The 53,063-nt window shown below is 37.8% G+C and overlaps 4 protein-coding genes and 1 pseudogene across 4 annotated transcripts; 3 read left to right on the top strand and 2 right to left on the bottom strand.

Moving 5' to 3' along the window:
* The first annotated feature begins 14,454 nt into the window (after positions 1–14,454).
* On the top strand, positions 14,455–21,362 carry LOC143612797 (protein SEMI-ROLLED LEAF 2-like). Its single transcript, XM_077086693.1, has 19 exons — positions 14,455–15,478; positions 15,685–15,759; positions 15,880–15,995; positions 16,228–16,342; positions 16,822–16,950; positions 17,324–17,371; positions 17,477–17,607; positions 17,689–17,885; positions 17,967–18,259; positions 18,341–18,490; positions 18,563–18,766; positions 18,872–19,021; positions 19,114–19,189; positions 19,364–19,491; positions 19,708–19,905; positions 19,985–20,125; positions 20,224–20,352; positions 20,693–20,899; positions 21,011–21,362. Exons 1-19 carry the CDS (start codon positions 15,344–15,346, stop codon positions 21,170–21,172), a joined length of 2,784 nt encoding a protein of 927 aa, XP_076942808.1. The 5' UTR covers positions 14,455–15,343; the 3' UTR covers positions 21,173–21,362.
* Positions 21,363–21,893: 531 nt separating this feature from the next.
* LOC143612794 (transcription termination factor MTERF8, chloroplastic-like) lies at positions 21,894–23,436 on the bottom strand. The gene is made up of 2 exons (XM_077086690.1): positions 23,047–23,436; positions 21,894–22,956 (listed from the first exon to the last, which is right to left on the bottom strand). Exons 1-2 carry the CDS (start codon positions 23,425–23,427, stop codon positions 22,237–22,239), a joined length of 1,101 nt encoding a protein of 366 aa, XP_076942805.1. The 5' UTR covers positions 23,428–23,436; the 3' UTR covers positions 21,894–22,236.
* A 2,270-nt stretch (positions 23,437–25,706) lies between these two features.
* LOC143612791 (outer envelope protein 61-like) lies at positions 25,707–29,652 on the top strand. Its single transcript, XM_077086689.1, has 10 exons — positions 25,707–25,900; positions 27,487–27,717; positions 27,821–27,877; positions 27,987–28,115; positions 28,295–28,372; positions 28,462–28,532; positions 28,631–28,680; positions 28,770–28,956; positions 29,052–29,518; positions 29,597–29,652. Exons 1-10 carry the CDS (start codon positions 25,820–25,822, stop codon positions 29,650–29,652), a joined length of 1,407 nt encoding a protein of 468 aa, XP_076942804.1. The 5' UTR covers positions 25,707–25,819.
* Positions 29,653–39,902: 10,250 nt separating this feature from the next.
* Positions 39,903–41,995, top strand: LOC143612786 (protein IQ-DOMAIN 5-like). Its single transcript, XM_077086686.1, has 4 exons — positions 39,903–39,991; positions 40,088–40,300; positions 41,045–41,158; positions 41,648–41,995. Exons 2-4 carry the CDS (start codon positions 40,187–40,189, stop codon positions 41,750–41,752), a joined length of 333 nt encoding a protein of 110 aa, XP_076942801.1. The 5' UTR covers positions 39,903–39,991; positions 40,088–40,186; the 3' UTR covers positions 41,753–41,995.
* A 3,695-nt stretch (positions 41,996–45,690) lies between these two features.
* Positions 45,691–46,959, bottom strand: LOC143612784 (glycosyltransferase BC10-like; annotated as a pseudogene).
* Positions 46,960–53,063: the final 6,104 nt, after the last annotated feature.

The raw sequence follows: 53,063 nt of genomic DNA, 5'->3' as shown, positions 1-53,063 counted from the left end.
GCCGAGACCCGAGGTTTTGTTGATAGATCTGCGTTGGTAAGGTAAGAACATATCCAACAAAGCTAATATTACTGAAAATGGTTAGAATTGGATGGGTTAACCGGACCCGAAACCCAACTGCCCAAATCGGACCCCTAAAACGTCGATTTTAGGCCGATTTGATGGTTGGGGTTTGTAGGCGCCGATCATACGGTTCCGTGGGTACCAAAATCGAGTTATTTGGCTAAGAAACGAAGGAGTTATGGGCAAACAGATCTGCAGCGCGACAACTTCGCCTGCAAGATTAAGTTCGCCTGATGAACTTTGCCTTCAAGCGTAACTTCGCCTTCAAGCGTAACTTCGCCTAAGGATAACTTCGCCTACGGCCAAGTTCGCCTAAGGATAACTTCGCCTGAAGCCAAGTTCGCCTAAGGATAACTTCGCCTGAAGCCAAGTTCGCCTAAGGTTTAACTTCGCCTGAAGCCAAGTTCGCCTAAGGTTTAACTTCGCCTGAAGCCAAGTTCGCCTAAGGTTTAACTTCGCCTGAAGCCAAGTTCGCCTAAGGTTTAACTTCGCCTGAAGTGAGGTTCGTTTAGAAAATAAATTAAAAACCTAATGGAAAATGTGTTAAGGCAGTTATCGAAAATAAAATTTTTCCAAGCTGACCTGGCAGCTTAACCCCAGCCAGGGGCTCTGCCCCTTGGACCCCGCTAGGGGCTGCCGCCCCTAGAACCCCGCTGCCAGGGGCGCTACCCCCGGACCCCCGTTCGTTGTGGGTCATATAAAGATAGAAACGCAACATAAGTAGTAGTAGCTAATTGATACGTGTAAATATTATACAGTTAGCCGTGCACAGCTCAAGAGGGGAATAACTATTAACGGAGAGCGTAACAGTATTCAGGTGAGTTTCTAGCCCCATTCCTTGTTATGTTTTCGGGGCTGTGTGCATACTTGATGTGTTTGTTAATACATTTAATCCTAAGTGATAAGTGTATGCCATATGTGATATATGTGATATGTATGAATGATTGCTTGATGGTTCGTGAACGATCTTCGGATATTGCACGTACTGTCAGGTTGTAACGTTATAAAGCCATATGTGATATATGTGATATGTATGAATGATTGCTTGATGGTTCGTGAACGATCTTCGGATATTGCACGTACTGTCAGGTTGTAACGTTATAAATATGGCAAGTATGATATGAATGTTTATGTGTATGAACGTAATAAAGTTAATAAAAGAAGGAAATGACGGTTGTATGGTTGTATGGTTACGAAAAGGGTACCGAGCCCTAATAATACTCGAGGTATGATGTATGGTTGTATGGTAACGAAGAGGGAATCGAACCCTACTAATATTCGAAAACAAGGGACCAGACCCTAATAATATCTGTGATGTTAGGGACCAGACCCTAATAATATCTGTGATGTTAGGGACCAGACCCTCATAATATCTGTGATGTTAGGACCAGACCCTTATAATATCTGTGATGTTAGGGACCAGACCCTAATAATATCTGTGATGTTAGGGACCAGACCCTAATAATATCTGTGATGTTAGGGACCAGACCCTCATAATATCTGTGATGTTAGGGACCAGACCCTTATAATATCTGTGATGTTAGGGACCAGACCCTTATAATATCTGTGATGTTAGGGACCAGACCCTTATAATATCTGTGATGTTAGGGACCAGACCCTTATAATATCTGTGAGGTTATAGGGCGAAAGGCTCTTTAAAACGTATGATTATGAATGAAAAGAAAGTATGTAAGTAAGAAAGAAAGTATGTAAGTAAGAATGAAGGTATGAGTACTTATGTGTGTATGAAAGAAAGTTATGAGGTTAAGTACGTATGTATGTAATAAGGTATTGTATGGTATTGTATGATTAACTAGAACTCACTCAGCGTAGCTGACTTTTAGTATGCACGCAGGTGAGTAGGTTGAGACAGCTGGCTTGAGTGGAGGACACATGGCAGAAGACTAAAGCCTGGCATCTGAAGATCTGATATGTTTATAAGTTATGTTTTGATTTTGAAAGACAAGAGGAATGTTTTAAGACATGATTATGAATCGATATGTAATGTTTTATGAAAGTTTTATATTCCGCGTAAAGTTTTTAATTAACTCTGATATTTAGAACTGTGTTTATGAGTAAATCCGACGTTAAAGTAGGGCCACCGGGTTCGGGGCCTTACACACTCTGTGCCTCCGGCTGAAAGGAGGTTTCAGGAGGACCGCGCTCGCGTGGACTTGCTCAACGACCACCTTTTTGCTGGGTCTGCGTTCTTTGCTGCCTCCCAAGAGCTTCGCAATGATTATATAAAAGTGCGTGATGCCCTTGCGGAGGCCAAGCAAGAGGCTAAGATTTCTGCTTGGAATCTTTCTGACGCTCGAGAGAGAGCTGAGAAACTCCAAGCAGAACTTAGCGAGAACCGAGCAAGTGCCAACGCTGCCTTTGTGAAGCGCGGGAGAAGCTGCAGGCGGTAGAGGCGGATGCGGCCAGGTACGCGCGCCGAGCGCGTGACTTGGAGTTGGAGGCAGAGGCGCGTGATCAAACTCTTGTGCAAGCTAACACTGACAAATCTTTATTAGAGAGTGAGGTTGCGCGCCTGAAGAAATAGCTCGAAGCTGCGCGAGCAGAAAAGGATGAAGCCCTGGCGGCAGCAGCGTCTAACGGAGAAGAGCTCGATGCTGCGCGAGCGGAAAGGAATGAGGCCTTGGCGGCTAGCAGCGTCCGACAGAGAAGAGCTAAAACAGACCAAGGAAACTGTTGAGTTGTTAAACTCTCATATTCCTTCTCTTGAGACGTCTGTTTCTTCCCTCGCGCAGATCGCCAATGGCTAGTTTCACAGGGTGTGACTCGTTGCGCTTATGCGATGAAATACTCAGACGAGTTTCAGACCCTTGTGATGGATTGTAATGCTGCGTCGCGCTTGGTGGGTCGAGCTGAAGGGTTTAAGGATGGCTATGAATATGGCATGCTGAAGAAGAATCTGTTAGTCCCCCCGGGGCGTCGGCGATCGATACGAGATCCGCACGAGGTCTAGAAGTGCGGAATCCTCCTAGACTCGTTTATTGGTGTAAAGACGAATAACACAAACACGTACACGATCAAATACACAAACAAATACTAGAACGGGATAAACAAATCTGCAGATTCATATATAAAATAATCACGTTACATACCGTAACAAAAACAGAAAACACGACTGACCCGAGGTGAGCTCTACCTCGGGTCGTCTCACACAACTCTAGTCTCTTACTCTCTCTCAATAAACAAGCTGCTCAAACACACACTGATTTCTAGATTCTTAAAACTAAACAAGACACAACTATATATAGACAAACATTCATGGGCCTGGGCATCAGTAGGCGAAGTTGTGCTAACTTCGCCGTTGGCGAAGTTGTGATAACTTCGCCTAAGGCAGAAGTTGTTACAACTTCGCCGTTGGCGAAGTTGTTCTAACTTCGCCTAAGGCGAAGTTGTGCTAACTTCGCCTGTGGCGTTCCGCTGATCAGAATTGCATAGCGACGGTCACAAAATGCACCAACAGTCTCCCCTTTGACCGTTGCTCTCAATTCTAACAAACACGAAAGATCATCTGTTACAAAACATGCACCAACAGACTCCCTCTTAACTGATGATCTTCTGTTTGCAGTCAACCAGCCGTATCAGAAACTGTCCTGTAGCTTCACAAATCTACCAATCACCCAGCGTCTTCCATATCAGATCTCCCCTTCAGTGTAAGCTTCTCCGACTATAACGATTGAGGTCTTTGTAATGCATGCATCCTCGTGCCAATAGATCATCTCAACCAATCACGTGAGTCCATCTGACTTCACCAACACATGAAGTTGGGCTTCCTCCACAACTTCACCAACTCGTCGGCATACGATAAGGTTTAATCTTCAACTACTCAACATCAAGTGATCAATTTCATCACAAAACCACCCTGACAGAATCTAACACACGACCATTAAAAAATCTGAAGCACCTTCAATCACCAGGGATAACGATCAGGAACATAAACACTTTAATTCCCGGTTAAATCCAACTTGTTCCAGAATCTTCACTCTAATAAATAAGCATCACGTTTTAGGATCCAATTCTCGAACGCCTTGAAAATAACATAAAAAATATGCTCTGACCGCAATCCAGTAATGACGAAAAACCTTCAGTTCAATTTGACTTTCTTCGGTTGGTCACCACGAACAACAACAATTTCCTTTCCCACAAACACCCGAATATGTGTCACTATCCAGTTTCAAACAATAACCCATTCACAACCTCAACTCTAAATCAGAGTTGACACGTATTTGTTCACACGTAAGACCAAGAGATAACAAGATCACTCGTTGACGGAACAACATCTTCGGTCTCACAATAATCGTGTACACCCGGCCATACAGACGAAAACTCCAAAAATTTTTTATTTTTTTTTTATTTTTTATTTTTTTTTATTTTTTTTTTTTAACTTCACCTGGCTGCTAACTTCACCTGGCCATAACTTCGCCTGGCTGCTAACTTCGTCTGGCCATAACTTCGCCTGGCTATAACTTCGCCTGGCATGTTCATAACTTCGCCTGGCCTGTTCATAACTTCGCCTGTTCATAACTTCGCCTGTTCATAACTTCGCTGGCCTGTTCATAACTTCGCCTAGAAGTCAACTTCGCCTAAAGTCAACTTCGCCTGTTCATAACTTCGCCAGACCTTATATCTTCGCTGAAACCCTACGAACAGTGACGGCAACTTCGCCTGATGAACAATAACTTCGCCTGAAGAACTGTTCGGCCAGAAACGCACAGAAACGTGCCAGAAACACCAAAACGCAGATCTCGAACCATAGCATAAGAGCCTAAGGCTCTGATACCACTTGTTAGTCCCCCCGGGGCGTCGGCGATCGATACGAGATCCGCACGAGGTCTAGAAGTGCGGAATCCTCCTAGACTCGTTTATTGGTGTAAAGACGAATAACACAAACACGTACACGATCAAATACACAAACAAATACTAGAACGGGATAAACAAATCTGCAGATTCATATATAAAATAATCACGTTACATACCGTAACAAAAACAGAAAACACGACTGACCCGAGGTGAGCTCTACCTCGGGTCGTCTCACACGACTCTAGTCTCTTACTCTCTCTCAATAAACAAGCTGCTCAAACACACACTGATTTCTAGATTCTTAAAACTAAACAAGACACAACTATATATAGACAAACATTCACGGGCCTGGGCTTCAGTAGGCGAAGTTGTGCTAACTTCGCCGTTGGCGAAGTTGTGATAACTTCGCCTAAGGCAGAAGTTGTTACAACTTCGCCGTTGGCGAAGTTGTTCTAACTTCGCCTAAGGCGAAGTTGTGCTAACTTCGCCTGTGGCGTTCCGCTGATCAGAATTGCATAGCGACGGTCACAAAATGCACCAACAGAATCCATCCGACTACCCTTATCCGCTCGACGTTGTCTGCGCTGACATGGCCGAGGTGGGGGAGAAGTACTTGAATACTCCAATTCCCATCCTTGAGCAGGTACTTTAACCTTAATGAGTTTACCTTGACTTATTTTCCTAATCTTTTGTACTCATACTTTTCCTTGTGACTTGCAGATAGCCGCGCTTGCTGACCAGCCCGATCTTGGCGCGCTAAAGAAATTACTTGACGAATGTGAAGGGACTGGTGGCAGCGATGATGGCGCGGGCAATGTTGCCTCTGCTAGCGGCTCTGGCGTGGCCAAAGGACCTACTCTTGACACTATCGTTATAGAAGACGACTCCATTCAAGACGAACAGCTTGATTATGGTAAGTTTGGAGATGACGAGGAGCGGGCTGCGCCAGATGCTGAGGGTGGAGGTAATGATGAGGGCGATGAAGAGGCTGATGTTGATATAGAGACTTGAAGAGCCCTTCATGTTTTTTTTTTTTTTGTAGTTTTTATCTCATCATTTTGTAAATTTGTAAACTTCTATGTTTTGGAATGAAATTTTGTTTTTCCCTTATTCGCATCTTGCGCATTCCCAATTCATCTCTTTATATTGCATGTGTTTGCTTGTTGAATATAAGATATGCTTGCACATTGAAACTTGAACAAGGTTGTAAGGAAATTACTTTACTTAATCCTTGTCATATTATTTTGCAATATTCTGAATATGATGACACGTGCCTTGGCGTTTCATTATTCCTCTTTTGCGCGACGTTATCGCGCATTTATTATAGGGAATTATGAATGAGTTTTTTAGCCTTTATGTGTCAGTATGTGTTACTCTGATATCCATTATCATCCCATGCACGACCTCGAACTAAGACCTTAACAACTATGTTTTGGCATGTGCTTTGCCTTAGCTGTGCTTAGGTATTTTTATGGTCTAGCTGCGCAGCATGTAGGATGGATGTTGTGAGTAATTTGAGCTAAGGCTCATATTATTGGGCTAAGGCCCTGAGCTAAGGCTCATATTATTGGGCTAAGGCCCTGACGTTTTAGAGTTAAAACTCGTTAACGCGTTTGAGCTTGAAGCTCGCGCATGTATGTTTTACTTCGTTTTATTTTTAGTTTTGATGTCAATACAATGTTGTCATATTGCTCAAAATTAATAAAGGGAAGTGTGAAACATGTATGCAAAAGGTAATAGAACACACATTAAGAGAAAATAGTGCGCATCATTATTCATAATGGCTCAAAGGGCCTTGATTACAAACTTGACAATTTTTACATGAAACATTTTCTAAGCTGTGCTGCGTTCCATGTGCGCGGGATCTTCTTTCCATTCAAATCTTTTAAAGCGTATGCGCCTTTTCCCAATTCTTCCGAGACTTGATAAGGTCCCTCCCAGTTGGGAGACATCTTTCCCGGGGGTATCGCGCGACTAGCTTCATTGTTCCGAAGGACAAAATCATTCTTCTTGAAGTGGCATTCTTTCACGCGCTGATTGTAATATTTTTCTAGTTTTTTCTTGTATTTGGCTTCACTGATGATAGCCGCCTCTCTGCGCCATTCAAGTAAGTTGAGATCCAACCTCCTTTCTTGCTCGTTGTCTTTTTTACTCATCATGAGCACCCTATAGGATGGGCATCCAATCTCTGTTGGAATCATGGCCTCCGTTCCATAGGTTAGGCTGAACGGGGACTCGCCATTGCTGGTTTTGCTTAATGTCCTGTGCGCCCACAGGACATTAGGTAACTCCTCGACCCATGCATGGGATTCTCCCTCCAACATTTTATTCAGCCCATTCAGCAAGCTTTGGTTCGCGCGCTCCACTTGGCCATTCCCTTGAGAGTGGTATACTGAAGTGAAGACTTGGTTGATGCGCAATTCCTTGAGCAAACTGGATATCTTCCTGTCAGTGAATTGTTTGCCATTGTCGCTCACAATTTCCATTGGCAGGCCAAAACGACATATGATGTGGCTCCAAATAAATTGCTTCATTGCCTCGGCTGTGATTTTTGCTAGTGGCTTGGCTTCAACCCATTTTGTGAAATAGTCTACTGCCACTACCAAAAACTTTACTCGCCCTTGCGCTTGTGGTAAGGGACCCACAATATCGATTGCCCATTTGTGGAAAGGCCATGCGGAGGTCACCGGAATCAAGTTGTTCTTTGGCCGCATCGTGTTTGGCGCATAGCTTTGACACGCTTTGCATTTTTGGATCTCTTTTAACGCGTCCAAGTACATGCCTGGCCAATAGTAACCTGCGTTCATTGCCTTGGCAACCACCATGCGCGGGTCAGCATGTATTCCACAGATTCCTTCGTGTATCTCTCTGATCACATAGCTTGCTTCCTCGGCATCCAGGCATTTCATGAGCGGTCCAAGATAAGAGCGTCGATATAACGTACCATCAAGCAGTTCGTAGTTCTGCGACTTGTGTCTTATCTTCCTCGCCTGTGCGCGATCGTCCGGTACCTTTCCCTCCTTCAAGAATTCCATTAATGGAGTTATCCATGATGAAGGTGTTGTATGAATTACAAGGACAGACTTCGCTCCCACCGACGGGTTGCTCATTATTTCCACCCTGACATCTTTGCCAAAGTGATCGAAGCTGGTTGATGCCATCTTGCTCAGCGCGTCGGCAGACTTGTTTTCACTGCGCGGAATATGTATGATTCTGAAGAAGTCAAATTGCTCGATGAGTTTTTTCGCCTGCTCTAGATACAGATGCATGGTGTTCTCCTTGGCATCATAAAGGCCATTGACCTGTGCTGCTACCAAGTATGAATCGACATGGGCCTCTAGCTTTTTAACTCCGAACTTGTGCGCGATGCGCAGACCAGCCAGCAGGGCTTCATACTCAGCTTCATTGTTGGTGCTCTTGAAATCCAACCTGATTGCGTAAGTATACTCATGGTTTTCTGGATCCACCAGTTTGAGGCCTGCGCCGGACCCTTCGTTGTTTGAAGCTCCATCAGTGAATAATCTCCAAACATTTTCTTCATTATTGGCTTGCGGAGGGTCTACTTCGCGCTGAGCCTCTTCGACTTTCCCTTTAGGGATTTCTGCAATGAAATCAGCTAAAACTTGTCCCTTGATTGCTGGACGAGGTTTGTAGGTGATCGTGTGCTCCCCTAACTCCAGCGCCCATTTTGTCAGCCTTCCTGAGAGCGCGGGACGTCGCAAGACTTGCTGGATGTTGTAATCAGTCAGGACTTCAATGGGATGACCATTGAAATATCTATGAAGCTTGCGCGACGCATGTGTTAGTGATAAAACTAACTTTTCTATGATGGTGTACCGCGTCTCAGGATCTGTCAGCACCCGACTTACATAATAGATTGGTGTTTGGATTCCCTTGCGATCCACCAACAACACTGCGCCAATGGCGCGCTCTCCTGCTGACAGGTACAACGTTAGAGTTTCGCCAGGTAGTGGAGCTGTGAGCGCAGACAGATTAATCAGACATTCTTTTATCTCACTGAAAGCTTGCTCGGCCTCAGGCGTCCACTTGAATTGGCTGTTCTTTAAGCAATTTCTCAATGTGTTAACGAATGGGGTAGATTTGCTTGCAGGGTTCGCTAGGAACCTGTTAATTGATACCAATCTACCATTCAACTTTTGAACTTCCTTCATGGTGGATGGTGAGGGCATGTCAAGAATAGCCTCCACCTTCTCTAGGTTCACCTTGAAACCATCCTTGGTGACCATTACACCGAGAAATTTCCATTCTTCTACGCCGAATGTGCATTTTTTCGGGTTGAGCTTCATGTTTACTTCCTTTAGGCGCCAAAGGGTTTCTTCGATGTCTTTGAGCATTTGTTTTTCCTCCCTGCTTTTAATCACCAAATCATCCACGTAGACTTCTAAGTTTCTTCCAATTTGCTCGTTGAAAACCGCATCCATGAGTCTTTGGTAAGTGGCTCCTGCATTCTTCAAACCAAATGGCATTTTTGTGTAACAGAAAACACCCTTGTCAGTTCTGAAGGCAGTCTTGTCCTCATCTTGTGGTGCCATTTGAATTTGGTGATAGCCCTTATAGGCATCCAGGAAACATTTGAGCTTAAATGGCGCCACAAAGTCTACATTCGCGTCAATGTTTGGGAGGGGGTAACAATCTTTTGGACACGCTTTGTTGAGGTCCTTGAAATCAATGCACATTCTCCATGACCCGTTGCTCTTCTTTACCATCACAGGATTGGCTACCCATGTTTGGTATCGTATTGGGCGGATGATATTTGCGCGCAGTAGATCTTCTACTTGCTCATTCATGGCCTTTGCCTTCTCATCCCCCATGACTCTTTTCTTTTGAGCAATTGGCTCTACAGACTTGAATGTGTTGAGAGAATGCTGCGCCAGGTCTCGCGGGACCCCAGTCATATCAGAATGTTGCCACGCGAAGACTGATATATACGTTGTGAGCAATCTTTTCATTCTCACCATTGTGTCATCTGATATCGTAGCTCCAATTGTGATTGTTTGTTCTGGGAATTTTGGGTTGAGAATCCATTCCTCTGGCGCGTTGTTTGCCATTGGAAGCTTCATTCTCCCTTCCCGCGGTATACTTGTTACTGCGCACAAATGATCTCGGTATACAAATGTTAGTCCTGTTGGTGTTGGGAACCCCAATGCGCCGTGCGCTGGTGACGGTGTGGCGTTGAATTGGGCAATCGTTCCTCTACCCAATATCATATTATGGCATGAAGTAGTGGGCAAGACCAAGAAGTTGACAATTTCAGCTCGCTTGTGTTTCTCATCCCCCATAGTTAGTTCGAATTGTATCTGAACTAGGGGGTGAATAATTTCGTTTGAGACACCCGAGATTGGTGCATTCACAATTTCGAGCCTTGCTTGGTCTGCTGGATCCAACTTCCTGAAACATTGCTCATACATGATGTCAGATTCACTGCCGGTGTCTACCAGGACTTTTGACACCTCATAATGGGCGATGTGTGCAGTGATGACTAGAGGACTGCTGATAGACGGGCCTCATCTGATTCTTGGGAAGATTACTTGTTGCTCGCGCCAATCCCCTTGGACTTGCGCGCTTCTCTTCCTCGAACTTTGCCCTTGCCTTCATCCTTCAGCTACACAGATTCTTTTGAATTTTTTACTGGCCGAGGCTCCGTCTGGTTGTTCATTCTCTGGTCTTGGGTTTTTCACCAGGTGAGCCAACTTTCCTGATTTCACATTTCTTTCAATCGCATCCTTCAAATGGTGGCATGCATCGGTGTTGTGCCCTGTGGACTTGTGAAACTCACAATACTTGCCACTGTTTGGTGGTCCCTTATGGAGTAATGGCTTGGGGCTTTTAAACTGGACATTCTCTGTGCTTAACACTTGCGAAGGCGTTTTGGTGAGGGGAGTCCATATTCTTGGTAGAGGTCTGTTTGGCTCTCTGCCGCCTTCCCTCTTGTCGCCTTCTCCGCGATTACGAATGTCTTTTTGGGGCTGGGGTGAACTTTGTTGCGCTTGCTTTTCTGCGGGAGAAAAACTGGTTTGTTGCAACCTGGACCATACGGAGTTTTGTTTGCCCCTTCTTTCATTGTTGCGTGGTGCTTCTGTTTGATGCCCTCTATCTCTTGCTCTGTCTTAGGCAATTTGTTTTTCATTTCGCGCGAAGACTCGCGATGCTTCCATAAGCTCAGCCCAAGTGGTTGGCATGCCATATCTGCTCACGAGAGCTCTGCGGAGTTGATCACTGCGCGCACCTTGTATAAAGACCACGCGCAAGAGTTGCTCAGTGATACCTCCAATTGCAAGAGATTCCTGATTGAAACGAGTTATGTAGTCTTCAATGGTTTCATCATTCCCGCGCACGCAGTGCATGATGTCATCGGGGTCGCGCGTGTGTCTGCGCTGCTGTACAAAGTGAGCCTGGAACTTCTCCAATAGCTCTTCGAACCCATCGATTTGTCCAGTCGGCAAGCTTTCGAACCAGACACGCGCTGCCCCGTGAGGCAGCGAGCAAACATGTGACACCATGTTGGCATCGTCCAGCTTTCTAGGTTTCCAGTGTTGTAAAAACCTTGTAAGAAATCATCTGGATCTGTTGTACCATCGTACTTGCCTAGACCACTTGGCATCTTGGTTTTGTGTTGAATGGGAGCCTTCGCGATGCGCTCAGTGAATTTTGAATGCTTCACCAAGATGGCTGGCCTATATGGTGTGGTTACGTCCACTTGCCCTCTCGCTTGTGGGTTGTACGGTGTGTATAGATCCATATCAACTTTGGCTCCAGGCGCTATGTTCATGTGCGCGCGGAGCTGTGACCCTCCTGCATGAGTATCTCGCGTCTTCCTCATGCTGTGCACCTCTTCCTCATCACTAATATCAGCGTGTTCGGTGTGAACAGAGTGACCATCTTCCTGCGCGCGCGCCCTTTTTGTTGTTCCCTGAATGGTTTGTTTATCAAATGCGAGCCTTTGTGTTAAGTCGGCTAACTTTTTGTGTTTGACCAGCTCATTGTATTTGTTCATTAAACGCCGTTGTTCGTTTATGAGCCATTCTTTAGGGTCATTGGTTTCAACTTCCGGACCCATTGGTCCTTTTTGTTTTGCATCAGTCAGATTTTGGAACGTGAGATCGTCTGGAGGAGTTTCAGTCTGGCTATGAGGTGTTGTGATGAAGGGATGGTTACTGATGGTGCGCGCAGTATCACGCGGCGCCCTCAGAAACTGCTGTCCCTCATTAACATCCTCAAGCTCATTATCCTCTAGAACTTGATCGCTGTTTCGAACACCGGAAACCATGGTGAAGATTTTCAGAGAGAACTGATGAGATAGTGATTTTGTTGCCGTTGTAACAGGTGATGGCGCCAATGAAGAAACGTGGATCGACTTACTAGTAGACAATCAACTTTCCTCGGGTATGAGTGTACTATATCACCGATGGTTTTCCGGAGTATGAATTCTTCCACCTACAAAACGAGCAGCACCGTGAACTTACCCCTCAGAAAGGGACAGAGGGGTCCTCTTTGGGGTAACTCTCCGGTGTGAGAATAAGATATTGTAGGAGAAGATAATAATAATCTGAAAGTGAGTAAGGATTTAGAGTGTATTTTCTTGCTTACCTCCCCTTGTGGAGGTGGTGTGGTATTTATAGTGTTAGGGTTTCCAATGATTGGGCTCAGATCCCATTAGGGCCTTTTTGGCCTCCTCCTATTGCTTCGCGCCACGTGTCCTTAGGACACCTGGTGCTTTTTCATTGATTATTCTCTGACCAAGGTATTTCACCTGACCCATGTGCAATCACGTGGTAGCACATGGGTTTTGCTGAGTTGTCCACCTTTCATTGGCAGCTGTCAACATCAGCATATTCTTTATTCCTTAAAGGATACCTTCTGGAAGGTTGTCTGATGAGCACAATCATGGTTGTCCTTATCCTGATTTAGATAAGGACGTGGTTGATTATGTGCATGTGTGATATGCGCCTATCATGGGGATGCGCGAGGTCTTCTCTTTATTCTCACGCGCAGATGTTTCATGCGCAGATGTGATATGCGCAAGCATATGTAATATGCGTGAGCATGTGATATGCGCCACGTGCAGATGCGCCACGCGCAGATGTGATATGCGTGAGCATATATGATGCGTGAGCATATGTGATATGCGGCACACGCAGATGCGCCACGCGCAGATGTGATATATGTGAGCATATATGATGCGTGAGCATATGTGATACGCGTGAGCATATGTGATGCGTGAGCATATGTGATATGCGTGAGCATATGTGATATGCGCCATGCGCATAGGTTTTGGCTTTGTGTCTTCATGACATCCTGATTTCAAGCCTCTTGCCTATATCTTGTGGGTTGACCCGCCCCGCTCGATATTAAGGCGGGTGCATACCTCTTCACCCCCTAATTGATTTCTTTTATAAATAATAAATTATGTGAGATAACTAACTATGCTTTTTAATATATACTCTATAATATACATTTTAACTTTAGTTTAGAAACAGCCGTATAATAATATAACATAACATTTATGAAGATACAGCTTGCAGTGACTAAACAAGACAATCGTGACACTCAATAAATTCGTTCATAATCATAACAATAATAATATTATTCCCTCTGACGCAAGGCATCGTAATTGACTCCCAAAATCTGTATAATTTGTGCACAACTGAAACTCAAAACTGCCGGCACGTTTTCACAATGCGATTTTAGGTATTTACGAATCATCCGTTCAATTTCTCTAGTTTTATTTTACTGCAGTTAATTCATACAGACTGGTACCAGTAACGTCACTGTCAGTTTCAATCATATATTATTTTTGACATATTATTATTATTATTATTATTAATTGATGAGTTTTGATTTGTTTGATTTCAGTTACGTCTAGATCGGGATCGAGTTAGTTGAGCATTGCATTGGTGCGTACGGTTAATTTGTTGTTTGTTAGGGTTTAATTCGATTGGATTTGAGATGTGTTGTTGAATTTAGCGGGTTATTAAGTAGATTAGGGCTAAATTTATCATTAGTTAGAGTTTAAGTAGGTGTATTGTTGAATTTATTAGGTGATTTACTAGATTGAGGTTTAATTCATCATTAGTTAGGGTTTAATTTGATTTTCGCGTTCAATTGGATTGGATTTTAACTGTATTGTTGAATTTAGCAGGTTTTATTCATCATTAGTTAGGGTTTAACTAGGTGTATTTTTGAATTTATTAGGTGATTAACTAAATTGAGGTTTAATTCATCATTAGTTAGGGTTTAATTTGATTCTCGCATTCAATTGGGTCGGATTTTAACTGTGTTGTTGAATTTAGCAGGTTTAATTCATCATTAGTTAGGGTTTAATTTGTTTTTCGCCTTTAATTTGATAGGATTTTGAGCTGTGCTGTTGAATTTAGAGGGTGATTGACTAAATTGGGGCTTAATTCATCATTAGTTAGGGTTTAATTAGATGTATTGTTGAATTTATCAGGTGATTAAGTAGTTTGGGGCTTAATTCATCATTAGAGTTTAATTAACTGTGTTGTTTAATTTAGTAGGTGATTAACTAGATTGGGGGTTAATTAATCATTAGTTAGGGTTTACTTAGCTGTATTGTTGAATTTAGCAGGTGATTAACCAAATTGAGGTTTAATTCATCATAGGTAATTTGATTGGATTTTTAGCTGTATTGGTGAATTTAACGGGTGATCAACTATCTTGAGGTTTAATTCATCATTAGTTAAGGTTAATCCGTCAATTCGATCCGATTATAACTTTATTGTTGAATTTAGAGGTTTAATTCATCATTAGTTGGGTTCAATTTGTTTTTCGCCTTCAATTCGATCGGATTTTGAGCTTTGTTGATTTTGGTAAGTGTGTAACTAGATTGGGGTTTAATTCATCATTAGTTAGGGTTTAATTTTTTTTCTCAGTCAATTTAATCTGATTTTTAACTGAATTGTTGAATTTAGCATGTGTTTAATTCATCATTGGTTAGGGTATAATTTGTTTTTCGCCTTCATTTCAATTGGATTATTAACTGTATTGTTGAATTTAGCAGGTTATTAACTAGATTGAGGCATAACTCATCATTAGTTAGGTTTTAATTTGTTTTCCTCCGTCAATTCAATTGGTTTTTTTAGCTGTATTGTTGATTTAGCAGGTATTTAATTCATCATTAGTTAGGGTATAATTTGTTTTTCACCTTCAATTCGTTCGGATTTTAGCTGTATTGTTGAATTTAGCTGGTGAATAACTAGATTGGGGTTTAATTCACCATTAGTTAGTGCTGGGTTTAATATGTTTTCCTTCGTCAATTTGATCGGATTTCAACTGTATTGTTGAATTTAGCTGGTTAAGTTCATCATTAGTTAGGGTTTAATTTGTTTTTCACCTTTCATTCGATTGGATTTTTAACTAAGTATTGTTGAATTTAGCAGGTGATTGCACTTCAATTTGTGTGATCTGATTGTAAAGTTTTGGGAAAATGGGGGTTATGTCAAGACGGGTGTTACCTGTCTGCAGTAACCTCTGTATATTTTGCCCTTCTATGAGAGCAAGGTCTAGGCAGCCTGTGAAACGGTATAAGAAGCTTCTTGCTGATATATTTCCTCGATCTCAGGTGAATATTTTGACTTTTATGGTATCAATTTACTTCAATCAAGTTTAATTGACCGGCAATGATTTACTTTGATTGGAGCCCTAGTCTCCAGATTTTCTGTTTTGTGCACAATTGTTTAGTTATTCAATTGTTTAATACTTCTTTTCGAAATATTTATTTTTGAAAGGATTACAATTAATTAATTATTAATCGATTTCAAATGGCAGGATGCTGAGCCAAATGATCGGAAGATTGGGAAGCTCTGTGAATATGCTTGTAAAAATCCCCTACGTATACCAAAGGCAAAGCTTATATCACTCATCTAAACTGACATACTACTAATTTCATCATCTTATAAAATATTACCGGGTTTATACCAATTTATTAATAAGTTATTTTGCTTGACGAATTCTTCCATACAGATTACTGATTACCTAGAACAGAAGTTTTACAAGGAGTTGCGTAATAGAAACTATGTTTCTGTAAAAGCTGTGCCACTTATTTATGGGAAATTGCCATCGTCATGTAAGGAGCAGATGTAAGTTCAACTTGGAATATCATATATAATTTGTGGTTTTTGATTTTAGAAGATTTAAAGTCCTTTTAATTATAATAAGTTCAGTTGCATTATTAATTCGTTGCAAGAACATTAAGAAAGAGGACGTTGTATTTAATTTGTATTTGGTGGCATGGTGCTGACATAAGCTTTGACCTTTTTTGTTGCTTATGATCTATCTAATAATAATTACTACTTCTCTATACCATTGCAGGCCACTTTTTGCCAGTAGTTTGTTGGGAGTTGTTCAGACCCTATTAGATCAAACCCAGCACGATGAAATGCAAATTCTTGGTTGTCAGACTCTTGTGAGCTTCATAAATAATCAGGTAACTTTTGCTTTTTAATGGCTGGTAGTAATTAGCACGATTCCTGGAGCCTGAGTCACAAATGTATCTCATTTTGTGTCAAAACAGTTAAAAAAGTTTATGGTCTGGACATCTGGTTGTTTAGGGTGACACTTGTCCAAATTTTTTAGATTTTGTTATAAACAACCAGTGTTTCAAAAGTATGTTTGCAAATATTATACTATTACAATAATAATCTATTTTATTGGATCTAAAGATTTAGGAGGTTTCATCCATTAAAATACACTTTGGGTGGCGCGTTTGACCCATTTGGCATGTTTCATTTTTGTGCTATTTTTCAAGTTTACTCGTTTGACCCGTTAGAGATAAAACATAACTTGAGCATATCCATTCAAGTAAATGGCTCGAAATGGCCACCTATACAATGAAATGAATAAATAAACAGAAAAAAAAAAGAAATAAACATTAAATATGGAAATGATTAACCTCTTAAAATACAGGTGGATAGTACATACATGTTCAACTTAGAAGGTCTCATTCCCAAACTTTGTGACCTGGCTCAAGAAATAGGAGATGATGAAAGAGCATTGCGGTTGAGGTCAGCAGGACTTCAAGTTTTGGCTTCCATGGTAAACATATATATTCTGCACTATCTTTGTTTTAATAGTGTATCTATGTGCATGAAGTTACTAATTGCATATTGTTTTCCACTTCTATTTATAAATCTTGAAAATCTAGTAATAAAAGAACAATTTTCAATATTTTCCTCTGTATTTTGTATTTTTAGAACGTCATGTTAATGTGTTATGAACCGTCTTCATTATCTCATTGATTTGATGTGTTATGAACAATTTTTCAACATTTTCCTCTGAATTTTGTATTTTTGGAACGCCATGTTAATGTGTCATGAAATGTCTTCCTAGTGACATAATCTAAATTATCTGGTTGATTTTTCACCGTCTTCATCATCTCATATTGATTTTGATCGTTCTATTCGAGTAGGTTCAGTTTATGGGGGAGCAATCCCACATCTCTATGGACTTTGACAAGGTATGAAGCATGGTTGTTTCAATAACAGATTTGTGATCAAAATCCCTTCACATATATTGTAACTTTTGTTGATTTGAATGTAAACCACTTTTCTTTTTTAAATAGATTGTATCAGTAACCTTGGATAATTTAGTGGAGACACCAAACAAGCAAGAAAAGACACGAGAACACACTGACTTTTTGGATATAAATAAGATGATCACAAACGTTAACTTTAAAACAGACGCCTCCATGTGGTAAATGCACTTGTACATACAGATCTTAAATTATGGCTCATATTTAACTATTAATATTATGTCTTTTCTGAATTTTCACAGGGATGTACAGAAAAGCCCTTCTTACTGGGCTGGTGTTTGCTTGCACAATATGGGCCACTTGGCAAATGAGGGAACAACTGTACGACGTGTACTTGAACCACTTTTTCACAGTTTCGACACTGACAAACATTGGTTCCCAGAAAAAGGGTTGGCTTTTTCTATCTTGAAGTATCTGCAGATGGTGTTAGAGGAATCCGGTTAGATTATTTATAAGTTATAAATACAGTTATAAACAATCATTTTAAAGCATTAACCTTTTTTTTTTCATTTTAACTCAGATGATAAACCTCATCTACTCCTGTCAGTCTTAGTCAAACACTTGGACCACAAGGATGTTGTTAAACAGCCGGTTATGCAAATGCACATTGCAAATGTGGCTACACAATTGTCACAATATGTAAAGCAGCAGGTCTCAGGTGCCATTGTTGGTGCAATATCCGATCTTATGAAACATTTGCGAAAATGCATGCAGAATTTGTCTGAACCATTAAGTCCTAGACCGGGATCTGATAGCTCTTATATGGATCTTCAATGTGCTTTGGAAAATTGTATTTCAAGTCTCTCGCATAAGGTTCCTAACGCTCCTTGGATCTTTGATTTGTTTAGTTGGAAAATTGTATCTCAGGTCTTTACTTCACTTGAATATTTGTAGGTTGGAGATGTGGGACCGATTCTTGATATGATGGCTGTAGTGCTTGAAAATATTCCTGCAATTGCTTCTTTAGCTAGAACGACTATGTCTGCTCTTAATCGAACTGCACAACTTATCAGTTCTGTTCCAAACGTATCGTACAACAAAAAAGTGAGTACAACTTATATTATTAGCATCATGTAACAAGGGTAATTTCATAATACTTAACTTCCTTCTGTGCAGGCATTCCCTGATGTTCTGTTTCATCACTTGCTATTAGCCATGTCACACCCTGATCATGAAACACGTGTTCTTGCACATCGTGTGTTGTTCAATGTGCTTATTCCATCCGGCGTTCTTCCATCGTTTTCATGGAGGGTAACAAATGAAAATTTCTCAGGGGAGAAAGAAAATCAGGCTGTTGAATCTTTGCCAGATGGGAAAACGGTATGATGCAACTTTCTAAAAAGATGCATGATCATATTTTACCTTTTCTGTTTCTTGATGCAGACATTTGATCATATATTTTTTCTTCTTTCGTTTATTTTATAGATCTCGAGTTCCTTGAGACTGAGTCGCCATCAAGTGAGCCTTGTGCTTTCATCAATTTGGATTCAAGCAACAATGACAGGAAATACCCCTGAGAATTTTGAGGCAATGGCACAGACGTATAATCTTGCTTTATTATTTACTTTATCAAAGGTGCGATCTTTCTATAAAATAATTGGATGAAATCTTATATTTGTTATTTTTCTTCTATCTACTAAACCTTAATACTTGGATTTCTTTTTCAGAATTCAAATCACATGGCATTAATCCGGTGCTTTCAGCTGGCGCTTTCCCTTCAAAGCATCTCCTTGGATCAACAAAGTAAGATTTACATTTAATAAAACCATTTGTTAAATTTCTAATGTTTGTAGATTTAGACTGTGTTAAGATATTGTCTTAATTATGTATCTTGTGTAGACAGCAACAATAGACATGTTTCACCCGATTCTTATCTTTTATCATAAGTTTATAATATTAATTTTTCACATTTTGAAGGTGGTCTGCAACCATCCAATAGAAGGTCTCTCTTCACATTAGCATCATGCATGATTATTGCTTCTGCAAATGCGTGCCATCTTTTGGAGCTGATTCCTATCGTTAGGTCAACTTTGACCGAAGAAACGGTTAGTTTTTTGTTTCATGCTACTCATTTTGTCTCACAGATATTGCTATTGCGAACATATAAGAAATGGGTCATAATAATATGATTCTTAGAATTAAATTTTCTTGGAGAAAAGGATTCAGGTGTCAACCCCGCCCATTTTGACCGTTACACAACCACCTCACGGCTCACAGCCCGTTTTCCAAATAATATTTGCTAAAGTTAGTTTTTTATGCAGATGGATCCTTATCTTGCATTGGATGAAGGTATGAGGCTGCAGGCAACTTGTACAAAACCTGGTGAAGATAATTCTTATGGATCACAAAAGGATGAAGCTGCTGCACTGAAGTCACTTTCTGCAATTGAATTAAATGAACAGCAGTTAAAAGACACACTTATGACCCACTTGCTTTCCAAGCTTGAAAATTTATCAGAGGTATTTACACCTTACTGCCTCATCTATTATTACTTGTAAAGTAACAATATTTTGTAATCATTCTCTCTATGTACTCCAGGAAGAACAGTTGAATATGAAAGCACAACTGTCACAGGAGTTTTCTCCTGATGATGAATATCCTTTGGGTGGCCCGTTATTTATGGAGACACCACTGCCATGTTCTCCGGTCGCTCAAACAGAGTTTCAGGCTTTTGATGAGGTAATTCTTTAACTGCCAATCTGCCATTTTAATTTAATGTTTCATAAGTCCGTTATAATATATATTAATATTGCTTAAATGATGTGTTTTTTGTTTAGGTAATGCCCCATGCTGATGAAACAGATGACGATACATTTCAAGAACAATATGGAGGCCAATCGGGTCGTAAAGATTCTCTCTCCATGAATTCACTTGATATTTTGAGTGTTAACCAGTTACTGGAATCGGTATGTTTTTTTATCCCCTGTTTTGATGTCTTATAATATAAATTTATACAGCTAGCAGTTCGACGTTTACTGAAGTCACAAAAAATCAGTTTTTAGTGTTTCGATAAAGTTATTCTGATTCTTATTCTAATTATTTAAGTGAAAGTTAGAATGTAAATATTTACCCTTGTTTTTTTTACATTAACATAATTACTTTTCATCTACATTTTGCATGAAAAGTTTTTAATAGCTCATTAATAAATAATAATTTACTATAGAACACCTTAACTATCAATATATGCTTTAACTTTTAATAAGAAAATAAGATATTTACAATAATTGCTTTATGTGCCACCGACAGGTACTGGAAACAGCCCGACAGGTTGCAAGCTTGCCCGTTTCCTCAACTCCTGTATCATACGACCAAGTCAAAGATCAATGTGAGGCTTTGGTAACGGGAAAACAACAAAAAATGTCCGTGCTTCAGAGTTTCAAGAAGCAACAAGATTGCATGACAATAATTATATCGGGTGAACAGGAAACCAAAAGCCTAATTACATCAAACACTGTAAGAATCCTAATTCAGTTCTTGAACCGTTCACTTATTACTCTTATAACCGTTTTATATCAAGGTCTGACTATATAAAATCAGCATAACATTTATTTTTTGTTTTTACAGAAAACAGAGTTCCCAGAAGATGTCAAATTACTAACAAACGGCACAAACGGCCACGTACATGATCAACTTATTCCATTTACCAAAGAGTTCAGTCAACAACAGTCGTTTAGACTTCCACCTTCAAGCCCATATGACAAGTTTTTAAAGGCAGCTGGATGTTAATAAACCGAGTCGAGTTTGAGTTACATATATTCGTATTATAGTGTTATATTATAATTCTTCGTGTTGTATAAATTATTAATTTTTCTTCGGTTTTTCTTGATCTTTTCCAAAAGCAGAAAAAGAGTTGCGTTAGATGCCACAATGTTATAGTGAATACCCGAGATAATTATTCTTTTGATTTGGCTTGAGGTGTGCTTCGTATTCGTATGTTGTGTTTGAGGATGAAATTTGAAGTGTGTTCAGTTTGAGATGATTAATATCATTTTGTAACCTTCCATTTTGCTATTTTCTTTGCTTATATTATAGCTAGAGGTGTTCGGTCGTCTAAACATGTAAACTGAACCAGGTTTAGGATTGGCGTCGAATGCCAACATAAGTTAACTGGAAACAAACGAAGCGGTAACATGTTCCAAATCATAACAGTCTCAAATTAAACATCAAACTTTGTGTTAAATAACAAAATATCAACCTATTAATAAACAAGAACAGTCAAATGATTTATTCAAGTGAGCTACATTTAGCTCAAACTTGGCTAAAATGTTTAAATGAGCAAGCTAGCTCAAGCTGTGTAACGAGCGAGTTTTTACCGAGGCAATTTATTCTGAACCACAAAACGGGTACCAACAACATGGAGACCATAAATACTCGAGACAAGCGAGGTCTCTATAACATCACAATGTTATGTCAATTAGCAGTTAATACATCATCCTAAATGGATCAAGATTCAACCTTTAGGCTCTACATATCATAACAAGACCACAGTACAAAAAATTACCAGTTTAATTCATTCCAAAATATTCAAGAAATGACTATCAAGTCTCTCATATATGACTTTCTTCACTTCAAAATTGCTAAAAACACTACAAGAAAAAACCAATCTGAATCTTTTATAAGTTATAACAAAAGAACCGAATTCTCCGTTTGTCGGTTAAAACCCTACCAAGAACAACTGCAGAACACCTAAAAATCTTACAAACAAGCAGGCAATCTGAAGAAGCCCCGAACTAATATTCTTTTGCAGCCATTACCAAAAATAACCCTGAAACCGACAGTATTTTCGTGTTTCATTCATTCTGCAAAAGCGAACCGCCACTCTTGTAAGCCAACAACAACTCCTCAGCATAATCTCCATCTTTATATATAAACTTCTCCAAAAACTTACCTTCAGGCATCGACAACACGTTAAGAAACTTCGGCTGTCTCTTCAAAATCCCCTTCCCCATCATAATATCCACCACTCTAAACCGAGGAATCACCCGTTCCTCCAAACTAAGCATCAAACAATTCGGCCGACGCACCAACACATCCTTCTCAAACTTAACCTCATTAAAAAAGAACTCGATCCCACTTCTCAACTTCGTCTCCGACACCCTAAGCAACGGAGGCGCCTTCACAAACATAATCTTAAACTCCCCCTTCGTAAACCCGTATGACCGAAACAACTCTACCTTCCGCTCAAACGTCTCCTCGCTCAAACAACTAACCGTGTAAATCGCGTGAACCAACATCCTCGAATCCATCGAGAACCCGAAATCCATAACCTTCGACACGAGAACCTTAAGCTCGGACTCTCCCATTATCAACAACCTCGGCTGCCTCGTGATAACCGTCGCAAGCTGCGCTCCCACAATCCCACATTTCTCCAAATACTCAACATTATTACTAACCCGAGTCACCGGGTCCTTAATATCAGCCCAGTTACACCTCCTCAATGTCCTAATCAAATTCACATTATTATTATTATTACTACTACTACTACTGTTATTATTTTTATTATTATTGTTGCTGCTGCTGCTACTACTACTACTACTACTATTATTATTATTATTATTATTAAGATTCAATCTTTTTAACACATCAACACAAGGTAACACTCTTTGATCAAATCTATGAGTTAAATAAACAGGATTCTTGGAAATAAACTTACACAAGTCTTGATCTTTGAGGCCTAAATCTTGAAAAAAATCAAGTCTTGGTTTAAGGGTTTTGTTGACATCTGAAAAGAGGATGTGGGGTGACTTTAAAACCCATGATTGGATGTCTGTGAGCTTGAAGTTGTGGGATTGTAAGAAGCTGATGACTGCTTGAGGGTTGGTTTGTGGTGATGATAAGCGGTTGAAGAACCATATGGCTCTTGATTTTGGGAAGTTTAAGATGGTTGTGAGGTAGGTGATGATGGTGGATTTGGATGGTGATGATGGTGATGATGGTGGTGGTATTGTGTGGAGATAACGGTGGAAGAGGGTGGTGGTCATGGTGGATGGTTTGATTTTAGGGTTTATTAGGATTTTAGGGGTAAAATTTGAACCCTTAAATCCTCCCAAACCCCCCACCCAAACTATTCGTCACGTTAGCTTTGTCTCTCGTTTCGGGCTCCTTTAAATTATAAATTTTTATTATCTTATTTATTATCTTTTAATTTTATATTATACAAATTTTGTTATATAAAAGACAAAAATATAATTTTACATACATATTATATGAAATTTATAAACTAGAGAATTTATAACTTTATATGTTTTATTATAGGATTATTTAAGTTATTCTTTCATAAGATATTAGGTATTGAGTGACATAGTATATGTATAATTTTTTATTTATTTCTTGGTTTGCTATTATTATTATTATTATTATCTATCGTGATTAAAATTTAGGGTTTAATCTAATTGAGCTAACGAGTCGAGCCACGAGCCGAGATGACCCTGGATCAAGCTCGCTCGTTTAGAAATTGAACTGAGTCGAGCCGAGCTCATTTAGAAATGAGCTTTTTCTAGCCGAGTTTTTTTCAAGCTATTTTCAATCAAGCCGCAGACTTTTTGAACAGTCATACTCTCCGTTTTCATCACCCTTCAATGAGAGATACACATTTCCCTCATTTTCTATCATTGTCCACCATCCCACTATTTAATATTATGAGAAAAATGAAAAAGGAAAAAAAATTGACTATCCACCGACCAACGTGACCATGGTCAGTGGCCTCATGTCACTACTGAAATGAGGAAGAGAGGGGGTTGGGGGACGATGTTCATTGGCCTCATTTGAATGAGGGGGCTGTCACGTAGGACCAGTGAAGGTTGCCAACTAATCCATACCCACTAGCCCGAGTGCAAATGGGAAGGGTCAAAAGACGACACACAAGCGATAAGATGGAAAATGGGTTGTTACTTTTTATTTTAATGGTTTCAGCTTTACTAGATATGTTACGAAAGGGGTGGATGACGGTGTCGAATAACAATAGTTTGGTGGGATGAGTTGAAGATGTGTTATTGGTATATTAATTAGTTAACTTAAAAGAAGTTAAAAGGGTTGTCCCCGTAATGGTGGTTGATGTGAAAGTCAAATGGGATTTCACACCCTTACTTTGGTGGTTTAACTGACAAAATAATTAATATTTAATCTGTTCAAAAAGTTATTATTTAATATTTTTTAGTATAAAAATGTGAATGGTGAATATGATTAGTTGAAAAAAATTGAGTCATGGAGAATCATGGTGAATTACCAATCAGTGAAGGTATGCCAACTAGATTCATGGGGGGGCGGGCGGGGGCACCTTGAAATAGTTATTACGAAGTTGAACAAGTTCTTGATCCATGTTCCCCGCCCACTTAACTCTAATATTTCTGATATGTTTATGACATAAACCAAATTTCCAGTAAATAGTTATATACAAGTCTCTCTTTTAAAAAAACAAAGGGTATTTTGATCATTTCACACATGTTTAACAAAAAGTTAATGCTAACACCCACATTTCTAAAAATCAAAACTACAAACCCCAAACTCAATACTTTTATACCTAAAATCCGTAACCCATCACCTACGTTAAACTCGATGGACCATTCGTGTAATTAACTTAAAATCAACTAGTATTTACAACCCCCGCGTTGCGGCGAAGGTGTAAAATCTTGTATTTACATATCCACTCCACTCGAAAGCATGAAGTTACCACCACCACTACCTTCGTTCGCCATCCCCTCTCTCGCAATCAATAACTAACTTTAACCACTAAGAAAAAGTAACAAAAAGTAGACGTAAAACGTTGAACCACACACGCTCATTGCATCGTGTTAACACACAAAAATTAGACTGAATAAAATATAGAAAAAAATAACTAAGTCAACTTAACATTTACGCGTTGCGATTGAGCTGTTAAACGGGAAAATAGACATAACATTCAATCACACGCATGCGTTGCAGCGCGTTAACTCGTTAAATACAAACATAAACGTTAAACAAAAAAATATAAACGATGAAAAGCATATGGCACCAGAGTTGAAAGTGGAAAAATATATTTTGTGACTTATTTGTAAACTATGAAAAAGTGTAGGGACCAAAAGTAAAAAAATGAAATATAAAAATAAATATAATATGATACAAACTTGAATGCACAATGTACAAGATACTAAAGGTTGTTTCTCCCATTTTTATTATTATATAAATTTGAACAAATTAAATAATAATATTTTCTTTCTGTTGCCACGTGGTAACTCATATATACATACAAACGAAACAATTCAATTCAGAACACATGAAACCTAACAAACTTCTCAATTTTCTGCAACACATTATCAATTGAATCTCTTGTTCAACACGCAAACAATCACACAATCTCAATTCACCTTCACTTTTATTATTATTATTATTATTATTATGGATCCGGAGATGATCCGACTGGCTCAAGAGCAAATGAGTCGCATGTCACCTGCAGACTTATCCAGGATCCAACAACAGGTTCATTGTTTTATTTTATATTAATATTAATAATATTAACTGAGAAAACAATTATAGTTTAATTAAGCCAATTTGTTCCTAAATTAGGTCATGTGTGTTTTAATTTAGCCTGATGCATGTACATTTGGTGACATTATATTATTATGTATAATTGTGATACTTATAGATGTAAATCAGTTATACCTGCATTTGGTTTGTTGCATGTACATTGTTTGTGACTTTGTGTTCGTCTAGTTAAGCTTTTATCAGAAGGATTACTCTGTAGAGAATAATAGTAACCAAGCTTGACAAATTTAGTAATAATTGAGAAAAAATAATCAACTGCGAAAAATGAAAAAAAAAAAACAGAAAAATTGCAAAAAAAAAAACCCAGAAAAATTGCAAAAAAAAAATAGTTTTTTTTTTTTGCAATTTAAAAATTATTTTTCTCAATTTTTACTAATTTTTTTAATTTAAAAAAAATATTTTGCCCAACGTCAAACTATTTAAAAAAAAACCTACATAACATGCTATTCAGGTAAAATATCTAGGATTATAACACAAAGGAAACTTTAGTGACCTGATTGGAACAAAAGATCTTATGAGTGACCTGATTGGAACAATTTCCAAACTTGGTTACTATTCTATAGAGTTATCCCTTTATCGGAGAAGCGAACGGTTCATCAACACAAACAATGTTTTATTTGATTTGGCTAACTGAGAATGGTTAGTGTCACAGGTTTGGTCCGGCCTGTAAACGAACCGAACCGAAAAAGGAGTTGTTCATGTTCGTTCGTTGAGCTTTTATTGGACAAGCGAACGGTTCACGAACAACCGAATGAAATTTCTTATTCATGTTCGTTCATTAAGGAAATGAACTTTTTTGTGAAACATGAACAAGGCCTTGTTCATGTTCGTTCGTGAAGCATTTATCGGACAAGCAAATGGTTCATGAACAGCTAACTGAACGAAATCTTGTCTGTGTTCGTTCATTAAGGAGATGAACTTTTTAGTGAAAAACCGAACACGGCCTTGTTCGTGGTTGTCTGTTAAGCTTTTATTGGACAAGCGAAAGATTCATGAACACCAAACCGAATGAAATTTCTTGGCCGTGTTTGTTCATTAAGGAAATGAAAACGGTTCGCAAATGGTCAGTGTCAAAGGTTCGGTCCAGCTACAAGTTTGTGTTGGTGTTTTTTCAGCATTCGTATTTATATACTAATTCTACATGTAACTTAATCATACAATACTTATATATATTTTTGTTTTACAGTTAATAATTTTGCTTAAATATATATGATTAGATTAGAAAAGTCAAAAGTCACTAAAAAATATAAAAAAACCTTAAATGAACAAACAAACATTAACGGACTTAAACGAATGTAAACGAACATGTTATCGAACGTTCACGAACACAACTGAACGAACATGGACTTTGTTCGTGTTCGTTAATTTAGTTAAGCGAACAAATTTCTTGTTCATGTTCGTTTATTTATTAAACGAACTTCCTGCCGAACAGTTCGCCGAATATATGGTTTGTTTACAGCCCTACGACTGCAAGCATACATATCTTTATTTAATTTATCTGGTGATGTGTGAAACTGCAGATGATGTCTAATCCTGAGTTGATGAAAATGGCGTCCAATAGCATGAAAAATATGAAACCTGAGGATTTGAGGCGTGCTGCAGAACAGCTGAAGTATACTCAGCCAGATCAAATGGCTGAGATTGGTGCCAAGATGGCAAATTCAACACCCGAGGAGTTTGTTGCTATGAGTAGCAGGGCGGATGCACAAATAAACTATCAGTTAAGTGCAGCCCAAATGTTGAAGCAAAAGGTAACTGACTGTTGATATTCTTACCGGTCTTATATACGAACCATAAGTTATTTTATTCCAAGATAACTAGCATGATCACAAGGCTTTATTTCCGTTTTGGTAGGGGAACGAGCTTCACAGTCAGGGAATGTACAATGAGGCATTGGAGAAGTATTTAAGGGTTTGCATTCTGAACCTTTTTTCATTATGTATCTGATGTACATATGTAATGTCATCTGTAAGCTTTCAACACTAATTGTTTCATCTGTTTATGTATTTATGTTAACCAGGCAAAAAACAATGTAAAAGATGTACCCACATCTAAAGGAGGAACTCTTCTTTTGGCCTGCTCTCTTAATTTGATGGTATGTTACTTAAAGACAAGCCAATTTGACGAGTGCATAAAAGAAGGTATTGAGGTATGTGCAAAAGTTATTTGTTTCAAGATTTATGTTATTCATTTTATTTTATCATCGTGGCATAATCTGGTCATCAACGTATAGTTCTATTAGGGATTTAATAAATGTTTTTTTTTTCATCAAACCATTGGGAGATCAATGATATAATGATAAATGCTCCTATATTCGGATTTTTTCAGGTATTGGCAACTGATACTAAAAATGTTAAAGCTCTTTACAGGAGAGGTCAAGCATATAAAAGTTTAGGGCAACTTGAAGTGAGTAATATTTAAATCATATTTATATCATTATGTTACTTTACTTGTTATTATATCTATCAATCTGATGGAATTCATAATATTGTTAGAACGCAGTGTCAGACTTGAAAAAAGCACTCGAATTTTCTCCTGATGATGAAACTATTGCTGATGTTTTAAGGTACATGTTGTGATGTTCGTTGGAATATTCTTTTTTATCTTATTTTTCTATCATTGTACAATGTTTTTCTCAGTTTCATACTTTTTTTCATTATACAGGGATGCCGAGGAAAAGTTGAATGCACACAGTGGCGAGGATATACCGAGGGGTACTTTGTGTTTTGCTGAATAATAAATAAATATTGACTGAATCATTTTAAGTTATCTCTCTTCTAAGACTTTGTATGCATTTTAACAGGCTTAAAAATAGAGGAAATTACTGATGAGGTCCCAATTCCCTTGTCTACAATGCATGAAACTTCATCTTCAGAAACTTCTTCCCAAAATACAAAGGAAATTAGCAAACAAACGGATAGTCAAAGTGAGTATCTTCCAACCAATACCGAGTATCTCCAATCTCTTAAAGATGACAAAGAATCTATCAGGTCTGCATACATTATAACCTTTTTTAGTCCCCATTGTTCCAAGATTTTATCTTTTATTCATTTGGAACACGCACTTATCGATGTTCGTTTTGTAGATCGTTTCAAAATTTTGTGTCTCAAGCTGATCCAGAAACTCTGGCATCTGTTGGTGGTGGAAAAGCTGAAGGGATATCTCCTGATATGGTGAAAGCTGCTTCAAATGTAATTACCAATATGCCCCCAGAAGAATTCCAAAATATGCTTGAAATGGCTGCTTCCTTTCAGGGGAATAACCCGTTAAACAGCTCAAATCGTGGGCCAGGCGTGTCACGTGTCACACCTGACATGCTTAAAACAGCAACTGATATGATGAACAAGATGCCACCAGAAGACCTCCAAACAATGTTCAAAATGTCATCTTCAACAGATGGCGGTTTACAATCTAATGGATCCAGATTGAATGTGAGCTCAGAAGTTCAAGAAAGATGCGAAAATACAACACTTAATGATGATATCGGTAATAGTAGTTCAAGTTTTGATATGCAGGATCAAATTAGGAGCCAACTGAATAATCCCGCTATGCGTGAGTACACTAATTACTGCTATATTATCTCGTATCTAATTGTATATCTTTAACACGATATGTGGTTAACTTTTGTAGATGATGTCATCAATGATGAAAAGTATGAGTCCAGACATGATGACAAACATGAGTGAACAGTTTGGACTTAAACTATCACGGGAAGATGCGGAAAGAGCTCATCAAGCAATGTCATCTCTATCACCTGAGAGCCTCGATAAAATGGTAAATATCATGTTCATTTCATAACAAATAATATGTTTAATATTGCACTTGTGCATAGTGCATAAAAGATGATCAAAGTAGCTGGAGCATGACGGTTACATAATCATCTTATGTATCACATTCAAAGCACTATGCAGACATGTATTATGCAGTTCTTGCAGTTCTCAACATATTATTGGCTATGATATATTGATATTGTTTCATATGTTGAGAATTGCAAGAACTGCTTTATAACTTGTACTATTTATTTTATAAATCTAGGCCTGTAAACGAACCGAACGTTCGGTGAACTGTTCGTGAATTGTTTGGCAAGAAGTTCGTTTATGTTTGTTTCTGTCTGTTTATTTATGTTTGTTTATGTATTAATGAAAAATAATTAAATATTATTTGGATGAGTCATCTACTTAAAGTATTATATTTGTTAATTTGTGTTCATATATGTTCATTTATCTTTGTTCAGTTATATTCGTTTAGATTTTAAACAAACGAACATAAACGAACACAAATGTTCATTTTTTAAATAAGCGAACATGAACATAAATACTTGTTCGATTAAGTGTTCATGTTCGCTTAAAGTTAAATGGACGAACAAAAACATGCCCTTGTTCGTGTTCGTTCAATTCGTTTACATGCTTTCATTATTCAGATTGATGAATACATCGGTCTTAATCTCTAGGCTCTGTCGATTTTATTTGTGTTCGTTTATGTTCGTGAACACATTAATTTCCTTAATCAACAAAAACGAACATAAAATCTCGTTCGGTAAGTGTTCGTGAACATTATTTCCTTAACGAACGAACACGAACAAGGCCTTGTTTGTGTTCGTTCGGTTTGTTTACGACCCTATATAAATCGACTAAAATGCATGTAGCCTTGTGTGTGTTTTCTTTAAATCTCGTGTTTCGACAGATGAAATGGGCAAATAGAATACAAAGAATCACTGAAGGTGCAAGAAATACAAAAAACTGGCTACTTGGAAGGAATGGGTTAGTTATGGCAATAACAATGCTCTTGCTTGCGGTTTTTGTCCATTGGCTGGGCTATTTTGGTAATTAACTGGTATATTATTTTAACCAACTCAAGACTCATAGCAAACCGTATAGCGTCCAGTTAAAAGAGCAATACTAAATGCAACATTTTTCTTTTCGTCGATTAATGTTGTAAGAGTAAAGAATATCTTAACATCTTTGACAAAGCCTTTGTTTCTGTTGGTCTCTGTTTGTGTGGTATGTTACTATGTTAAGGTACATTAGTTATGCTATATCAGATATTTTGGTACATTTGTATGGTTAAAGACGAAGCCCCCTATTCGTATACAAAATGAAGACTTGAGCGGGATTACTCGACTTGCCAACCTGTTTAACGAAAAAGGTCAACCTACTAACCTGTTAATGGCGTGTTCAACCATTTTTTTACAACCCACCAACTGATTAACGTGTTCACAACTTGATTATTAACCATCAATCCGTTTGACATATTTAAATAATTGGGTCAAATGAGTTGTGTTAGAGTTATATGATTTTAAGTGTGTGCGAGGTTAGAGTGGATATCTTGACATGATTTTGGCCCAATGTTATCCAGGTGATGTAAGGTGTCTCATTTCCAAGAGGCCGTGTTGAGCTATTTTTAGCTAGGCCCAAATTCATAATTAACCGACCCGCTGTAAGTATAACATTCAAAACCGACTAATCGAAACTGCCATAACCGATTGGTTATGGTTATCCATTAACCAACATCTCAGTTTTGGTTATGGGTTTGGATCAAAATAGACCCATGCACACACCTAATTATATTGTGTCTTTACAAAACAATTTATGTATGCTTTAAAGATAACAGAAATTGCTGGAAATATTTTAAAAGGGAAATACAATGTTGTTTAGAAAACATAATCTTTTGCTGAAAACAATATAAAACCACTTAAAATAGAAAACCAAAAAAAAAATCATAAAAACAATATCTTTTATAGATATAAATTATTTCAAGATAAAATTGTAAACCCCAAGTTACACTTGTAGCCATGAGACAATAACAATTTGTGATTCCACATGTGGTCACATGCAATGCTTGGCCACAACACTGGCATTTTTGTGTGTGACAAAACCTTATTATAAAACAAAATCCATATAGTACAATTTACACTACCTCATATTATTATTGTGTGTAAGTAACCAATGCATGTGATTCCTTCTAAGTTTTCATTCTCTCATTCATGTCCATTCAACCACTTCATATCCACTTATTATTCATAGTTTCCTACTACTCTAATTCACATCTATGTGGCACACTAAGTAAGTCTCAAACCTTAAATTTTCATTTTTATGGTTTCAGTTTCTTATTATCTTTTATTGGTATATTGGTTTTTATTAATATTGATTATCGTCTTTTGGTCACTGCCGGTCCCAACTAACGAATTGGGTGCTGCTGACGGTCCCAACTTTTAACGTATTTGTTCCTAACGGTCAGCGAGTAACAGAATCTTAACGCCATTAGTTGCAGGTTGCCGGTAAAACGTATTTGGACAGAAATGTCACATTTTTTGCCCCAAAAATGTGAGTTTTCCGGGGGAAAACATTTCTCCGGCAACCTGCAACTAACGGTGTTAAGATTCTGTTAATTGCGGATCCTTAGAAACATATACATTAAAAGTTGGGACCGTCAGCAACCAATTCGTTAGTTGGGACCGGCAGTGACCAAAAGATGATAGTCTGGATTAATAAAAACCAATATACCTTTTTTATTTTGATATTTATGAAGCTTTGATGGCAGGATTGAATAAAGATTAAAGATACAAACATGGGGAAAGTGGATTAAAACACTCCTTGGTATCAAGAAAACCGAAAAGCCGGATGATAATGGAAATGTTAGTATAAAATGTATATTCTAGTAAGTGTTGTAATATCGGTCTAGGCGGCAGAGTACTCAGTTTAACCGGATTTTTGTTGTTTTCCACCGATTTTCGTTGTTTTTCACGTATTTTCACCAATTTTCGCTTTTTTCATGGAGACATCTTGGAAGACGAGAATTAAATAATTACTATGCCTATAATATTAAAGAAAGAATATGAATTTTTTAAATAATTTATTATTTGAATGTGTATATTTTTTTAAATTAATATTCATGTTTTTTTTTATAAATAGTAGTAAACTTTTGATATTTGACATGCATATAATTTCCTGAAAATTAATCTTTTTATAATTTACTATGTCCGAGTAGTCCCCGCCTAGGCCGAGTACTCACAACTCCTCAGTCAACAGATCTGAGGCGCCTTACGACTTCTGCAACCATCGTATATATATTTATCATGTGTAAAAACCGTTTCAGATAACATTTAACTTTGGAAAGCTTCGACACCGGAGAAAGAATTCTGTAGAGATCAATAATAATATTATTCATGCAGAGTTAGTTGAAGATCTGCATAGCAATGCAGCTCCATATATTGCCAATGTGTAAGGCCCCGAACCCGGTGACCCTACTTTAGCGTCGGATTTACTCATAAACACAGTTCTTCAAATCAGAGTTTATTAAAACTTTTCGCGGAATATAAAACATCAATCATTTGTTACAAAACATTAAATCTTTTCTTTGATACCATAACACAAAACTTTATATTTAAAACATCTTTACTTCTTTCTTCAGATGCCAGCCGTTCAATCCATGCCGTGTGTCATCCTCATGCTAACTCTATAATCAGCTCACCTGCGTGCATACTAAAAGTCAGCTACGCTGAGTGAGTTCTAGTTAATCGAACGCCATACAATACATACACATACACACATATCCGTAGGTACATATCCATACTTCACTAGTTACCCTTCTGTTCTACATACATACTTGCTACCATACATACATACATATCTACAATCACTAACCTCAGTCTACCGAGAGTACGTTCATAGTTCACCGTCTATACCTGTACTCAAGGTCGTGAACACGTACAAGGTTCGCAGTCCTTACCTATGTTCACCATTTATGGTACGTACAAGGATCGCGGTCCTTCCCTATACCATAGTACATTCACAACACGTACAAGGTTCGCAGTCCTTCCCTATGTTGCAACCTAATTCATAGCACGTACGAGGTTCGCAGTCCTCCCCTATGCTACAAAATCAGCACGTATAAGGTTCACAGTCCTTTCCTATGCTGAACTACATCCACAACACGTACAAGGTTCGCAGTCCTTCCCTATGTTGCAACCTAATTCATAGCACGTACGAGGTTCGCAGTCCTCCCCTATGCTACAAAATCAGCACGTATAAGGTTCACAGTCCTTTCCTATGCTGAACTACATCCACAACACGTACAAGGTTCGCACTCCTTCCCTATGTTGCAACCTAATTCATAGCACGTACGAGGTTCGCAGTCCTCCCCTATGCTACAAATACAGCACGTATAAGGTTCACAGTCCTTTCCTATGCTGACGCCTATCTACATTACGTATAAGGTTCGCAGTCCTTATCTACGTTTACATATATCATCTACTTCACGTATAAGGCTCGCAGTCCTTAACTACGCCATTACCAGCCGAGTCTATGTCCGACAGAAGCTAGAGGGATTTGCCATCCTAACTTACTATGTCGAACGTAGAACTCACATGCCATTCGTGTACCTATATACACATACTTACATTATAATATAAGAACACTCTAGGCATTCTTTACCTCATTCATTTAACAACCATACCCCTTGTCGTTACGTGCAATATCCGAAGATCGTTCACGCTCCGACAAGTATTCATTTGAAATATTCATACATCTTCGATATATAATATTCGTACCTTTATTTTTAACCTGACAGTACGCGCAATATCCGAAGATCGTTCGCGTACCGACAAACAATCATTCATATCTATCACACATATCACATATGACATACACTTATCACTTAGGATAAATGTATTAACAACACATCGAGTATGCACACAGCCCCGAAAACATAACAAGGAATGGGGCTAGAAACTCACCTGAATTCTGCTTCTTTTTCTGATAGCTGTAAATCCCTTCTCTATCTGAGCTCGGCTGACTGTACAAGTTACACGTATCAATACTCGTCTGATCTAATCTGGTGGCCTAGTATTAGCTTACTTTAACTTATCGCTTTATAAATTATTTTCTAATCAAACTTGGCTTTAGGCGAAGTTAACCCTCGGGCGAACTTAGCTTCAGGCGAAGTTAAACCTTAGGCGAACTTGGCTTCAGGCGAAGTTAAACCTTAGGCGAACTTGGCTTCAGGCGAAGTTAAACCTTAGGCGAACTTGGCTTCAGGCGAAGTCATCCTTAGGCGAACTTGGCTTCAGGCGAAGTTATCCTTAGGCGAACTTGGCCGTAGGCGAAGTTATCCTTAGGCGAAGTTACGCTTGAAGGCGAAGTTCATCAGGCGAACTTAATCTTGCAGGCGAAGTTATCGCGCTGCAGATCTGTTTGCCCATAAATCCTTCGTTTCTTAGCCAAATAACTCGATTTTGGTACCCACGGAATCGTATGATCGGCGCCTACAAATCCCAACCATCAAATCGGCCTAAAATCGACGTTTTAGGGGTCCGATTTGGGCAGTTTGGGTTTCGGGTCCGGTTAACCCATCCAATCCTAACCATTTTCAGTAATATTAGCTTTGTTGGATTTGTTCTTACCTTACCAACTCAGATCTATCAACAAAATCTCGGGCCTCGGCTTCGAATCTTGATCGGTTAGAATGTGTGTGTTTTGAGTGTGAAGAAATAGATGTAAATGAAGATATTCTTGGGATTTTGGGGGTATTTATATCCCTGAAATCCCATTCTCATTTAACCCATCTCAAATAATCCAACACTAGCCCGACTCATACCAACTCCTACTCTATTATTTATTTCCCGAACCCGAGTCAACTTTCCCTCTATTATTAAGTAATATAATTAATATCATTTTGGAAATTTCGGGATGTTACAAGTCTTCCCTCCTTAAAGAGGTTTCGTCCCCGAAACCTAACTTATTCCCTATAAAAGGAAAACTTCTTATATTTACACGCTTTATTGAATCGCCTTCGTTTTCTATGTTACCCTTCTTACTTCCGGTTTTGCAGTCATCGAATGGTGGTCATGTGTATTAGCTATTTAAGGTAGCTTGTCCATGAGGCCCTCGATGTACCAAGTCTCGTTTCGATCTTTAAGAGGCTTTGTCTTATATCATATTAATGCTAAAGCCTAAGTCGACACTCTATCACAACATGTCAATTTATCATGACTAACATGCATTCAGACAATTCGTACCATAATTAATAAACACCAGTATAAATTTCAACATAAAACAACACGCATCGAGTCATCAATAAGTTACACATAGATTTAATACTTATGGCTAGCATCTAGCCTTCTTGAATGTCTTCTCTAAGCATACGGAGGAATCTGTTAAACCTCAAGCACTCTTTTCTCCTTCATGTCCTCCCTTTGGCTTCTTGCAATCCCTTGCTAGGTGCCCACGTCCTCCACAGTTGTGACACCTATGGTAATCATCACATTCCCAAGAGGAATGTCCTGCTCTTCCACACCTGTAGCAAACACCTAATCCCTTTCTGCACTCTCCGGGGTGTCTCTTCCCACATTTTTCACAAGCAGTGAACCCCTCTTGCCTTGCCTTCTTTTTGCGTGGATCCACCTCATTGGCTTCCTCTGGTTCTGGGGTTGGGTTCTTTTCCTTCTTTTCCCCCACCGTTCTTGCTCCCCCACAATCCCTAGCTAAGTGACCCGACTTACCACACTTATAACATTTCTGGTCCTCGGTGCAATCACGAGTTATGTGTCCCTTCTTCCCACATCAGTAGCACTGATTTGGACCAGCCTTGCATTCTCCTAGGTGCATCTTCCCGCACACTTTGCATGTTTCCCTTCCCGCGTCCTTTGGTATCTTCTTCCCCGCATACTCCACGACATCTACAGATCCTTTGGTTCCTTTCGCTCCTCCCTTATCATCATCACCCTTCTTCCCGTCTCCTCCTGCCTTCTCAGTGGCCCTTGCATGGTTTTCGGCAGACTTGTCAGTACGAAATTTCTTCTCTGCAGCAGCTACAGCGTAAGAAATGGCAAATTGAGTAACAGGATCCAGCTGATACCCTTCATTGCTGCTTGGTCCTTGCAAAGTTTCACTTTTATCCTTTTTCGTGGTAGTAACTAGTTCTTCAGAAGGTTCTCGGACAACGCGTATTCCAAGAGGACGTCCAGTGTGACCTCCCTTACCAACAATCCTTTTTGCTCCAGCCATTAGTATTCTAAAAGGGAAAACACAAACATCCTCACTCAAGGAACTATATAGTACAAGGATAGCAAGGCTGACAGGTAATAACAGTGGCCAGCTGTGACTAGCTGATCACGTTGCTTTCCGTGTCCTATACACTTCCCTTTATGAGTTTATTTGTGCTGGTTCTACTTAAGCAGTTAGTCAAATCAAACAATCAATTATTCCTATCCCTGTCGTTCACATATCTTTCCTTTCTCCTTAACATATATCATTTAATCATACACTTTACCTTTACTGATCTTACTTGAGCGACACATGGCATTCTTGGACTGGCATCTTCTTTCCTTTCTTACTTAAATCTCATTCTCTGTTCGAGTCTAAGCATGTAGGATGCTTAAATCTCTTGAACTTATGCTCTGATACCAACTTGTAAGGCCCCGAACCCGGTGACCCTACTTTAGCGTCGGATTTACTCATAAACACAGTTCTTCAAATCAGAGTTTATTAAAACTTTTCGCGGAATATAAAACATCAATCATTTGTTACAAAACATTAAATCTTTTCTTTGATACCATAACACAAAACTTTATATTTAAAACATCTTTACTTCTTTCTTCAGATGCCAGCCGTTCAATCCATGCCGTGTGTCATCCTCATGCTAACTCTATAATCAGCTCACCTGCGTGCATACTAAAAGTCAGCTACGCTGAGTGAGTTCTAGTTAATCGAACGCCATACAATACATACACATACACACATATCCGTAGGTACATATCCATACTTCACTAGTTACCCTTCTGTTCTACATACATACTTGCTACCATACATACATACATATCTACAATCACTAACCTCAGTCTACCGAGAGTACGTTCATAGTTCACCGTCTATACCTGTACTCAAGGTCGTGAACACGTACAAGGTTCGCAGTCCTTACCTATGTTCACCATTTATGGTACGTACAAGGATCGCGGTCCTTCCCTATACCATAGTACATTCACAACACGTACAAGGTTCGCAGTCCTTCCCTATGTTGCAACCTAATTCATAGCACGTACGAGGTTCGCAGTCCTCCCCTATGCTACAAAATCAGCACGTATAAGGTTCACAGTCCTTTCCTATGCTGAACTACATCCACAACACGTACAAGGTTCGCAGTCCTTCCCTATGTTGCAACCTAATTCATAGCACGTACGAGGTTCGCAGTCCTCCCCTTTGCTACAAAATCAGCACGTATAAGGTTCACAGTCCTTTCCTATGCTGAACTACATCCACAACACGTACAAGGTTCGCACTCCTTCCCTATGTTGCAACCTAATTCATAGCACGTACGAGGTTCGCAGTCCTACCCTATGCTACAAATACAGCACGTATAAGGTTCACAGTCCTTTCCTATGCTGACGCCTATCTACATTACGTATAAGGTTCGCAGTCCTTATCTACGTTTACATATATCATCTACTTCACGTATAAGGCTCGCAGTCCTTAACTACGCCATTACCAGCCGAGTCTATGTCCGACAGAAGCTAGAGGGATTTGCCATCCTAACTTACTATGTCGAACGTAGAACTCACATGCCATTCGTGTACCTATATACACATACTTACATTATAATATAAGAACACTCTAGGCATTCTTTACCTCATTCATTTAACAACCATACCCCTTGTCGTTACGTGCAATATCCGAAGATCGTTCACGCTCCGACAAGTATTCATTTGAAATATTCATACATCTTCGATATATAATATTCGTACCTTTATTTTTAACCTGACAGTACGCGCAATATCCGAAGATCGTTCGCGTACCGACAAACAATCATTCATATCTATCACACATATCACATATGACATACACTTATCACTTAGGATAAATGTATTAACAACACATCGAGTATGCACACAGCCCCGAAAACATAACAAGGAATGGGGCTAGAAACTCACCTGAATTCTGCTTCTTTTTCTGATAGCTGTAAATCCCTTCTCTATCTGAGCTCCTGACTGTACAAGTTACACGTATCAATACTCGTCTGATCTAATCTGGTGGCCTAGTATTAGCTTACTTTAACTTATCGCTTTATAAATTATTTTCTAATCAAACTTGGCTTTAGGCGAAGTTAACCCTCGGGCGAACTTAGCTTCAGGCGAAGTTAAACCTTAGGCGAACTTGGCTTCAGGCGAAGTTAAACCTTAGGCGAACTTGGCTTCATGCGAAGTTAAACCTTAGGCGAACTTGGCTTCAGGCGAAGTCATCCTTAGGAGAACTTGGCTTCAGGCGAAGTTATCCTTAGGCGAACTTGGCCGTAGGCGAAGTTATCCTTAGGCGAAGTTACGCTTGAAGGCGAAGTTACGCTTGAAGGCGAAGTTACGCTTGAAGGCGAAGTTCATCAGGCGAACTTAATCTTGCAGGCGAAGTTATCGCGCTGCAGATCTGTTTGCCCATAAATCCTTCGTTTCTTAGCCAAATAACTCGATTTTGGTACCCACGGAATCGTATGATCGGCGCCTACAAATCCCAACCATCAAATCGGCCTAAAATCGACGTTTTAGGGGTCCGATTTGGGCAGTTTGGGTTTCGGGTCCGGTTAACCCATCCAATCCTAACCATTTTCAGTAATATTAGCTTTGTTGGATTTGTTCTTACCTTACCAACTCAGATCTATCAACAAAATCTCGGGTCTCGGCTTCGAATCTTGATCGGTTAGAATGTGTGTGTTTTGAGTGTGAAGAAATAGATGTAAATGAAGATATTCTTGGGATTTTGGGGGTATTTATATCCCTGAAATCCCATTCTCATTTAACCCATCTCAAATAATCCAACACTAGCCCGACTCATACCAACTCCTACTCTATTATTTATTTCCCGAACCCGAGTCAACTTTCCCTCTATTATTAAGTAATATAATTAATATCATTTTGGAAATTTCGGGATTTTACACAATGTACCCTCCACTTCACTCAAATTTCAAGATTCGTCCGGAACCAGATCACAAACTAGAGAAGAATGGGCAGCTATACGAATCCAAACCGCTTTTAGAGGAATTTTGGTAATGATTTTTTTATTATTTTTTATTTTTTTTATCATTGGTACATAATATTTCCTTACAGTTTAATATTTAAATTTTAAGTTGTATCAAATGCAGGCTAGGCGGGCCCTGCGCGCTTTAAAAGGGTTGGTGAGACTGCAAGCACTTGTGAGGGGGCATGCTGTGAGAAAACAAGCTGCGATAACTCTTCGGTGTATGCAAGCATTAGTTAGAGTTCAGGCTCGTGTTAAGGCTAGGCGTGCTTGCCTTTCGTTAGATCAACCGGCCCAGCCGCAGCTTCAAAATGAGGCCCGTGTTCGAGAAGTTGAGGTAAAAATATTCCACAGTTTCATAAACTTTCATCTTTAATGAGTCAAACATATGGACAAAAAGTGTTTCTAGTCAACTCAACACGAATATAAACACGGTGTTACCTCAACCTGTTTTGACCCGTTACCCACTTTTTTTGTTTATCTGTTTATTATTTTATGGTATATTGGTTTTAAATAATCCCAACTATCATTTTCTGGTAGTTGTCGGTCCCAACTAACGAAATAGCTAGTGAACCATACCACTTTTAAACATGTTTATTGCCAATGGTCCACGACTAACGGAAGCGTTACTCTGTTAGTCTCTGGTCATTGGAAAAATTTTTTGCAGAAAAACTAAGTTTTTTTAGTAAAAACATCAATTATTGAGGTCGTTGAACCCTGATGGTCACCAGAAAAACATTTTCCGTCGGAAAGTTCAACTTTTTCGGCCCAAACCTCTTTGTAACTTTAGACCGGACCTATAGAAACATTTTTAGTAAAAGTCCCAGTTATTGAGGTCGCTGGAACCCTAGAACTACCGTGGTGGTCAACGGTGGTGTTCAGGTTGAGTTTTCTAGCGTAAAATGAGTTTCTGGACGACCGGACACTAACGGAGTTACGCTTCCGTTAGTCGTGGACTATTGGAAGCAAACATGTTAAAAGGTGGGATTATTACCAGCCATTTTGGTTAGTTAGGACCGACAGCAACCAAAATGTGACAGTTGGGATTATTTAAAACCAATATACCTTATTTTATTGACAGGAAGGATGGTGTGATAGTGTTGGTTCGGTTGAAGAAATCCAAGCGAAGTTGATAAAAAGACAGGAAGCGGCTGCAAAACGTGAGCGAGCCAGGGCGTATGCTCTTGCTCATCAGGTAACATTAAATATTCTGAAATCTTAAATGTATGATACTTATGAAACAGGATCAAATACATTTTATTTTTAACTTGAAAACAATGAGAACCAATTTGCTGTTATCATTAGGTTTATTTTTATAGGTGTTTGCTGTTATTTTTTGTTCGTATTTGCTAATTTTCGATTATAAGACGTTATAAGTAATTGCTGATTTATATTTTGTTGTTATTATTAGATTTTTTTCTTTTGCTGTTATAAGTATTTGCTATTATTATTTTGTTCTTGATTTTGATTCTTTTGTTGTAATTTTTAGGTTTTTTTCTTAGTTATTATAAATCATTGTTTATGTAGATTGGTATTGTAGTTGGTATTGTTTGTTACGTTCTCATTTTTTTTTATAAATTAGTATTATTTCCTACGTTCTCATGTTAAAATTTAAATTGTACATGAACCTTACCCTGATACTTATAATGCACATGAGTTACTTGTATTTGTTGATATGTTGCAGTGGCAGGCGAGGTCAAGACAACAAACAGTCAACTCTGGATTTGAACCCGATAAAAGTAACTGGGGTTGGAACTGGCTGGAAAGATGGATGGCGGTTCGTCCCTAGGAAAACCGTTCTCTTGACATTAATACAAGAGATGATATCAAGATTCATGAAAACGGGTCGGCTAAACAAGACAAAGTACTTGTTGACTCGGTCAATGAGCCGAGCTTGAGACATGGTGTTGATTCTTTCTATAGAAGGTCAACTAGTATATTAGAACTACCTAACATGGTGTGTGTCAATACAAAGTCAAACTTGTTCGTTGACTCGGTCAATGAGCCGACCTTGAGACATGGTGTCGGGTCTAGACTCCATAGTAACGAAAATAAGCGATGTGCTTTGCCTGATAATGGTTAGTCCATACCTCTTTAACAGTTTTATTCAAGGTTCACACTGTTATTGTTTATGTAATTATGACAATAGTAAACTGTGGTTTTCGTCCATTTGGTTTGTCTAAATCTGCGGTTTTAGTCCAATAGTTTCAAATTTACGATTTTCGTTCCTGTGGTTTCATTTAACTTGCAATTAAACCTGAATTCACTAATTTCGTTAAGTTTGATTGCTAAACCAATGAGCGTGCCCTCCACGTGATAGGCAGTTTTGTCCTTTTTTTCCCAAATACACCCTAGCCCCTCACATGAGGGGGCTTGAGAATTAGATCTGAGATTTATTTGGGGAAAAAAAGGACAAATGAGGGGCATGCTAATGAGTTTAACGATCAGACATAACGGGGTTAATGAATTCAGGTTTAATTGCACGTGAAATGAAACCACGAGGACGAAAATAGCAAATTTAAAATTATTGGACTAAAACCGCAGATTTGGACAAACCACAAGGGTGAAAACCACAGTTTACTCTTATGACAAAAAAAAGTGTGAATTTTGTATATTTGAACAGGCAAAACAAGGCAAAGTCTCGGCGGTCAAATGACTCGTCAAACTGGTAAATCTGTTGCAAGAAGACTGAGCGTTTGACGAGCCTATGTTTGTATATAGATATAATATTATCATAAAGATGGAAAAGATCATTGGGTTCATTTGGGAATCTTGTAATTTTTGTTTCTTGATATATTTGTAAGTAGCAACAAATAATCAATTGGTGTTATAGATTGAGTGAGTTACATAGTTGGAATTTGGAAATGCAAGTATCTTGAAGAGATTTTGTTGTACAACTTTAAAAAGGTTAAATATGTACTCCTTTTATATTTATGTTATATGTATACATGCATGTGTTTTGTGTGTGATTATGGAGGCTCATGCATGTAGGTCTATACTTAAATTTGTATATGTACAATTCTATGTTAAAGATTAAAAACACAAACACACACATCTACCAACAGAAAATTTCCAAACTTTGTTTGTTTTTCATAGAGAAATTTATTATTTGCGTCCCTGTGATTTCAGTGCGGAGGCACATTTAGTCCCTGAAAACTTTTTTGAACTTGTTGAGTCCATGTGGTTTCAACAACGAACAATTTGAGTCCCTGAAAATGTGGAATTACTAGTTTACTCTTTTTTATGATCTGTACTAGTTTACCCTACTGTTAATTAACATTGTTAGCTTTAGGGGTAATTTTCTCTTTTTTATATTAAAACTTCTTTTAACTTTTTATGTCCTTGATGTTCATTGATGGTCGTTTGAATATTTAACAGATATATCAAGAGGTGCACAAAAAACCCGAACCCGGAACCGGACCCGAAATAAATACCCGGAACCGGTTTTTCTAATACTCGGGTTTTTAATACCCGAACCCGACCCTACCCGTAGGGTACGGATAGGGTATGCATTTTGTCACTAAAACCCGAACCGGACCCGATTTGTACCCGGTAATACCCGAAAACCTGATTTGTACCCGGTAATACCCGAACCCGGAACCGAGGTTTTCCAATACCCGAAACCGGGTATTTCAAATACTCAATGTATACCCAAAAAATACCTTAAAAATACCCGAATAATACCCCTAAAAAGTGTAAACTTTTAAAAAATCCAATCTATATAAAAAAATACCGGAAAAAAACCCGAAAAAACCCGTAAATAGAGTTTTTTCAATACCCGATAATAGGGTATTCAAATACCCGGTTCTATACCCGACCCGAACCCGATGCATAGGGTATGATTTTTAGAGACAATACCGACCCGAACCCTACCCGATTATTACCAATACCCGGTCATACCCGAACCCGGTTCTATACCCGAACCCGGGTATTTAGAAAACCCGGTTTGTGCACCTCTAGATATATGTTCAAAAAAAAAACAAAAAAAAAACTAAAGACTTAATCCATTGACACTTATACTACAAACAGATTCAAACTTATGTCAAAATGTGGCAGATGTATACTGACCATTCTAATAAACTTGACATTCAGTTATTATATTAAACTACAAGAAAAATACATGTCTGTGTTACTTGATTCAACAATTATATTTACCAAATTAATTATTTTTAAAAGAATTATGTTTTGAATCTCCTACTAAAACAAACAAACAAGCATTTACGACGATTATCTACACATTTGATTATCTACGCATTTACCGAAGATTTACTAAACAAAATGCATTACCTGCAGCAGAAAGATATACAAACAACACAAAAGAAAAGAGTGATGAACAACAAAAGACTCATCATATAAGTTAAGGTTACAATTCCCAAAAGGCTTCTAATCTAGCATGCATTATAGCCCTTGACCAATTGAGCGTTGTCGAATCATTCATCCTTACGTTCGTTGTACTCTTTTTAGCATTTGTATGTACACTTGTGTTGAAAGAAAAGCCAGCTTGCGCTGGTTTCGGATCACCTGTTGATTAAAGCAATTTCAGACAGGTTAAAAGATGCAGGTCAAGCGGGTTGGACAACGGATCAAAAGGGGTCTAGTAAAAACAAATAATTTTCAAAAATATTATCAATAACTAATGCATTAAATATATTTACACCTTATTAATAATCCATTTTTTTAATTTAAAAACAAAGATATTTAGGAGATTGTATGCATCACAAATACGATTTGGGCAATCTCAACAACGATTAAACAATGAATCTAATAATAAGATACGTGTCTCACCTAAAAGGAAAAAAGGGTGAAATTATAGCAACGAGAAGGCAAGCGCCGGAAAGACATTAAATCATTTTTGTAGCATAATAAAACTAAAATTAGGAAACATAAAACTTTGCAATGATAGTGCAAACCTAGGTTAACAAGCGAAACCAAAGAGCGTCGACACGCCTACCGTCCAATAAAGATACACACCAAAACGCCCAATACACGAATAATCACATTTACCAAATCATATTCATACTACTGATATTATCAGACAATAGAGCAAACACACAACATGTGCAACATGATCAACTCCATTAATATCCATAAATCGAGTCCAACTAAACCTACTTGCTGCCCGATTGCCTTCTGTATCGATGCAAACAATACTTTTTAATGAAATATTCATTAAACAAAAAATAAAAAATATATAAAAAAATCATGAACAAAAAAACTTAAACCTTTTAACATAAGCTACTTAAGCAATTAACAAATCAATCAAAATCAACATTTATTAATATGCAACTTGATTGAAAATAAGGGGAAGGTTCATGTACATTTTAATCTTAACATGAGTACGTAGAAAATAATACCAATTTATTTAAAAATGCGAACGTAAGAAACAATACCAACTACGATACCAATCTATATAAACAATGACTTATAATAACAAAGAAAAGAACATAAAAACTACAACAAAAGAATCAAAATCAAGAACATAATAATAACAGCATATACCAGCAATTACTTATAACAGCAAAAGAAAACAACAACAAAATATAAATAAACAAATACTTATAACGTCTCATAATCGAAAATTAGCAAATACGAACAAAAAATAACAGCAAACACCTATAAAAATAAACCTAATCATAACAACAAATTGGTTCTCACTGTTTTCATGTTAAGAATAAAATGTATTAGATCCTCTTTCTTGAAAATAAATTTACCAGTAATCACAAGAACTCAATCCCGGAAAATGACACTATTAGCCATATCCATCAACGGTTTTAAGCAATCGGGCGAAAACTTTCAGGCAAACATATAAGGCTGAGCAAAACTAGAATTCCTAAGATTATAAATAAGCTCGGGCGACAACTCATTCGGATAATAAGTATGCGGATGTCCACTAACACTATCGGTCCAATTAAACCGAGTCAACGTATACCCCGCACACCCTTTCGGATCCTCACCCGCCAAAAACGTCGGAAAATAATGCTCTTCCGGATAACAAGACTGCGGTCTCAAACACGGTAACCTAAACTTCTTCCACAGCCTCCTTTCCTTAACCACCATCAAAGCATGCCGCCTCGTTAACGTAAAAAACTGCGAACCGAACCCGAAAAGACTCGAACTTTACTTCTGGAACCATCACATTATCCCCTCTGGCAGTATACCTATCCCACAAATTATCATCTTTATCAATTATCTCAATAAAACTCTTGTATTCCAACATTCTCAATTCCGCAAGCTGATGCGAATCGACCTCAAACAATGTATTATACACGAACCGAAACGAGTGAAGCGGTATGCAATGCTGTGACACCAAGGCGAAAAACTGGTTTTCCGGGTCATCGAGAATCGCGGTGGCGATCAGTCGTCGGGCCGCGGCAATCAATGACGCGGTCCCACGACGGGTTTCTTTCGCGGGTATGAATCGGGTTTTCGAGAAAACCCCACCTGGGGGTTTTATGTAGGGTTTAACAGTTGGGTCAGCATGAACATAAACATTATAAAGATTCTTAAAAAGATTCCCATTCGGGTTCCGGGTCCGGGTCTGATTCCAATTCGGGTTCTGGGTTTTGTTCCGGGTGTGATTTCGTATCTGGGTTTGATTCCAGGTTCGGATCCGGGCCGAATTTCGGGTCGGAATCGGGTAATTAGGGTTAAAGAATCTTTCCCATAAAGGGGCAAAATGGAGGTGGGTATTGGTGAGGAATAAAAAAGCAATCTTGGGTTTGGAATTGGTGGACCCGAGTCTTGATTTGGGTAAACGGGTCGGGTCGGATTCCACGGCGGCGGCACGGCGGAGGAGGGTGAGGTCATCGAGTTCTTCCGGGAGTGAGAGTGGTGGCGATGGGATGAGGTGGGAGGTGAAGAATAATATTATGGGTAGTGAGAGTATGAGGAGAGTTAGGGTTGGAAGCCATGGTGATGAATTCATGGTGAATTCATGGAGTGTATGTGTGTGTGTGTTTTGTGATGGTGACAGTGATGACTGATTGTGATTGTGATTGTGATGGTGATATGTTAAATACAGGTTTATACTGTGTATAATATTGTATGATATTATAATTTTTTTAAGTGGGTGTGAAAAAGAGATGATAAAAATATATAAAAAAATATTATTTAATTAAAAAGAAGTAAGAATGCAGAGATTATTAGTTTAAATATATAAAAAATTATTATTATTAAGTGGGTGCAAGGCTTTTTCGATTTATGCATTTAGTGTTCGAGATTTGGTGGAGTTGCATAAGTACGCGTCGTTTCCTACCGATAAAGCTAAAGTTTTTCACGCTGTATGTTTAGTTACTATTTGGTGTATTTGGAAGAAGAGAAACGATGTGGTAAAAAAAGGTGGCCAGGTTCATCCGTTTGGCCTGATTGAAGAGGTTAAAGCTCTAGGCTTTTTTTGGATCAGGAATAGGTCCAAAAGAATAGGCTTGTTGTGGGAGGATTGGAGTAGTTTTCGATTGTAATTGGGGTATTGTTTATGTTTGAAGTGGGTGGTGAGGCATAGGATATTTATGTATGTATATGTTGTTTTGGTGGATGTAATAGGTGGTTTAGCTCCTTGCTAATTTGTTAATATATATTTTTGTTGGTCGTTCAAAAAAAAAATAATTATATGGATACTAGTTTGAGGCCCGTTGTCATTAATATTATGTTGTGATTATGAATGTAACTGTCATGAAAATAATACATACTAACATTAAAACCATGTTCAAATAATAGTGATTGTTGAACCGAAGTAACTCGGGTTGGTTCTTGGGTCCGAATTCTAGGTTTCGGGTTAACCCGAAAACTTTTAATTTTAAAATCATATATATTTTTAGGTATTAAAGCTAAGCCTTAGCCGCTGACGTTATCAAAATTTAGTCCAAGTCGATTGTTCTCATTCCACATATTATGAATCAAATGTTTATTGCTTTTATTTTGAATATAAACCATAATAAACATTTTAATTAACACTTCAAAATTCAGTAATCGTCTCTTGTCAATCAATATGGAGAATACTTATTATATGTAGTAATGGATTTAGTTGGAATAAACCTTAAATTTTAATGTCATATATTGAAATGACTTAAAAGATAAGGACCATATATGAAAATTGATTGAAAAAAAGGTGAGGAGGGCTATGGTATTGACAAGTGGCAAAACTGATAGGCTTTTATTAGAATAGATAGATGGTAAGGAATGACTCGGAATGTTCGAAGTTTATAGATCAAAATCGTAATATAATCATATTATAGGAATATTCATGTAATTAGTTTTAAAAGATAATTTCAACTCAACAACTTTTTGTTTTTATATTTAAGTGTGTCTGGTCACAACTCAGCATACTATATAAAATTTTAAGTAATCTACTTAGCATGCCATATCGAATTTCAAACGAACATGGAAAAAATTTTATATCTCATCTAATGGTTATTACCCCTTTTATACAAACCGTCACCTCGTCGTTCAATGTGAAGACTTTCATGGGAAAATCTTCCGGGTATACTTAAGTAATCATCGTGCTAGTATGCTAGCTAATGTATCGCCGATATGCATTTTTTACAATTACGTGAAACTTTTTTTCATTTAGTTTCATAGCCGTTTTGAAACCATTCAAAGTTCGTAACCTTGTCAATTGTCACCAACTATTTAGAGAAATATTTCTATGTACATGCGAAACATTCTTGTAAACAACTCGTCACCCGTACATGGATTTTGAGCGAAATAATCATATGCACGACGCTCTTGGGCTGCTTCACGATCTCTAGGTACAATAACTATTGACCATGTTGCATCTTGAAATTCAAGTGATGATAATGATGGCTTGAACGTAACGCACGTTCATCATAAAAGGCTCATCGTTGGTTTACATCATTTTCATTATCTGACATTTTAGTGACTAATATACCCATATTCAAAGACACGTAGCATATTACGCTTATTCATTTTAGTATCAGCAATGTTGGACGTTCACAAACCGTCAAATCAGCTACATAACATATTCCAAAATTTTCTAAAAAGCTATCACTTTTTCAACCACACCAAACATTCACAATCCTCATTTAAAAATAATAAATTTGTGTGCACACACACACACATATATATATATGCATAATGTGTACACATATATATATGCATAATGTGTTTATATATATGTGTGCGCGCACGCATGCACACAAGAAGGAATGGCTACGTGCCCCACCACTCCTATTCAGATTCTTGTTTGCCTCTGCAAACTTTTTTATGGACTTCACCTCCGTAATGGTAAAGTCTGTTTGTCTAAAGTCCAGACTCAGATTCCGGATGTATTATGTATGTTTTCATGCTCTTAGTACATAAAGTTACTTCTTATTAGATTAAGTAATAACTTGTTTTAATGTCACTTCCTACTTTTAAGACATGCCTAGAAAAATGTTTTAACGAATTTTGTTAATCAAATCAAAAGTTGTAAATAAGTTTTCTCCTCATCTTTTAGTCGTTCAGGCTCTAATTAGGATGTAAGTTTCTATTAAAAACTATATCTAATAATATGTAAACTCTCAAGTTGAATATATAGTAGTTGATCTTTGAAAATTCGTTATATATTTGTTCAATAATCAATATATTATTTATTAACTTGATAAGCTGCTAGTATTCGTTATCATTGTTTATTAGGTGTTTAGTTAATCTTTAACATGCAACTAAAGGAAGCTAACATATGTAACAAGACTAAAGGTAACTTATCATTGTTGAGTGTTCTCTTAACCACTCCCTTAACACTATTGATGTAAAACTACTCCCTTATGTAATACATTGATGTAAAAGAACTATGCTCAAAGTTGTTTAACAAAAATAGATAAAAAGTTTTGTTGAGTGAAATATTAAGCCTTAGGTAAACTAAAGCACTTGGTGGAACCAATGCTCCAATTACTCATAAGCAATGGACTCTCATACATGTGTGATCTCTATTGAACAACCTTTTTGGCTTTACCACCATGGCACTGTTAACTATACTTTATCAACAGTCAATTACCGATAAGCATTGTCGGTTTCGCATGTTGAGACGGTGAGTCTATACGAATTTGGTCGGTTAACGGTTGCTATACTACTAAAACTAAAACAAAAAATCACAAAAAAAGTGGTGTTCAGTCGATTACCGTTATGTTTATTATGATACTGGAACTAACAAAAAAAATGTTGTGTCACCACTTGGCCAAATCATGATCTTGCGGTCCAACATTCACGGTACCGGAACTAAAACAAAAAATATATAAAAATTAAAGTGAACCAATGATATGGCATTGATCGATAAAACCTAGATGTTGGTCAAACCCGAGCGTTGTCGGTCCTGGACGTTGAGGCGGCGAGTCTACATGAGTTTGATTGGTTTACTTCACGTGCGTATACTACCTAAACTAAAAAAAAGTGTTCGGTCAATTATCGTTACGTTCACGGTAGTGCAACTAACAATAAAATAAATTCTTCACGTATGTATATTACCGAAACTAAAAGAAAACAAAAAAAAGTGACGTTTGTTCGATTACTATTACACTCACTGTGATACCGAAACTAAAAGAAAACAAAAACTTTTTACACATAAATTGGTGTTGAGGCTGTCGAAGTGTTGCACTTAACAGTTTACCTTTGTGATAAAATAAAGTCACTCTAATATTTGCTTATAATGTGTTTACTCAATCTTAGATACATAATAAGTTATATCATTATTTGTTTATCAATAAAATAGTTAATAAGTTGGAAATGTGCACATTGTATTTGACACCTCATTTGCATGACCACGTGTACATTGCATTATTGTGTTGTTTGTTTCACAAAAAGAATGTGTGAAAGTGATATAATGCCTTTTTTTGATATGAATTTTAATTAACTCATGAATAAGTGTTTGAGAGAACCTATGAAACGTTAGGCTTTAGAAAAGGATGTTACATACAAACACCCTCATATTTGTACAGGTCTTTACGAGTTGTATAAGCCTATATGACCTGTATAGACAACGTTTGTTTGATACATGTACGAAATAATCAGAGTCAAAACTTTTTGCAGTCTATACGACTTGTATAGGCCTATACAAGTCGTATAGGTCATGATGTCTCCTATAAATCTTTGTGGCTTTGTACGCTTCGTATAGCTCTTCGTGGATGAAACACGCCTCGCATATGCAATAATATCTCACTTGTTCAAATTTATTTTCCACATTTTTCGGTAATTGTTTCATAAATTTTATGATTATTAATTTACATAAGTTTTAATTAGTTAAAAAAATAAAATTAAAAATGAAGAAATTATATCTATACAAGCAATATATGTCTAGAGAAATTGTATAGGTAACAAATGGTGTCCAACTATCTACCATAATGTATTACTGTCCAAATATCGCATGCCTTTAAAAAATATGTATGTCTCGTTAGGAAGGACTGATATCGAAAGTATCATTCCCAAAAATCACCAAAAAATTATATCGGTAATGATATTGAAAGTGCCAATCCCGAAAAGCGTTAAAAGTTGATGCCGAAAATACCTGGTACGGTATCGGATACCGTTAGCTCAGCCCTACGTCTCATGCATTCATAATGATCTAAAATAATTATTAAATGTGTAATTTTTTCCTTTAAAAGTTTTAACCATACTTAATCTTGTCTATAAATCAACTACGTTGTTATTTATGAAAGGAATTTTTACATATTTCCCCTTGCTAAATACCCTTAATTACATATATCCCCAACCCCCAAAAATCAATTACATATTTCCCCGTTTTATATGTGTTAGGAAGGGGAAATATGTAATTATTTTTTTAGTTTTAGGAAAATATGTAATTAAGGATGTTAGGAATGAGAAATATGTAAATGCCCCTTTATAAAAAATGAGGTTGATAAACAACTACAAGTAGTGTCTTGGACTGACATGTACCAAATGTCATAAGTCATAACTAGTCAATCCAATAAAACTAGATGTAAAATATATTATAAGTCAAACCGTTTTAAGGATAATTTATAAGCCGCCTATACATTTCCAAATTTGTCACACCTCTAATCAACATACAACTTAATGACTACATACTTACCTATTTCGAAACCCACTTGACACACACAAATACATTACATGGTCATAAAGCAACACAGACTCATGTCGTTTTTACCCTACTCCTTGGATCTACATCATCTCGGTGTAGGGTGGGCCAGTGGGGTGTCTATTTTCTCCATTTCTTTACCAGATTCAATATTTTCTTCTTAAATTTTGGTGGATTTCGTGGGATTTTGGTTTTCACACTTACACCCCCATCTCATCACCTTCCACCTCAACTTCTTATGCTCTAATTGTGCTTGAGTTAGCTTAATATTACAAAACAAATAACATACCGGTTTTCTTAGTGTTAATGTTAATTACTTTCAACTCCCCAACAAGAAACAATCCTAACAAGATTATCATAACCAGAGTGACAATAACAGTACCAACGACAATTACAACTGTGATAAGAAAGAATAAACAAAATTATCTTTTTATTAGATTTCACCACCTAATTTTTTTTTCTAAATGTTAGTACTCGATTCATTCTTTAAATACTATTAAATAAATTTTTTTATTATTGTTCTACCAAGATGTCACATTTTGAATTTTATATTTGCAACACTAAAGCATTCATAAGAAGTTTTATATATTTATACGAGAGGATTCTTTATAGTGTATAAACTGGTTGTGAATGAAGAATAGACAAAATGTTGTTGTTAATGAGTAAATTTGAAGAAATATTGTATGTGTTAAAAGTATTTATATGAGTTGATAGGAGAGAAAAAATAATAATAAAAGTATTATAAAGTCATATTCAATTGAAAAGAAGAGAATATATTGTGATTTTTAGTGTAATTATAAAGACATAGTGATGAACGCTTTTGGTACCGGTACCGAATTGGTACCGTCATTACCAGTACGGTACCAAGTTTTGAGTTTTCGGTACTTGTATTTCCCGAATTTTGCACAAAATATGTATCGATGCCGTACCAGTACCGAACCGAACATTCCGGTACTTGTACCATATTCTTTCAACTTTCGGGATTGATACCGGTACCATCCCGATCTAATTCCTAAGATAAAACATTACCTGGCAGCAATGTTGTAAAATCCCAACT

This window comes from Bidens hawaiensis, unplaced genomic scaffold (genome assembly GCF_021521415.1).
Source record: "Bidens hawaiensis isolate Kalapana, Puna unplaced genomic scaffold, B.hawaiensis_p1.1 tig00035550_1, whole genome shotgun sequence".
NCBI lineage: Eukaryota > Viridiplantae > Streptophyta > Magnoliopsida > Asterales > Asteraceae > Bidens > Bidens hawaiensis.
The sequence above is the reverse complement of the archived record's forward strand: the minus strand, read 5'-3'. Positions and strand labels throughout refer to the sequence as shown.

Coding starts and splice junctions, on each gene's coding strand:
- LOC143612797 (XM_077086693.1), top strand. CDS start 15,344: ATGGGGGTTATGTCAAGACGGGTGTTACCTGTCTGCAGTAACCTCTGT. Junction 16,343..16,821: donor TGAGCTTCATAAATAATCAG/GTAACTTTTGCT, acceptor CTTAAAATACAG/GTGGATAGTACATACATGTT. Junction 19,492..19,707: donor CAACTTTGACCGAAGAAACG/GTTAGTTTTTTG, acceptor TTTTTTATGCAG/ATGGATCCTTATCTTGCATT.
- LOC143612794 (XM_077086690.1), bottom strand. CDS start 23,427: ATGACCACCACCCTCTTCCACCGTTATCTCCACACAATACCACCACCA. Junction 22,957..23,046: donor CTCATAGATTTGATCAAAGA/GTGTTACCTTGT, acceptor AGCAGCAGCAGC/AACAATAATAATAAAAATAA.
- LOC143612791 (XM_077086689.1), top strand. CDS start 25,820: ATGGATCCGGAGATGATCCGACTGGCTCAAGAGCAAATGAGTCGCATG. Junction 28,373..28,461: donor AAAGTTTAGGGCAACTTGAA/GTGAGTAATATT, acceptor TAATATTGTTAG/AACGCAGTGTCAGACTTGAA. Junction 29,519..29,596: donor ACTGAATAATCCCGCTATGC/GTGAGTACACTA, acceptor TAACTTTTGTAG/ATGATGTCATCAATGATGAA.
- LOC143612786 (XM_077086686.1), top strand. CDS start 40,187: ATGCAAGCATTAGTTAGAGTTCAGGCTCGTGTTAAGGCTAGGCGTGCT. Junction 40,301..41,044: donor CCCGTGTTCGAGAAGTTGAG/GTAAAAATATTC, acceptor TTTTATTGACAG/GAAGGATGGTGTGATAGTGT. Junction 41,159..41,647: donor CGTATGCTCTTGCTCATCAG/GTAACATTAAAT, acceptor GATATGTTGCAG/TGGCAGGCGAGGTCAAGACA.